The sequence below is a fragment of the Amblyomma maculatum genome, chromosome 7 (genome assembly GCF_055883805.1).
Source record: "Amblyomma maculatum isolate TAMU_Amacu chromosome 7, ASM5588380v1, whole genome shotgun sequence".
Lineage (NCBI taxonomy): Eukaryota > Metazoa > Arthropoda > Arachnida > Ixodida > Ixodidae > Amblyomma > Amblyomma maculatum.
The window spans coordinates 85,354,595-85,426,683 of record NC_139350.1 but is presented as its reverse complement, the minus strand read 5'-3'; the positions used below and the strand labels follow the sequence as shown (position 1 = coordinate 85,426,683).

General features: G+C 47.0%; 2 pseudogenes across 1 annotated transcript; both read right to left on the bottom strand.

The window, feature by feature from the left end:
- The window catches only part of LOC146183836 (nose resistant to fluoxetine protein 6-like), a 26,517-nt pseudogene extending 863 nt beyond the window's left edge, over positions 1-25,654 (bottom strand).
- A 14,000-nt stretch (positions 25,655-39,654) lies between these two features.
- On the bottom strand, positions 39,655-71,375 carry LOC146183835 (nose resistant to fluoxetine protein 6-like; annotated as a pseudogene). The gene is made up of 14 exons (XR_014708410.1): positions 71,295-71,375; positions 65,158-65,259; positions 63,064-63,074; positions 61,520-61,646; positions 55,667-55,791; positions 52,831-53,010; positions 52,028-52,121; positions 49,420-49,539; positions 49,063-49,231; positions 45,819-45,898; positions 45,001-45,123; positions 44,089-44,205; positions 40,915-41,257; positions 39,655-39,988 (listed from the first exon to the last, which is right to left on the bottom strand). The product of XR_014708410.1 is annotated as a nose resistant to fluoxetine protein 6-like (transcript).
- Between the last annotated feature and the right edge of the window lie 714 nt (positions 71,376-72,089).

The following is a 72,089-nucleotide window of genomic DNA, read 5'->3' as shown; positions in this document are numbered from 1 at the left end:
ATTGGATGTCAGCGCTGCCCCAATAAAACTGAACTCGCGCTGTATGTTATTTCTTGCAGCGGTGCTGATTTTTTTGCACGCATGCCATAGCTTGAGTGAGAGATTTGGTGAATGTCCTTAAATTACGTAACTTTGAGAATGTCCGGAAATACAGAACAACGTAATGCGGTTGGACGGTGAATAGTATAACGCATATGTGACAGCAAGCGGATGAAGTATTGATCGACTGGATATCCGATAAATATCAGCCAGAAAGATGACGTAGCATTTCAGGAAATTACGTGAAAACGACAGATGGCACAAATCGCTGCATCCTGAAGATGTCCATGGGGCAACGTGTCGACAGCCTTACCGCTAACTTGACTGTATAGACGATCACGCCGCGCGTCGTTTCGTTGAAGTAGAAGGTAAGGAACGGGTGCAGGATGTAGATGGCGAAGCACAGCCTGCTGATGGGAAGCCAGCCAGCCCAGGTGAGGAATACTTTGATGACTCCACCGCTTCCCCAGGCACAGGCCAGTGCGATGTAGGCAATAGCCGCCGAGAAGAGGACCCGGTGAAAGGCATCGTAGATGGCGTAATCTACGCCACCGGGCCTCATGTGCCGACCCTCTTTGTTCCACAACCACGGAACGTGGGTGATGGCCACTATGGTCACCAGCGACAGCATCCAACCACCGAATGCGGCCCACTGAAAGGACACGTGAACACCGGCAGTGTTTGCCACCTTACCACTTGTTAACAGCATCGCATAGACTTGCTTTCGCGTGCACCCACACCAGGGACAGATCGATCGATCAATCACTCATCAATCACTCAATCATAGCTTTAGTTGTGCAACAGATAATATTCAAGCCATATTGGTATGCTACGGGCTAATAGGCTACCAAAGCAGCGCCGAGTGGTGCTAGTACACAGATGGATAAATATTATCGCCTGGTTTAAAAGAAGAGGATAGCTTTAGTTGTGCAACAGATAATATTCAAGCCATATTGGTATGCTACGGGCTAATAGGCTACCAAAGCAGCGCCGAGTGGTGCTAGTACACAGATGGATAAATATTATCGCCTGGTTTAAAAGAAGAGGAACTCCTATATTCTCCTCTACTCTTTGTCGAGCAGACGACTGACCATGAAGTGCACTTCTCGAGTCAGCAGCACATCGTGTACGGCGAGGCAAGTCCGGCGATCAGCTATATGCTTAAAATATGCAAAGTGTCATCAATGCAGTGGAATGAAGCAGAATACTTGCTCATCGTAGTGGTCGGTTGTCCCATGCGATGTATCAGTACTTAGTTATTTCATATAGTATTACGACCTCATTAAAACACATTTTGCCCATTTCGGCAAGAAATTATGAGAAGCTTCGAAAAAAAAATATTCCTTCTTGGCGAAGCATCCTTGTTGGCTGAAACGCCGGGTAAGATATGGGGCATGCATGCTCTGTGCGCTGGGAGCCCAAAACCCACTCGCTTATTCCTAATGCGGATAAGTTTAGAGCTGTGCGCAATCAGGCGTAGTGCTTGATTTTCCTACTTTTTTTCTATTTCCTATGCGATTCTTCTATTTTATTTCTGTGCAAAAATCAGCTTTGGACTCTACAACTTAACTATTGTGCGAAGTCTAAAAAATAACGTGCAACTTTTCAGCTCGAATTTAGGTGAACATCATCGCAACAAAGAGGAAAGACAAAGGAGCCTAAAAAAAGGCTGCGCACTGTTGACATTACAAGCCCATCTGTTTCGAAGCCATGAAACATCGTTATCCAAGCTTAAATTGCATTACTCCGAGCATTCGACATTATACGCAGAGGTAATAGCGCAGTTCTTATTAAACCGCATCGGAAGGGACAACGCAGTACGAACTGAGACAGTCGACGAAGGCAGTAGACCCCACTTCCCGTCCGGACTGTGTTGTCTTTTCAAAATCAACGCACCCCAACAGACGAACGGCCCCGCCTCGGTGGCGCAGTGGTTAACGTGCTCGACTGCTGAGCCGGCCGCGACTATCGCTTTACGACGGAGGCGGAAACCAAGGCGCCCGTATACGGGAGAACATCGACTCTGGCGGTCGAAATTTCCGGAGCCCTCCACTACGGTGTCTCTCATAGCCTGAGCCGCATTGGGACGTCAAACACTACCAACCAAATCAATCAGTATACCAATATTCCATCCACCTAACAAACCGCCTCGGCGCAAGTTGCTGGGAATGCGAGAGAGTTATAAATAGCGACGGCTTGATCCGATATATTTTTGGGCTTATCAGAACACGGCGTTTTTTTCCCCACACAATAGTAGCTCAATTTTTACAAGACTCCTTAAAATAGAAAGCAACGAATGTGATCCATTAACCGAGCTGTCGCCCCACGCATTCCGTCACTTTCTTGTTCGTTTAAAATATAAGAAATGTGAAAACTACAACATTCGTCGCAGAAAGAAGATAAAACCGAAACAGTCGATTCTCCCTACCACGGTGACCCACACTTGTCGGCTTTCCTATACCACTCACTCTTCGTGGAGTTGGCACATTTATCGGGCGCATCGATCTCACCCGTTAGTTTTAAGTGTAATTTTGTCGCGGCCCAGGACACAACAATACCTCGTACCGCCGTTTTGCTGCGGCCAGACCGATAGCGTCGTGTGGCGAAAATACCACCGTGAACAGGCCGAGCGTCTGCTACTGCGCACGCCCTTATGTATACGTTTCACGGTTCGCCGGCTGGAGAGAATATGGTGCTGTGGTCGAGCGACCAATAGGATGCCTTGATGGCCTGTACAGCTTTCAGGATGAAGACATGGTTCTCAAGGAAGTTTCAATTATCGTTCTCAAGAGTGGTAGGTTGCGTCTCACTCCCCCGTTCGGCTGCACTTGAGCGCATTCAGAAGAGGGCTGTTTTGGAGAAGACTGCCGATTACCACAAAAGTGGTAATCTACCAAGAAAGGGTGGTTGGTGGAGTAGTAGCACGACACTACGGGCGCAGGCTTCCTACTATCATAATTGTGTTCCATTTGTATTTTTCCCCGCTCTTTCCAGGTCATAGGCTTTATCGACACACGAGTCATCGATACTGAAAGAACGTATTGCGACCTGAGCAAGTTTTTCGGCGAGAGCTAGGAAGACTTCCTTCGCTCTTCCCCACCTCCGTTTGATGGCTTGGTCTAGCAAACGTCCTTGCGAATGCCACAGTTACGCAGTCCGAAGGACGGAGTTTCGGCAGGACCGTTCTGCACGGATAGCACAGGTGCAAAATGGCGGTAAATTTTTGTTGTTTCAATACAGGAGGCTAGGCACCGAGACGCCACTGCACTTTACATGTACGGAAGGTCTCATGAGAAATAAACCTTGTGGAAAAAATGTTGTTCGTTACCTGTCCGAATAGTTATCCTAAAACGCTCCCACCGAAGCGCCAGATGCTGCAGAAGTGCTCTATCATGTGCAGTCGTAGATGCCTGATAATGCGTCCTTGTGCACGTTCTCAGATTATCTTCCTCTCTCATATAGACCTCTATATTGCGCAACACTTTATGCATCCACATTGAGTACAGAAAGACTAATTTAATCAGTGCGCTCCTTCGTTGCCACCCTTGACTCACCTTCTTAAGGCCCAGCCTTGGCTTCATGGCGAGGAAGTACCCAGTGATAAGTCCAATGCAGAATGGTCCTCCCCTTGTATAGAAGTTGATTTCGATTGAATCATGATATGCCTGGCGGGAGCTTCATTATTAGAGCGAAAAGAGAAAAAAAGAACAAATTAGTCAGAATGCGCTAGGCTCTGGAGCGATTCTTGCTAGGGCAGGTCACGAACATTTGCCCATCATAGCCATTTTATGTGTTAAATATTTCAGAAAGTCGCTTATCTGCCTTATCTGAGCTAAACTTCAAAACCAATTAGGTGTCGCCTAGAGAAGTGCATTTCAGTCGCGGTAATTTTAAGGCAAACCCACACTCAGAGGGACCTGCAGTATGCCCGGTCTCGTAGCTCTCGAGTTAAAGTTGTTTTCTTCCGGCTTCAAAGTGGTTCTAAACTGTGGAAAATGTTTGGACATTTAATATGCATGCCGAAATTAAGACCACAGTTAAGATGGAATGATGTGGTAAGGAGCCTTGCTGAAATGGTGGGAAGCTCTTTTGAAGCTAACTCGCCAGCGAAGCGCTGAAAACAAGCAATGACGTCAGATGCAGGGGGCAAGTCCCGCAAGCCTTTCAAATATATTTTAAAATCTCATTCCTAGCTTTGAGTGCAGTAAACAGAACGTTTTTTTTTTCTAATGCTGCGTTCACATGTTTCTATGAAAAATGTATGCTAAACTTAATCACAGCTGATCATATTGCAGGAAGGTATGAAAAATTAGTGCCTGTACAGGCTACATTAAGAGGCACTAAAGACCTTGCACACGCGTACAATATGGCGCTGGATCTCCTTTAGTAGAGTCTCAATTAAAATGCAGAAGAGCACCAATGAACAGCGTATTTGCTGCAATAGCAAGTCCAAAGACAGTAATTACCCTGCTCTGTATTCTCGGAGCAATCCCGTAGGTCCAAGGTCGTTGGCATTGTTTATGATGAAAGTGGTCAGCGAGCAAGCAAAAATGCACACTCCAAGCCCCGCCATTGCAAACTTGGGCAGCCTGCAACAAAATTCCAAATTATTCACACGTAGCACATATCCTTCATTCTGCGACTCAATATATGCTAAAGGCCGGTGCGACAGCAATCGCTTTGTGGCGCACGGCAATATAACACCGTAACTTGTGGTACCGGTTACCGGTGGTTTATATCATTACATATATCTAGCACGGCGTGATGCGCTCAAGTGAAACGGTTCATTGAGGTCCCATTTGCGCATGCGCCCACTGCACCAAAGGGGACACCGCAGAATTGTATCACGGTAACGAGTCGCCCCGCTATGCCTAAATTACCTGTAACTTAATAATTAATCTTAGCGCTACACATATACCCAGTCGTCGTTTACGTAAACACTTTTTTTCTTTTGAAGTTTGTGACCGAACAATAAATGTTGAGTGGTTTCTAAGTTTCTTTCTACCCGTGAGCAGCGATCTACTAGCGCTTGCCACCTACATTTCTGTCAGGGCTACAGTAGCTCGAACGCACCAGAATTCAGAATGACAGCCTGTGGGGCGAGTTGGTTCATGACTTGAAAACACTACGGTGCAAAGAAGAAAACACAAGAAAGATGTGGTATTCGTTCTTGCGTTTTTTTCTTTGTGCCGTAGTGTTTCATGGCACCAGTATTTACTCACGTTAGCGCAGATCGCCCATCCTGGGCTTCTTACCGTATCAATAGGAAGCCGATTGCAATACTGAAGACTAAAGCTTGAAAGACAAAGGCCAGGAACCATGTGTGCGGCATGCACTGAAAAAGAAGGAAAAACGGTTAATAGCAATTAGATCCTCGAAAATGCGCACGATAAGCATTAGCCGGTGCAATTGTCTTTTTCAAATGGTTGCATTTGCAATGCATGCAGCTGCTGGCACGAACGTGTGTGCGACGATTGTGTTCTTTCTCTTCCAAGCTACAACCGTGTTTTATTATGCAACTAATGTGTTCTCACGAACTTAAACACTTTGTCCCACAGCGCATTTGGGACTGCACAATGTTCTACGCGTTGCGTGCGTCACGCTATGACGGCTAGAAGAGGTGGAAGCTCTTGTTACGCAATATGCGACAATCGCCACAGTAAATGCTTGCCCACAACGTTTGAAATACGACTAATTTTCTTTTCATACTCTTTTTATAATTTCTTTTCTGCGCGCAACCGAGGACTGCATTTGTTGGTGCATGAAATATGTGTAGGTGACGACGAGCGACTTATTAAACGCTGGCGTGCTGTTTTTCAGGCATTTCCGAAGCGGTCACATGGTGAAAGCTCATCGGCTTTGTTCGATCTTCGTTGTTTTGCTTTTTTTCTAATTGGCAACGTATCTTTATTTTAATTTTTTTTCTTTTCGTGCAAGTCACCGGTTGCGCGTGTATTGTGCATGACATCCAATCTCCCGTGCCCGCATTTGCGCAGATGGCCCATCTGCTAAGCACGCACAATGCTGGTCCAGACAATCGTGCTTAGCTTCGCTAGTAGCGTTCCTAAGTGTTAACACGCTGCGCTGCATCTGTTTTTCGTCATCTATGAAACTCCATACACGAGAAAACAGTCTAAGAATTCAAGGTAAACGCAGGGGATAGTTTTTTTTTTAATGTTTTGTAGTGGATATTGACAGCAATTATTCCTCTGCTGATTTTAGGGAGAAAGAATATTAAATAGAAAGCAGAAGGAAAAACAACGCGCCGCTTTCTATTCTGCTTTCTATTTAATATTCTTTCTCCCTAAAATCACCACAGGAATAATTGCTGTCAATATGGACTACAAAACATTTAAAAAAAACTATCCCGTGCGTTTACCTTGAATTCTTAGACTCTTGGCTCCTTTAATTGTATCCTAATGAGCCCCTCATTTCCCGTACACTTTTCTGCTCTATACACGAAAGCCACTCTTTAGTTCGCTAATGCGACCAAACGGGCATAAAGATGAGCTAACGCGTCCATGCTCACGAATCAGAGGCGATCGTAACAACGCGATCAGGTGGAATACTTGCGGCAAAAAAAACACGTCCGCGTTCCAAAATATCCACTTCAGCGCCAAGGCAGATTCAATTTATACCCGTTTGTTTTTTAATAATCCAAAGATCAATTTTAAATGCCACATACACAAACGTTCTATTTCGGTAGCATACAGCTGATATTTCGAGATGGCATTGGCGTATAGGCGTTTTTCTCTGCATTCATATTTGTCTCATGATGAACGTATAGCAGATTGCCCAGCAGGTCTTGCTAGTTTTCTAAAGATTGGTTTCGCGGTTTTCTGCTCATTTATTTTGCGCTGTTTCCATAATCCCGGAAACGTCCCCCGAGTGACAATTTCTCAGGTGAGTATTTTCAACGCGACACTGGCAAGGGTTGTGGAGACATTGCGGAACAGGGTAAAGCTTTTTTCACGCGTTGTTTAGTTCGAGAAATTACCTGATCATTTATTAGACTCGTTATATTCTAGGAAATAATCGACCGTCTGATAAGTTGCAGAAACTATCGAAGGATCCGTAGCCGGCCTTGGCAGCTACCATCTGTCAGTGTCATATCCGCGATTTTTCGCTCACAACCTCGACACCGATGTCAGAATTTCTTAGTTGTCTGTATTTTATGGCTCCGATTTCTATCGCAAATGTAACATGTCTGCTCCATTGATTTGCCCAAGAGCACTTCGCTCACGTGTGCCGGTCACAAAGCCTCCAAGCAATCTCGGAGAACATATACCACACCGTCGGAAGCCTGGCGTCTACTCGTTACTGAAAGTTTTAGGATGAGGGCGATGATATCGAGGATTTTTTGCTTCAAGAGGATATTTGCCTACCGAGCATACATTGAGTATAGTAGGGAATCACTCAGAACGCACAGTACCATTGTTGTCAGTCCCCAAAGAAGCGCAGTTTGAACATAATATAATCCACAGAACATCACCGGAGAAATCAAGGCTTAAGTGGCACACAGGATGCTTTGTCCGGCCCGTCCTGGGTGAATCTCCAAACCAACGAAACGACGCAATGGTTTTTTTTTCCGTAGCTGGCTAATGCTAACTGTTTTCTATTATTATTATTTTCTGTAAAATTCTAGTTTCCTGTCTTCGCCGTTTTGTGTGTACAGGGCTGTTCTTATAAAATATATACAACAGGATTATCATATTTTATTTCTTAAAATGTAACGTACCTCAGTCATGTACGTCCTCAATCCAACCAAACTAAGCGTGAAAGAGGATCGCTGTGTTCCAGTGTATTATGTCGGCCACTGAGCGGCGCTACTGCGGCGACCGTCGCACACTGCGTAGAACGTCTTCCGATTTGCCGCAACCGGCCGTAGAACATATTTCGCCCTATGTTTGATCCTGTGTTCCTCGAACTATCTACGGCCTTTCCGCATCGTGGCTGATGCGCCACATCAACGGTGGAGGCTTTACCATAAAAGGTGAGGCTGCTACTGCCCTTGTTCTCAGGCAGCCAACCCATCAGGGCATTTCAGGATGCTTTATATGGCTGAATGGCGTTCCATGGTGATTGGAGCCATTTTGTAGTAACTGTGGGTCCCACTTTATGATGGTAAAATTAGCCATGGGCTGTGTACACGGAATTATCATGTGGTCGCGGACGTTTGACATTGACTGCCGCCACTTCCTATTTCGCGGAGACTGAACCTTCGCATTCAGATCTGGCTAGAGCCCTAGAACAAGTACAACAATTTCATCCATACTGTGAAACTTTGTAAGGGCACAATGTTTCGATAAATGGGCCGATATGGTTCGCATATTTAGCTCCTGAGAAGCACATTAGCATTCATTCTTAGTGGTCCACTTATGCAGACAATCTACAATGAGCATTACTGATATTGTTAGAACGAATGCCCTTGATGTTCGTTTACTGCTCGGCTTTCCTCCCAAGAACTTGCTGCCTTAACTGGTCTTTTGTGGCGATGAAGTTATTGACGAAGAGCACATTCCACTGCCAACTCCTATCACATTGTGAGAGGTACTTTCGGCTTTCAGTGGCCCACGAGGGGCCACTTCCCAGTGTGGGGAACTTGGCATTGATCACTAGAATTAGTAACATGTACAGTGGTAGCAACCTGCAAACATAGAAAAAAAGAAACGAAAAATGTTTGGTTAGTGTACAACCAAAAAAAAAAAAAGAAAAAAAACTCAAGTCGCTGGCTTTCTTGCACACGTCTGTCAGCGGTTATGCGAGCACATGTTGCGTGGTTCCATCGGATGACTCCGAAGAGGGACCAACAGGAGTAAAAAAAGCCACGTACCCTACGTAGAAGTATTTGGTGGCTGTAAAAGCGCATCTGAAGTACCTCCCAGCAGTACAGTCTTCCTGGCTTCCACAGCGCCGTACCACTCGCACTATGTTGTACGCTACGGACCTGGCACTGCAAAGCAAAAAGTGAGGCATCGTTGAAGCACGCTTCGAAGGCTTTTATGTCTTCACACAGCTCCCCCCCCCCCCCCCCCCCACACTCACATTTTTTTTTAGGGTTTTTGTATTACACATCGTGTGATTGGAAGTGTGCAGTACGAACAACTTTAGGGCACGGCTGCATGGTACGTTGCCTAAAATTCTCATTACGGGAAAAACAACCATGGGGTGCAAGTAAACTTCGCCTGCAAAACTATAAATCGGCAGCGTTAATGTTCCCCGTCAGAAGGCCCCCCTGTGGGTCTTCGTTTGTGTACATTCACTTTGCTGCGCGGTTAATCGCTAATACATTAATTATTGCCCGTGTTATCCCACAAACACTGATTGGCGTACAGTCGTAACTTACCACATTCTATGAGAGACCACCCGACATAGATACTTAACCCCATTTAATCCGCTCGTACGAAAGTGCCTGCATGGCCTAGGGGTGACGCACGACTCAGGATTCTTTTCTTTTTTGCTTTTTTTATTGGCTGGGACAACAAAATGGTGTCCACCTGATACAAAGGGTCCAGCTAACATTATCATCATCATCATAATCATCAAGGGTTCCTGTGGGTGTTCGATTCTCCTCCGATCTCAAAGGAGCCGATCGAGCTGGCTCTGAAACGTCTGCGTGCTAACTTGCAAGATTTACCGTGTTTCATTTAGAATGGAATTGTTCAGGTCGTCAAGCCGATCGAGGTTTTCAAACGAAGCGGTGCCCAGCAGAACTTTCGTAAGCAAGTAGGGAGGAGCAAGACGAGCGCGAAAATTGTTTCGCCGGCTTTTCTTCGGCCCTCTCTAGGCTGCCCACTTGCTCCATCCGGCGTTGGAACCCCCTCCCCCTCCCCCCCCCCCTCAACACACACACACAAAAACAAACAAATGATGTGAGGGCGCGGCCACCATCTTGACGCCACCCTGTCTTTCCAGAGAACTAAAAAAATTCAAAAGCGCGCAGAGGCGGGAAGGAGGCGCCATCAGGATGTCTCTACGTAGCCATAACGTGGGCTCTACGTCAGGCTTGTTGTCACATGACTTGACGCGACCGACGTGTAAAGATTCAGTCCCATCTGAGAAGCGACTAGATAAAAGTATCGCCCCCACGAAAAGACTAAAAAAGTCAGCATTGCGTTATGTCACTAGGCATTACTTTTTTGAAATATAATACTCACATGACTGTAGTGATGGCGTCAACTGCCAGGGAGTTTATGGCAAACTGAATCATGGGATCATTCAAAACCTCTCTCAACGACTTAAGATTTCCTGCAAAGAATTGGAAAATGGAATGTTCCTGAAAATGTTGTCCAAATCAGCTGCGATAAAATTGATATATTTTGCCGTTTTAATGCAAAATGACTGCTTCGTTATAGCCGATCTACGGTTAAGTTTTGATCTTTTCGTTACGGTACACTGAAAGAACTCCCATAAAAATAAACCACGGACCAAGAAAACTGTGATTTTACTTCGTTTTATCCGATAATTTCCTATATCCGTGTTCGTTAGAGCGAGGTTCGACTGTACTTGGCCTATCGTGATATTAAAATGTATAATAGAAGGAATAAACATGTTTTTTTTACATTTACTCAATATCGCACTGAAAGCATAAGCAGGGTATACAATAAGATACGTCAGACGGCGGACATACATGGTGGTTCTCGATTGCAGTGGCCATTGCGGAATCCATTGAATCGCAGTGGTGATTCATGGCTTTAAGTGACGCCGTTCTCGATGTAAATGAAATTTCCATGCGCGGAATTGTCGCACGGGCGGAATTTCAGTAGGCCGTCGGCTGACGCGAGAATTGATCTTGTAAAAGCTACGACAGGACACAGAAAGGCGCACTTGTCTGCTGATGGGCGATCAAGTGCATTTAGAAGGAATCACCAATATGAGCGCTAATCTGGCTTTCGCGCGCGCGAACTTGGTTGGCGCATCGTATGAAGCATTCCAAAGAACCCGTAGGCAGGGGACGCACCCGACAGGCTGAAGGGTCGCAGTATGAGCGTGCTGCCGCTGATGATCCAGACGAAGCTCATGGAGGTGATGCCCGCCATAGGCGCCAGCGTTGCGCTACCTCTGCGGGCACTCATGAGCATACGGAAGTTGCGGTAGGTCGAGAACGCACGCAGAACTTGCACGTTGTGGTTCTTAGCCCCTGCGAAAAAAGGTAGATGGGTTAGGCGGTCGACAATGCCATTGCCAATTGGTACATGTATATCCGCCTTCCAATCAGGCGCACCTCGAAACGCCCACCTTCTCCAGTTTTCGTGCCTGGCAAGTGATGACACTTGTTTCGACGGTGAACTGCTGTACATTTGAAAAGAGTGGCCCAGCGATAATGTTCAGCCACAGCTACGCAATGCGGCCACGTTACCGAGCAAGTCGACACGACGTGCGTTTACGAGAAGAACACAAATTATACACGAAGCATGGGGATACGATCTGCTTGATCCGCTGCACAGTTGCGCACAAATCTGTCGCTTGCGAACGAGAAACGGCTTGTGCAGCGACTGTGAAACTCAACCAGCCACTCCTTAAAGACCGCGGGAAACTTGAATCCGGCGCTAAGCATGGCATTGGAAACTGTGCTCAATTCGTAAGTTATTCTTCCATTATCGTCTTAATGTACCAGATGTTTAATGTATTTGTAGAAGTAAGGTCAAGCTTGCTCAAATTCATCGGCCATAGGCAACAAATCTGGGGTGCATTTTTGTTTTAGGTAATGACACATAAGACATTACAGTGAGTTCTCTTATATAACTTCCTTGATTACTGTACTTGAATACCCTCGTGGTTTTCGTCTACGACAAGTAAGTATTTTATCATTGATTTTTTTTTTCATTTTCCTTTTTGAACAGCCGAGCGATGGCTAGCTATGACATCGTACATGAGCCAAGACTTTTGCCTGAGCTGTTTGATTCATGGCTAAGTGACGAAAGAACAGCGCGAAAAATATGGGGACAAATGAATGCACGCAAACACAGGACGGGTGCTGACTATCAACTGTTTTCTTTTTTTCAAAAATCAAGCAGGATAAATACCCTACATGCTGGACCACGTGGTGTGGTTGGCCACATGATAAAGCGAAGTGCCCTTGAAATAAAAGAACACATCAAAACCAAAACATAACATCGTCACCAGTGCAGTTCAAGAAATGTTCATCCAAACAAAGGTACATCGGCTCGTCTTCACTCCAACCGGAGAACGGATGACGGACCAAAAAATTCAGTGCAAAGACGAAGGAAAGGCTAGAAAGTAAAAAAGAGAACATAAATATGAGTGTAAGATGTGGAATAAATGTGAATGAACTTAAAAGCATCGCAGCAAAAGTCCGAATCAATCAACAAACCAACAGCCAACAAGAAACACTGCAAAAACGTTCTAAACATAAAACCGGCAGCCAACGGTTAACACGGTGAAACAACAAAAAACTAATAATAAAACAGCGCTGGTGCTGTGTTCCGCCAGTATTTTTTTTTTTTCAATTTGACTCTTGTACTTGTTTTAGGAAGCTCCTGTGCTTTGTCCTTGTGTTTTTGTTGTTGTTGTTGTTGTTGTTTTACCGGAGGAACTGTTGGCTCTCAGTTGTTTCTTGTTTCTTTCGTTTTTCGCTATGTTCCTTGTTGGCTGTTGGTTAGTTCATGGACTCGGCATTTTGTTACGATGGTTGTTGTTGTTGTCCAAATAACTTTTAGGTTCATTTGCACTTCTTCGACGTCTTCCACGTCTTTGAAACAATTTTATTAGGCCTTTTTTTACACTCTGGCCTTTCTTTCCGTCGAAAAGCGACCGCCGGCGCTTTTCGTTGTTGGTGGAAAGCGAAGCGCCCATGTGCTGTGCAATGTCAGTGCGCATTAAAGAACCCCAGGCGGTCGAAATTTCCGAAGTCCTCCACTAGAGCGTCTCTAGTAGCCTCAGTACCTTTGGGACGGTAAACCCCACAAACTAACCTTTCCTTTTTCTCAGCGCACAGCTTTTTCATCCGTCATCCCATCTTGCGGTACTGGTAACACCAAGCGATATAAACCCCTCTTTTGCGAATAATTTTTTTTAACTGCACAGGTGACGATTTTATGTTTTGGTTTTTGATGGGTTATCTCCTCTGATTTCACGGGCACTTTGCATTATCTCATCACACCACGCGGTGCAGTGCGTTTGTGCTAATAATCATGCTTGGTTTTCGGAAAATAAACAGTTTATAAGCACCCGCCCTGTGTTTGCGTGTATTCTCCCGCTCTCGTTTTTTTCTTTTTTTTTTTGCGCTGTTCTTTAGTTACATAGCGTACATGAGGGATGAAAAAAAGATAAAGTCAATGCTTCTCCATTCGATATGATTCCTGTTTTTGAGGGAGGCTGGCCATAGTGAGGTAGTGAATTAAAACGATGGAGCAACAATATCGCAGTTTTTTATCCTTCCCGTGACTCATTAACTTTAATTTTGTAGCCATAGCTCTTCTGTTCAAAACGAAACTGAAGCAGATGAGAAAAGAAATTCGATTGTAAACCGTTAAAGGTGGTAGGCGAATAGCAGCTGGCGATTCGTGCATAGTACTATCTCATGCATCACTACACAAAATAAGGAACGCAACTAAAAAATAGGTGGCTATACTCTTTTCAAAGGAAAACCAAACTATATATCCTGTTTCTTTCGACGGAATAAAAGTCAGTAATGAAAAATAAGCTCCTTTTATGCTCAGAACAGGACTACTCAAGCCGTCATTTTCATGTCATGCTATTTAAGTCTGGCACATAATATAGTAGCTTCTCTCTCTCCCTATCTGTTTCTTCTTTTTAAGTTCTTGTCGGACATTTCGACATGATTTCTCATAGAACATGACCTCAGTGTATTGACTACTTACTTATTTCATAGGAGTGAGACTTGACTATTTCCTTTGCGGCAAACTCTCTGTTGACTAGCATGAGGAACATGGCGTCCACTAGTGTTCCCAACACGACTAGGATGACCAGTACGCCCACGATGATCCTGTAAGAGAAGATAATGGCATGCCGCAATGAAAGTGGCGGCCTTTCTTAGCTAAACTGCCTAAAGCAGCCCAATTAGACAGCGCCAAAAACAAAGCGTTATTATTTTTTTCAGACAGCATGGAAAATGTAAAGCAGCTTTACAAAAAAGGACTGTGTGTAACCGTACAAATCGTAAACTAGCGGAAATTCAGAGGAATTTTGGGCAACGAAGGTTTTTGTCATGTAGAGGCCCTCAACAACCTGCACGAGTGCATGAAATATTCGATGCGACGAATGCTGCCTTCTTTCTGGGCCTGTCATAATGTGAAGCATATACCGTGACCGTCTTCTGATGCCTGCGGACAGGAGGCAGAGTTGATCATGATGTTCGGAACGGCGACAGCGAGTCAAGCATGAAAGCACCCGCCTAGGAGCACGTATGCAGGAGCCCGGGGCCATCATGCTGAAAGATATATAGAGGACGGCGACGGCAAGACTCAACTTGAGTCAGCAACACAGAAGGTCTGAGAAGAACGCGGGGTTGTTTGGCCGGTCGTCACCAGCGGTCAACGAGCGGCCGCGTGGGCATTCCCCCTTCTGGGTAGCCGTATGGAGGGAAAAGGGTCCGGCAACATTTCTCTCATGTCTTCGCGATGGAGCGCGCGGGCTCCTTTCACGCAGGTGTGTGCCCAGAACATCAGCCATCGACAGACACTGGGCGCTTCTTGTCTTCTTGTGCCGCCATCTTTACCGCCACAACGGCTTCCTCCTTGCCGCCAAGTCTGAACCCTTTCGGAGGCGGTGTCACCAGGAGTGATTTTATGGACACACTGGCGGGAGAACGCGCGCGGCGTGCCGCCAGCGGCAGGACGCCTGCGCGGCAGAGACATCGGTTTCGCGCGGTGGTCGCCGCGGAGGTCGTGTGACAGTGCTGAGCTCTCCTTGTGTCGGACTGCGCGAGCAGAGCCGCAACTCTTTTTCGTCCAGCAGCTCGCATTCCAGTTTCTCGCTGTCCCTCGTCATCTGCCGCGATGATCGGGTTTGCTCCGCAGCACACCGCTCGAGCACTGTAAACAAGTTTACTGTCCGGTTCACATCTTCCTCGACGTGAATGTTCAGCGGGCGCTGAAGTATGAAAACAACTCGCCTGCGAGACCGGATTCTTTGCCGATGATCGCTCATCCGTTGATTTTCGCGTAAAAGGGGCAGTCTCAAGAAAGTGTTCCATTATATTCTCCCACTGAGGCTCAGTTTTCAACGCGGAGGCACAAAATGAGAATGCTCGCTTCGTCGTCGATGGCTCCGGGCGCTTGATCGTGGTTATAATCGTGGTCTCGCCGCCTCAGCCGCGGGAAGTTAACTTGTAGTAGCTTGTTAACTTGTAGGGAAGTTAGCCCTTGTAGTAGCCACTAGATGGCGACACTGACCCGCACGTCGCTGAGCCGGACGTCTCTCATTGGCTCATGATGGACAGTAAAATATACGTGCGCAAAAAGACGAGACATCGGCTCATCCGATTCGCGGCACGCGGCAAGCCGCCGAAAATGGCTCCTCGACCCATTCGTCGCGCGGCAGATTTACCCGCCGCCGCGGCAGGTTTTGCGGCAAGCTGCTTGCCGCCGGCGGCATGCCGCGCGCGTCTTCCCGCTAGTGTGTCTCTACCTTAAGAGTTTGTGGAAGTGAGTCATTGTGCAGTGATCAAGACACTCCCTCGACTAAGGCCCGCTCTTAACCTAGGGAAATTAGGGAAGACAAACTCTATAAAACTCCCGAATGTGTCCGGGCATCCTGGCTCTTGCTCTAGTTCTTGGTTCTTGATTGATTCTTCAAAGATGTAGATAAACCCAGTCTTCTTCGTCATTCAACTCCGTACTGCCTTCACTCGTCAGCATCTCTCTCCTGTGTGGAACGGGCGTCGCCATGTCTAGGGAATCGTCCAGCGTGCACCCGAACCCCACATCTAACAACGTCGGTATATTAGTAGAAACACTGTGCTACGTAAACAGCGTGTTTCCAAAGTAATGGGGACACACAAAGCACTCTGATCCCTACGGGCTTTAACAGGAATGGCATGGCCAGAATTTCTTTTAGAGCAGCTCTTGGAGCAGGCAGATATGCCTTCTGAAGCACGCTATGGGGCAGAAAATGTGCGTTCAGGAGTATTCTTATGGAGAAGAAATATAATCGTTTTGTAGCAGCAATATTAGTAGGTAGCAACCTGAGACTGCGGCCATGCAATGTAAATCTTCATTAAAATCATTAAGTCATCCGAATTTTGTCTGGGCAATGCAGTGGAAGCGGTACCTAATTAGAAACAGTCTCATTCACTGAACGGATTTCGAGCAGCACGCAGTTTCAGCGCAGTGGACGAAGCACACGGATGAAAGTAAGAGAAATATGTGTAGACATTAGAACGCGTGAATACATCCGCAAATAAAAATAGCGGCCCCGTGTCGCGCCAATCAAATAACGTTCGAAACGCGCGATTGACCGAATAGCGCACCTGACTGCAGATGCGGGGCGACGATGAAATTATCTGAAACAATGCCCCTGAGCTTCAGTCGACATATGGGGACTCCGACCGTGATCGTGCCCGCCATACCACGCGTGAAGTGCACGTGCACCACTGTTCTATTAAATTCCGATTTGGAGGACTTTGTTCTTCAATCGCTGGCTGCACGGGTCGCACCTTGACGGGATGCCCCGCACAAATTTACCGGTGCGAGCGCGACCACGCCCGTATTAAAGAGCGACCAACGCCATAGAATTACGTGGACCTGCAGGACGACGCTTCTACAGTCGGAATCAACGAGGTTCGAATAAATTCGATGTTGCAAAACTTGTGAACGATTAAAGCGGTCACCGCGAAGCGATCACAGAACAGCACGGATGCTTTGTCCGTTCCACTGTGTTGCCATGCGGGACATGTTGTGCAGGTGCCGCGTCTCTCGTGGTGCAGTGATCGAGAACGATCGTAGCACTGGCACCCGCTTGCCTTCGTCGCCGCTACTCGTTGATTGCGCTCTGGCCCCGCACTATGACGTGCCGAGCACACCGCATGTCTCGCTCACTTGCTGGTTCCGGCTCTCATTGTCGTCAAGGCATCGCTTTCTTCCCTAACTAGCACTACCGCACGTGTCCATTCCACGAAAGGTGAGCAACTGATATGAGCCTTGTGAAATGCTGCAACCAATTAACGCCGCTTGCAATCCACGATCGCTGGCCGCGAGTCCGGACACAAAAAATACCGCAATTCACGAATATTCACTCTGATCGAATACATATACGTAGAATACGTGCGGTCCGAACGGAATAGCAGTCGCCATCACAAACTGCTTCGTATGCTCGGCCGACCCTGGAAACCCCAGCAAGTGGTGCAAAAAATTAAAAAGTGCGGTATTTTTGGCGCAAGCTCGCGCGATTTCGGCGAATTTAATGCTTTTCGTGCAGCATGGCGCAGAATACTGCATTGTATCAAAATGCCGCTTTGGCGCAACTGTCCAACATCTGGGTAACCACGAAAAATATAGTGTGATTGGTTTTAAGTGTTATCCATGAATTTTAGCTAAGATCGAACCTAACAATCAGATGCGCAATTGAATGCCTGCAGCTGTAAAGTAATACATGATAGTAATATATCATAGATAACGGGGAAAACAACATGAAGGCAGTAGAAAAAACAGTTGCGAGAGCACTGCAGAATCTGCACTGGAGAATGGCGCTAGCCCGACCGTTGCTGCTTCACACGGTACCAGGTTCGATTCCAGGTGCCGCAGCGTAAACTCCGGTTTCCAATGGGTGCAAGATTTCCCCCGTCCTGGTGCTGGGCTCTTCTGGGGTGAAATGCTTGCAAAAGAGGACGTGGACGAATAATCTTGGTTGAAAAAACCGAAGCGGTGACAATGGGCAGAGCATCCGCCTCGCATTCGGGACGTACGAAGTTATATTCCCGATACCGCCGGGCACCAACCGGTTTTCAATGGCTACAAGCTTTCCCCCGGCCTAGTGCTCTGATCTTTAGGATGAAAGGCTGGGCAAAGAGGCTATGGACCAAAAACGTTGCGCCGATGGGCCAGTAATTCGCACCGCCATCGGACAACCGCAAGTCCGCCTCGCGCGGCAGAAGCCCATTTTGGGGCCCCTTTTACATCAGGATGGGACGGAATTTCATGCTCCTGATTTCGTGAGAATGAAAGCAAGATATCCTTTCTGCGTTTTTCAGTAAATATTAACGATACGGTAGGGTGAAATGATTTTTCCTTCCTGATCTTTATTTTCAAAATGAGTGCGCCAATGAAATAAAATACAGGATTAAAGTCGGGAATATAAACCGAAGAACAAACTGAGGAACAGCACTTTTACATTTATTTAGCACGAAGCATCAAGAACACACTACCACGTCACTCAAACCACACTTGAAAGCAGAGGGCATCGTTGGCGACAAACCCTGCCTTTACAACGTTGACCCAAGCATAATCTTGAGTGAACACGGCGGGATTTTCAGTTCCGGCGACTGGCTTCGTAAATGCATCTTCTGGCACTGCCCGTAGTGGATATAACTCTGCTTTCATGAACCTTGGTTTCCTTTGGGGATGAAGGACTTCAAAAAAAACGGTCTTGCGGAATGGCCAATGACAAAAGTTGTCGTACTCTCCCAAGCAGAAAGACAGGCCCAAAGAGACCATGGTCACACCAAAAAATTTGCGGAATCGGCACACCGCGTGGAATGTGTACAGGCACAGGACCTCGCGCATTTTACTCTTCAGCGTCACTACGGGTTCAGTCTCGAGTGCGCTGGTCACCGCCCCGATGCCGGAAAAGGTGAAGATAACCTTGCGAGCCTCGCACACATCAAATTTCACCTGTGGTTCAACCTTCATCCTTGCCTCTCGACTCGCACCGGGGTCTGAAGCACCGCCACCGTCAACCGCACCGAGATCTTCCTCGCTTGTACGCACAAAGCTCGAGTCGCCCGCCCCGTCTGGCTGGGCTCCAATACTTGCCTTCTGAACGTACAAATTTTGAGAGCTGCCGACCGCCACACTGTGTTGCGAAGCATTCTTGTTGAGCTGGCCACTCGGAGCATCGAGCTGGACGGACCTTTCTTCACAACGACCACCTTCCTTTTCCCTCTCGGGTTCCTTCCAAATTTGCTGCTGTGTCACAGACGAGTGCTCGTGCGAATGTTTAGAAACTCCAACAGTGTCGTCGCTGAAGTGTCTGCCATCTTCGTCTGACTTTAATTGTCCCGGTACGGAAGCACGTGAGGGTTCATCCTCTAAACTTCTGAGAGCGCCCGACGAAGAGGTGAGCACGTCGAAGTTTGCCGCCTTTCTCTCGTTTTGCCTCAACGTCAACGCAGTATTTGCGAGAGCCGGACTTAGTGCTGCTGACGTAAGCTTAGCGTTGCATCTAGGCCCCAAAGACGAAGTCGTGGCTCGAGCCGGAGGCTTTTTTGACTGACTTGTCTCGCTTCTTCAGACTTTGTTCCGCTTGCAGGTGGCCAGCTCCAGTTCGTCCCGGATGCTCCGTCTCCGCTGCGCTCAGGAGAATGCGGCGCTGAGCACAACACTCGCAATTCACCTTCCTGTCGCTCATCGTGGTGTACCTGCCTCAAAAGAGAAGGCCTTTGAAGACCGGGTGTGACGACGTCGGCACTAGGATGTGGCGGGCAGTGTGGTTTCTTCGGAGCTGTTTGGTCCATTGCACTTAAATCTGTGGCAACGTTTATTACCTCGGCTGACACTTCAAAGGAACATGGCGACCTTTCTATCGCGACTGGCACGTCATCTTCTTTATCAATTCCGTCTTTGCCCGAATCTCCTGAAATGCAGCCTGCCTCGCGCGGGAGAAGCCCTTTATGTCACCACTTTTTTTTTTACAGCTGCTGCTGACTGCTGCTAAAGCTGAAGTTCAAAGTAATTACCAATACGAATATAAACCACATTTGCAGGCTGTTAGGTTGTACGAAACTGGGTTTGGCCCACCAGGGGGAGCCGCGTAGTTTACGCAGCTTTTTCTAAGCGCACACCCCTAGGTAAGCTGAGCGCGAGGCCGCAGGACACTTGTACCGATTTTTACCTGTGGGTGTGCGGCGGGGGGTGGCTGTCTAACTAACCACCTACCGCAACCGACACGGGTGCTCGAACTACTAGGCCACGGCTGCACTGCTGCGCCCCTTTAGCTTTGAGCCCTTGTTTCGAACGAGGATCGCGGTCGTTGCAGTGCTGGTGAAAGTGTAGTTTACAGTTTGTGGTTTATGGGGTTTAGTTTCCCAAAGCGACACGGGCTATCAGAGGCGCCTTAGTGGAGGGCTCCGGAAATTTCCACCACAGGGGGTTCTTTAACTGATGTAACATAGCACAGCACACGGGCGCCTAGCTTTTCGCCTCCATCGCAAAGCGCCCGCCAAGGCCGCGATTCAATCCCGCATTATTGGGTACAGTGGTTGCGAGCCCTAACCGCTGCGCTACCCGCGCGGGGCTTCAAGAGTGGGATTTTACGGTGCACCATCGCTCCTGTCGCGTGGCGCGCCTTTGCGCGCGTTCGTTGCAGTGCTCCTGCAAGTGTGAGATTGGCGATATGGCTTCGCTGACCATCGCGCCCCCTACGTTGCCATGGAGACGACAGGAACGGTAGACAAGAGAGACCACACCTAGCGGCATCTCTCGGGCAGATCTCGCGCACGTGAGATTTTTCACTATGAGCCAAAAGAGGCTTTCGCCTTAAAAAGTAGTGCATTAATTACGACGCCGCTAATAAGGTAGCAGACTGTTCATGCGTGCCGAGCGTCTCCTTCGTAACGCACTGTACTAATTCAATGTCCATCTTCACGTCCGGCGCTTTCATTTCCAGTTTAGAGACGTAAAACAGCACTGCAAGGGAGAGAAACACACATTGCACGCATCAGCACCATTTGTTGCAAATGAGCTCCTTGTTTGATCATGGAATTAAGAAAAAGTATTTGAACTGAGTAATGGTGAAAGCCAGAACAGCAGTGCATTTAGAGCCTCAAAATGTAAAAGAATGGAGGGTATTGGCTTCGTGAAGGCACTGTCATACATTTCCAGCCTCCCAGCGACAGTCTAGCTTTGTTAGATTTAAAATAAGCAGGAGAACGTAAAATCCCGTGCCGGTCCTTCGCCCACTACACCTCGAACTGTTTTGCGCGTGAACGCTGTAGACAAAATGCTCGCTCAAATGCTTCCTGCACACGTGATAATGAACAGTCACTTCTTTGTCCATTACTAGCTTGGTTAACTGAGCTTATCTCAGCTAACTTTAGGACAAAAATGGGAGCTTACGCTAGGTTTCGTAGCGTACGTCCGGTATTGATGAGAAGTTACGGAACGTGGTAACAGCTTAAAGTGCAACTCTAGCGACGGCGCAAGATCAGTATGTACGATGCTGACATTCGCTAACAAGCAAAATTAAAGTAATAAAATATTTACGGAACATTTAAGCTCCCCATTTAAGGGTACAACGAGATGTCGTTAATGGCAACCACCGAAAATAGAGATAAAGCCAGCCAAACCTTGCGAATGTGCCTGCGTGGCTTTGGGAGTAGCGTCGCTAACTAGGCATTCAAGATCCCTAGAAGTTAGATCCTTACCCACCCTCCCATCTGAAGTGAGTAGCCTGAGTTGGCAGCTCTTAAGAGCATGTAGCATCGTTACAAAGAACAACCGATTCACTGCTCGGCCATGTGAATTGCCAACTACCATCTCCCGGACCATGCCCGTTATATTTAGCTCACAAATCCGATGCCGGATTTTTTTTCGAGAACGGGGCATTTAAACGCTATATCGTTAAAAATATGTCTTCCAATTTTTTAAACGCGCAACTCCACTGGAGCGCCTACTCAGCAGCTGTAAGAGGAGCCACGTGATCCCACTTACTCTCGTAGACGCTGCAGTCGAGCGTCAAACTATGAGTCATCGAGACGGGGCTAGTTAGAGCTTATGAATTTTAAAAAGGACCGGGTCCCCATCCAACACGGTGACCTTTATATGCGGCCACTGTCACCGAGAACAAAAAGCGCCGGCCGCCGCATACAGTTCTCGCCCTCAACGTCCGCGCTTCTTTTCAATTTAATACGCATACCAGAGGAGCCACAAAACGGAGAAAGCACACAATGCTGAGTCGCTTTGTTGAACAACGACGCAAAATAGCGCGAACGTCGCAAGGGCACAGGAATTGATGGCGAGAGACAGCGCAGTGTCTCGCCTTCTGTGTCCTTGTTAAGTTTGCGTACTTCTGCTTCGTTATGAACAGTCAACCATTTCGTGATACGTTATTCATTGCTGAAGATACATACGTACAGTTTGGTCGTAAATTACAGCAACACAACTGCATTCCCTTTTGTTGCTTTTTACCCTCCTACACAGCTCAGAGTGGGTCGTCTTTCGTTCCTTAAACACAGTCATTTTCTTAGGAAACAGTCTTTAGGAGAACGTGGTAAAATCCACGTGCTACACTGGCGATACCAGCCATTTGGTACCCCATGGTTACACGGGAACACACGCTCTCCTTGTGGAATTCTGGCCAGTTTGCGAACTGCTGCATAAAATCCCTGGACCCTGACCTGAAGCTCCGGCTTCCATCTGGCCTACCCCGACGCGAAGAAACTTTGCTGTGCCGCCTGTGGGTTGGTGTAGCATTCACAAACTCGTTTTCTTTTATGATAGGCGGCTGCGACGAGTCTATAGGCCACATTCTTTGTGAGTGTACCCCATATACAGTGAGGAAAGACAGTGTATATGCCATGCTATGGAGCATCTAGAAGGTCGCCCATTGACTGAAATTAAGATTTTAGGTCCCTGGACACGGCGATCGTCCACGTTTAAGACCTCCCAGGTCCTGCTCAGCTTTATGAAAAGCACAGGCCTAACCGAAACACTATGATTTGCTGTTATGTTACGTGATATGACTGTGACGTGATGTGATGTGACATTTCTTTGACGTGACTGTACTAACTTTACCCATCCCTCTCTCACAACTTTTATATCCACTCACCCCGTTGCCCCAGTGCAGGGTAGCAAACCGGTTTCTTTTACGGGTTAACCTCCCTGCCTTTCCTCCTCGTCTTCCTCCGACTCTTGTTGAACACGAGCCGAATGCCGGCCACGGTGGTAACGCTTCAATGGAAGCAAAAGCCTAAGGACGTCTGTGTCATGTACGATATCATCATCATTATCCTGACTATACCCACTGCAGGGCGAAGGCATCTCCCATATTTCTCCAATTAACCCAGGTTCTGTGACAGCTGCATCCACTTGACCCCTGCGAACTTCTTAACTTCGTCCGCCCACCTTACTTTCTGCCGCCCCCTGCTACGCTTTCCTTCCCTTGGAATCCAGTTTGTTACCCTAAGCGACCATCGGTTATCCTCTCTTCGCACTACATGTCTTACCCGTGCCCATTTCTTTTCGATTTCCACTAGAATGTCAGTAACTTTTGTTATTTCTATGAGCCCCCGCTCTGCACGCTTTCTGTCTCTTAATGTTACCCCTACCATTTTTCGCCTCCCATGATTAGTCCTATGTACTATATCAGAACACGAGGAAGAACCCCATGCAACACTGCGGTGCCCCTTTCGGACTTTACTGTCTCCCTCCCCACCTCCTACCTTCACCCATGGCGTGGTCGGGGTGTCCGCAGGGAGTGACAGTTAACATGCCTCTCCTTTCCCCATGTATTTTTGTTACACACAATACAACCAATATTCTGAATGGCTCTTGAGAGTGGAGGACATCCTTGCTCAGACACTTGCTCAAGTTGGTTGGCGCTCCCACTGAAAGTAGAAGTTTCACTGCGTTGCTAATTTTATTTCTCAAGAGCCTTAAGTAAAAAAAAGGAAGGAGGACACAAACTTGCTGAGCCTACATACCTGTAAACAGTTTAAGGCTGTCCTACAGTTTTAGACGTCTCTCTTCTTTCTTTTTTTCTTTTTGTCAGCAATTTTCAACAACAAGCATTCTGCAGATGATTTAGCCTTCCTTCTGAAACAGTTCGGTCATGTGTAGACTTCCCATGCTGCCACGCACAGGAGAGCACGAACACCGGCCGCATGTGCGCGCTTCCGTTCATCTTTCGCGTTAAAGAACCCCAGGTGGTCGAAATTTCCGGAGTCCTCCACTACGGCGTCTCTCATAGCCTGAGTCGCTTTGGGACGTTAAACCTCACAAACCAAACCATGTTTCGCTACCTACCGGTATACAGCGGCGCCCACTCACCTCCAGCTCCAATAGCCCGGAACAGACATGGCAGAAATTGAATTACAGTAAAGCAATTACTCTAATTTAATTATTTGCCAGTAATAAATTTAATTAATTACTTTCTCGGTTTGGTAATTTAGGAATGTAATGAATTACTTTTGGTAGTAATTTCGCAACAAAGGTTATTAATTCTTTTCGAAATTACTTTTACTAAAGGGCGCCACTAGGACAGTGCCGCGAAAGCAAGAATGACGTGCGGCAAGCCGAAGCCGAGCGTAACGAATCGGCAAAAGGAGACGGAATTGAGCAGAACAGTGCGTCTGAAACCTCGTGTGTAGCATGGTCACGGCTGTCCCATGAGAACTATTCCCCAAGCAGCAGGACACAAGGCGTCAAGGGAATGCTGAAGGGAGAGATGGTGCAAAAAAGGCTGGTTAAAAACTAGTTGGGAGCGCAGGGCAGTTGCACTCCTTGTTGCGTCGGCTAGGGCGTAGTGGTGCCTGGTTACACTCGTCACCAGGGCGAGGGAGGATTAGGGCTTGGGGAAATAGGCGGAAGGGTCCATGGCGCGAGCCACCATGGCTTGAACATTACTGAGCAGTGAACACAAGGTGCTGAAGTCGATTCTTGGGACTGCGGAAGCAATAAATAACCTAGCTTCTTCGGGCCCTTCAGATAGGGGAGACAGCTGCGGGCCAGCAAGACGCTGGGTTCGCCGGCTATTTCACGATTATTTGGCCATGCTTCTGCTTTTGTTGTAGTTGTCTTTTTTTTCTTTTTTGCTCCTGTCTTGTTTTTGTAATGGCGAGTGCTGTAGGAAAGAGGGAAGGAAAAGCTCTCTGGGACAGAATTTAGCGGGAAGACGAAATAATGTGGGTGCTTCACGCCTGGAGAACAAGTTTTTCTTTTGTTTACTAGCTTTACTTAGTGTTTGTCTGGATGGAGAGTAGAAAGTAATTTAAAAGTAACTGCATTACTCAGTAGAAGTAACCGTAACGTAATTTCATTACTTTTTGGGAGCAGTAATGCATAATGTAATTTATTACTTTTCTGCAATTTTCAGTACAGTAATTAGTAATGTAATTTATTTATTTTCAAAAGTAAATTTCCCATGTATGGCCCGGAGGGCCCTTTCGGTGCACGCCGACGGGAGGCAGAGTCCCAAGAAGCCGGGGAATTCGTCCATCAGCTCGGAAACGTCCTTGAGATCATTTTTCTGCGAGAAGAAGGCATTGCAGAGTATTGCTCAGTAACGAGAGGGTAAAAAAAAAACGAAAGGAAGGCAGGTTACTTCGCCCGGAAAGGCAAGGAAGGTATGAACGATCGAGTGAAACGTAGAGAGAAATTGACGTCGTGTTGCAGGGCAGCAGGTTAATTTCGATCACCTGCAGGGCTTTTCAAGATAGCGCGCCGACCGAGAGCGCACAGCACACGGGCTTCTTTTGCATTTCGTGTCCATCGAAATGCGGCCGTTGCGTCCGGGGCTCGGTCTCGTGGCCTCGCGCTCCGCAGCCCAACGCCCTTAAAAGAGCCCCAGGGGGTAAAAATTAAGCCGCAGCCCTCCACCAAAGCGTCGCTTTTTCTCCTCCTTCTCTCTATCCTTCGCCTCATGGCGCGTTTTCGGCGGGCACCGAGAGTGGGAACGTTATACCGCCTTTCTTTCATCGCAAGTAATCTTTACACACCGTGACGAGTGTGCGGTGTGGTACAATTTTTAAAGATGTGCGTAGTGTGCTGCAGGAAGATCTTGGCATAATGCGAGATCGAGAAGCCAGTAAATAAGTGCCGGTCCCCAACAAGAGAAAAATAAAAGACAGTAAACTTGATCTAAACGCCGCGTTCATGCGGCCTCATACACGGATGCGCGTAGCGAGGCGGCTTCGCTCCCCTTGAGAGAAAAATATCCAAATGATGTGCATTTTCCTACAGTTAATACTGTGAACGCGAGCTTCGTTCCAAGAAACGAAGAAGTTAGCAAGAAAGTCGGCCTCGTAGAAGCTGCGGTCGATCCTCTTGTAACTTCAGCTCAAAAGATTAAGTGGCAGAAAACTTCACGGTCTCCAGACCTCGCAGTATTGCAGTGAGATACAACAACCGGAACTATTCACACGTTTGAATCAAATCATCAGAAGCATTTCGGCATCAGGTGATCCCACTTATCGCATATGCAAAACTGCGAAGGACAGAGGCCGAAGCAAGCTCCACAAGCGGTGACTATAATGTGGCGCATTTTATTTGACTGATGAAGCAAAGGATCATGTATAGGCTGAAAGGCTAAAGAAAGAAAAGTAGAAGAGAAGAGGTGTGCAACACGGCACGACAGAACACAAGGCCCGCGATAAGCCCAGCTGCTAAGATGAATTTTATTTAGCGTCCCGTCCTCCGTTCTGTTTCAGATATGAACTTTCACCAACAAGGTCAATTGACTATTTACTCTTTTATCACGCTGAGGAATTCCAATGCACAAATACAAAAGAATTTTATGTCTCCTGTGAAGTCAGTCGCGTCTGTCATATAACTAGCCCAAAGTACAGAGCGTACTGTCTCTTCTGTTTTTATACTGGTGTTCGTTACCAGGTAAGACGTGACAAAGATTGAAGGGCACACACCGACTTCAGGGTAACAGATATTAATGATAAAGCCCGATGTGCGCGTGCACTGTCGGGAACAACAGACTAGAGCGCGCAAACAACAAGTTATGAAGATGGCTGGGGTTTTCCTTCTCAACGCTCGTCTGATGTGTAGAGGGATATGCCGGGTCTAGGAAAATGAAAAATGGTTTGGTTTGGTTCGTGGGGTTTAAAGTGTCAAAGTGATTCAGGCTATAAGAGACGCCATAGTGGATGATTATGAAACATTTCGACCATCTGGGGTTCTTTAACGAGCACTGACATCGCACAGCACACGGCCGCCTTGCTTTGTGCCTCCACCGAAAAGCGGCTGCCGAGACCGGGATTTGATCCCGCATCCATCGGCACAGTAGCCCTAACCACTGCACCACCCCGGCGGGATAAATAAAATGAGGCACTTCATAATTTGCTTTCCTCAACCACGCCATTTTTACGTTTCTGTCTGAGGTTGGGTGACCCCTTTCGCGCAATATTTCTAAACGGTAGCTGCAGAGGTTTACGATCCGCTTTGGCACAAATGTAATTCTGCTAACTTGTTAACAAATTGCAAATCTGCACAGAACACTCAGGAGCCCAACGCATTTTTTTTCTCCTGTTTCGTGCGTAAAGAGTTGGTGAATCCACTCGAGAGAAAGGCACAACTTTCAGCGAACATCCACCACAAGCGAAGAACCCGAGCTGTCATGCTGCCTCCAGACTGGTGCGGGGAAGTGGTGCGGCTGGAAATAGTACATCAGCTGCAGTCTTCGCGCCAGACTCGAAATTTCGGTAGCATCACCAAAGCAATTGCACCTAATATAACTCTATACACAACGAATCCACTGCAAGAGCTAATTAACTGAAACAAGCTATGCTAGGCGAGCGAAACGAGCTCAAGTGTTATCTAGAAATGATGTGCCCAATTCTTGGATCGCGGTTCCAACGAAATGTTTCATCCTCCCCTTCCAAAGCACCTTTCAAAGGTTTCATTATTGCCAATCCATTCCGATCCATAAGTTGCCCCTTTGCCCCTATAATATGTCGCAAACACTACGCAGACATAGCTTGTTCAAAATATGCTGACCATTTTTCAACTCTGGAATTGCAAACACAACTGCACCGCTACAGTGGATGGGGATTTCCAGAAGCACATGAATACTCTACTATGCCCGCGGACAGGCTTCTGTGGTTATGTAGCCAAAATTACAGAGCCAAAACGCATCAGCTCACTGGGCATCAGAACATAATCTGTTGATAAATTATGCGAATCGTCCTCTGGAATATTATATTATTATAAAAATTCCTGTGTTGTTATAACATCAAGATTGTACTACATTATCGGCCAGTGCAGCGTTAGTGTTGCGCATTTTAAAATTAATACACGACATCGTGGAAACACGATGGCCGCGCTATCTGCCGGAAACGTAAACAAGCGTATGTAGGCTGCTGCAGCCGCGCCTAACCGTCGGTTTCTTTGCGCTTGCGTAATGCGCTTGTTTCGCCAAGTTACGTAGCGCGTGATGTTCATTACCTGCGAATATATGTTCGCTTATATCTTAGGTAGTTTAGAGGAAGATATTTCTGGGTCGGTGGATACTCGGAAGACATTATTTCAAACAAAGGCAAAACTGAAACCGAAACCGTAACTGCGGCCACATATGCCTGAACAACATGGTGTAGTAACCAACGTTACTAGAACAGTAACACCGTGATGAAAGCTTCGCCCTCTGTAGCCTTGGCTCCATAGTCAGAAAAACTTGTCCGTGATTACAGCGCCTTCTTGCAATCGCGTTTCTCGACGTTCCAATGGTGCGATGGGGTGCAGGAACTAAAACTCCGGCTGTCTTAAGAATGTGCTTAAGACAACGATGTAAAGGCCGGGTGCGTCGCCGACGATGCCCTCGGCTTTCAAGAGTGGTAGTGTGTTCTTGAATCTCTTTGCCACAGAAATGTAAAAGTGCTGTTCCTGAGTCTGTTTTTCGGTTTACCTTCCCGACTCTCAGCCTGTATTTTGTTTCATTGAAGCGCTCATCTTTGAAAATAAAGATCAGGAAAGAAAACGCATTTTCATTCTACCGTATTGTTGATTTCGCACAGAAAAATGTAAAAACAAATGTGTGCTTTCATTCTCGGGAAATTGGGACTATGAACCTCTCTACCGCCGTGTTGTAAAAGGGGCGACGTAATGGGCTTCCTCCGCGCGAGGATTACTTCTACGCGTGCTCGGCTTTGATTAAAGGTTGTGTTGGGATGTTTACGTCACAGACACGGCAAGTCATTTGGGCGTCTCGTTTACAATCTCATTGGCCTTTTTCGTAAAGCCTTGGCATCATGGTGACGTTCAAGTTGTAGTCACCTCAAACGGAATTGTGACGTCATCGCCGGTAGAATGTTATTGATTTTGACATCATTATATTATCCTAGCCGAGGTCTCCGAACCCAATGCAAGCAAGGTTATCATAAATACGGTGAACCATAGAGCAGGGATTGGCAAAGAAGATTTGGCAAGACCAGATTGGCAAAATGTAACAGAATTGAGCAGAACTCTGAGTCAGAGACTTCCTGTGTAGCACTTTGTGCGGCTATTCTATCGGTAGCTGCAAACGTACCCCAAGCAGCAAGGTATAAGACGTCAAGGGGCTGCTGAAGGGACAGGTGGTGCTAGGTAACCGGAGTTCAAACCTAGTTGGCAGCGCACAGTGGCAGTCCCTGTTGCGTCGGCTAGGGCGCAGTGGTGCCTGGTTACATTTGTCACAACGGGGCGATAAATTGAGGATGGGGGAGACACTCTGAAAGGTCCATGGCGTGAGAATTCCTAAGCGCAAGGAGCCGAAGTCGATTAATGTGACCACGGAATCAATAAATAACCTCGGGGTCTTCAAAAGGGCGAGAAAAACAGCTCTGGACTAGCAAGATGTTAGCCTGCCCCTCATTTCACGAGCGTTCGACCTAGTGTTTTTGTTGTTTCGTTGCGGTTGTCTTATTTTCGTAATAGAAAGTGTGCCGTAGCAAAGAGGGAGGAAATAGTTCTTAGGAACGGAATTCGGCGGGAAGGTGATAGAATGTGTGCGTTGCGCCTGGATAGTTGTCTTGTTTATTTGGATATTGCATAGATGAAAACTAGAATGTAATTTAAGAGAATTTAATTACTCGGCTGAAGTAATTGTAATGTAATTTCATTACTTCACTACTTCATTAAATTTCTGGGCTTTTCAGCATAGCATTTAAATACGTACTTTATCTCTTTTACAAAAGTATTCTTGTGGCGTATCATTGTAAGTGCGGGCATTTTCAAAAGTGCCGGTAGCCGGAGCTCCGCACGGTGCATCTTTTTTTTTCCTATTCTTCTTCCTTAGCATAACAATATCGACCTCGGAATGCATGGGCCAATCTATCAACCACTGCTTTAGGCTACGGCGGGTCAAGACAACCTCTCTCCACGTTTCATTCCTGCTTGTAACATTGATCAGTGTTATGGAGGTCAACTACACCTTTCGTATCGAGAAAGGCAGAATATGGATAACTGTAACGAGACAGCTTTAAGGGCCCCGTTATGATTAACATTAGGCGTCGCGCGCGAAGAATCAGGCGCATGGCGCTGACAGGTGGTAGTTGGTGACTGGCACTGATCGGACTGGTCGTACGGTTGTCTGACGTAGCAGCCAACTCGGGCACTTCCTGATATCATAATCCAGCCTTCGGGTGTCAGGTAATCTGTCATATAATATGCTGTTTACGACTATATATTCTAATGAGCATGTGCGGAATAACATAGGCACAAGTGAAATGAGTACAGAATAAGCACGTAGAATAGTTCACGTACGCGAAACAGGATCCGCAAAGAAAGCCGCAGACGTAGTAGATAAAGAGACCTAAACAAAGAAACAAAAAACATGGGCAAAACTTGCTGTCGCACACGCACCCTTGTGGGCGCCAGTGCATACCACATATAACATAAAATGAATTTTCAAAGGTGTGAAGAGCGCTACCGTAACGGGACGCTAGACTGCTCCCGTAGCAGAAGAAAAGGTTGACGGGCGGCAGTGCGTCTTGTGCGCAACCCGCGACGCGTGCATTTGAAGTCCGTACCCTCGGAGCGCTGACTGCGCGGAACCCCAGCCGGCGCAGTTTTCTTTATTAGCGTGTCGTGTATGTTATCGTTATATGGATATTTCTTAGTACTACCGCTTAAAGTCGACCATTCTTCGCAGCACGCCGAGGATATGCAGTTCAGTTCAGTTCAGTTCAGGCGTTCAGTCGTGTCCGACTCTTCGTGACCCTATGGACCATGTGACGCCACGCTTTCCGGTCTCTCACTATCTTCTTAACATCACATAACTTCATCTGCAATGCCTCGAGAATGCCATCTAACCATCGCGTTCGCTGCCTACCCCTTCTCCGGCGACCCTCAACCTTTCCCACCATCAAATCTTTCTCCAGCGACTCCTCTCTTCTCATCAGATGACCAAAGTAGCTGAGCTTTAACTTTAGAATTTGACCCTCCAATGAGCAGTCAGGGTTTATGGTCGACAATATCGACTGATTTGATCTTCTGGCAGTCCAAGGAACTCTTAAGAGTCTTCGCCAGCACCACAATTCAAACGCGTCAATTCTTCGGCGGTCAGCCTTTTTCACAGTCCAACTCTCGCATCCATACATCACAACTGGAAAGACCATAGCACGGGTTATACGGATCTTGGTTGGCAGACTAATGTCTCTGCTCTTTACTAGGCGGTCAAGGCTAACCATTGCTCTCTTTCCCAGAAGCAGGCGTCTCCTAATTTCATGGCTGCAGTCTCCTTCCGAGGTAATCTTGGCGCCCAAGAACAGAAAATCTGTCACAGCTTCCACTTCTTGTCCATTGATGCTCCAGGACTTCATAGGGCAAGACGCCATGATCTTCGTCTTTTTAATGTTCAGTTTAAGCCCAAACTTCTCACTCTCTTCTTGTACGCGCATCAGAAGTCTCTTGAGTTCCACTTCACTTTCTGCCATTAAAGTGGTATCATCCGCATATCTAAGGTTGTTGATACGTTTTCCAGCAATCTTCACTCCAGCTGAAGACTCGTCCAGACCGGTATTCCTCATGATGCACTCTGCATATATGTTAAATAGGCAGGGCGACAGTATGCAGCCTTGCCTCACCCCTTTCTCATTCGGAAACCAATCAGTAAGACCATGCCCAGTTCTGACTGTGGCCTCTTGCCCTTCATAAAGGTTCCTGAGGAGACAGACGAGGTGAATTGGAACTCCCATCTCTTGGAGACCTTGCCACAATCTGCTGTGATCTACGCAGTCAAACGCTTTCGCATAATCAATAAAGCAGAAGTAAATGGGTTTCTGGAACTCTCTTGCTTTTTCCATGATCCAGCGAAGGTTGGCAATTTGGTCTCTAGTTCCTCTGCCCTTGCGAAACCCAGCTTGCACGTCCGGAAGCTCCCGATCCACATACTGCTGCAGCCTACCTTGCAGGATTTTTAACATCACCTTGCTAGCATGCGAAATAAGCGCGATCGTGCGGTAGTTGGAACAATCTTTGGCACTGCCTTTCTTTGGAATGGGGATGTAAACTGACCTCCTCCAATCCTGTGGCCACTGCAGGGTTGTCCAAATCTTTTGACATAATGTATGCAGTGTGTTAACAGCGTCGTGGTTGAGGTTTTGAAGCAACTCAGCTGGAATACCATCAATTCCGCTAGCTTTGTTCTTAGCAAGGCTGGCTAAGGCCCATTCAACTTCACTCTTCAGGATGCCCGGCTCGAGATCAGTAATCACAACCGTCCTATGTTGGGTTTGCACATCCGGGTCCTTCTTGTACAGTTCTTCTGTGTATTCCTGCCACCTCTTCTTTATCTCTGAGGCTTCAGTGAGGTCCTTGCCTCGTTTGTCCTTTATCACGCCCAGCTTAGCACAGAAGCTTCCTTTGATATCTTTGATTGTCTTATACAGAGCTCTTGTGTTCCTTAATTGGCTGTTGTCCTCAACTGCTTGACACTGTATGTTCAGGAAGGCATTCTTATCTCTCCTTGCTATTTTCTGAAAATCCGCATTGAGAACCTTGTATCTTTCTCTTTCCCCCATACCTTTTGCCATCCTCCCCTCCTCAGCTATTTGCAAAGCCTCTTCAGATAACCAGTTTGCTTTTTTGTATTTCTTTTGCTTTGGAACTACCTTAGTAGCAACTTCTTGTATTATATGCACTTGAGGATATGCACTGGGTATTTTTTCCACACAATCTAGACACATCGTGCAGCTCTGTAATGCTAGCAACACCCGCTTTTTCGCAATGTTTGGGCATCATGCTATGCCTCTCTCATTAGTAATGTGTGTTCATGCGCGCTCGACGAGTTGTCACCCGCCGAGTACCGGCGAACGGAGAGGCTGGGACACCAGGGCTAGCATGCAGACAGCATGTAGAGAAAACGCAGCGGAAGTAGGAGACCTTCTTTGTGGCCTTTATGCTCAAAAATTGCTAACCGACAGGAACATAAGAAAATGCGCGTGCAACAGTTTAAACCCCATGTATTCTATCACTATGTCTGGGATTGCTGAACCCACCACCTGCGATTTTAAAAGGTGTTGCAATTTTAGCAAGTTTCCTGCTAAATTTAAAGACCTTTGTGGCTTTTTAGCTGAATACGTATTTATCGGCTATCGGATTATGAATGTTTAGTTCGTTATCTCATTGTTTTGGCGGATCTCAGTTAGGTTTAAGGGGATGTTTAGTGAACCTGAACAAAGTGTCCAGTTGTGATATTCGTCTTTTTTCGCAAAGAGGCATGCGGCTTATGTGCGAGGAAATGTGTGCTTGCAAACTCAAACAGCAGCCACCATTTGGGCATCTGTGATGCCATGAAGGAGGAAATAAAATAGCTTCTGGTTTGATTTTCGTTAACCCCGGAGGGAAGGGAAAGCATCATGTACATGGTACGCTGTTTGCCAAGCTTGGATTAAACACACTGTGCGTTTCTCCAAACGTAAAGCCCGTTTTTCATCGGTCTCTTCGGCACGCCACCTTTTCAGGGCCTCATTCCGACATGCCTTCTTCGCTTTCCGACGCGTTTCTGTAGCAGGGTGTTTGCCCGCCTCCATCTCGCGCAGGGTTGTAAGCTAGGCAGGAGCCCAGGGCCTCCTATTTTTACACGTATCGTCAGTCTAGCGCCCTCTACTTCCACACTGACGTCACCTCATGTGACCTTGACAGTTGTCATGGGCCATTTGGTGGCCTACGTGACTATGCCCCACACGTCACACTGACTAACTTGTATTGCAGCGCGAACCACAAAAAGGGACGACGACAGACGGAGTGAAAAGAGCGCTGACTTCCAACTGTTTATTATTCTGATATGCCACGCATTTATACACATTTGAAGCTTCAGCAGGAAAGATCAGGAAAAACAATCAGCATGAAAGGCATAGGCGATAGGAGAAGGCCCTAATCACCATCGATCCAGAATTTTCAGCTCTTTCTTGGTTAGTGCGACTGATGGCATGCTTACACACCATTCCTCTGCACGAGCAATGTTCACCGCCTCAATTATCTCCCTGACACACTGATCATTGTGTCGAGCAACGATTGTGCTTTTTTGGAACTCGGGCACGCAAGGTTTTCTGCGGCGACGTGTAGACTCATCGCCACAATTACGACATTGCTTGCTAAGATGGCCCTGGTCACCATCATTTACATTCTTGTTGTGTTCTTTCAATCTGGTATTAATACACCTGCCGGTTTGTCCAATGTATTCGCGTCCGCAGGACAACGGAACGCGATATACAACACTTTCGTCGCAAGTGACAAACTGATTCTGGTGTCTAATCATGCACGATTTTTTCTTTTTGCTATAGCACGGGTTCGTTTTCTTGCATAGAACTGATAGTTTGAGTGGGGCCGAAAACACAACGTCAACGCCTGCGCGTTTTCCAATCTTCTTCAGGTTGTGGGAAGTCTGGTGGATATACGGAATGACTGCTACCCTTTTGCGTGCATCCGGGCCTGTCACGGCATTCTTTTCAGATTGCCGGACTTGTTTCATTTTCTGGAGCAGGCCCTCGGCCACCGAAACTACAAGGGCCTCCGGGAACCCCGCGTCAGACAGGCGTCTAATTTGCAGGGCTAGACTTTCTTTAAGCATATGGTCACAGGATTTAGTCAGGGCATTTACAAAACAATATTTGACAACGCTGCGTTTTACAAGCTTCGAGTGAGCAGATACAGCGGGTAATAAACCTTTTTTTCCCCGTGGTTCATACCCCCAACAAACATGGTTATCATAAAACTTTAGTCTTAGCTCCAAAAATCTAATGGAATGGTTGTTGGGCATTTCGTGCGTCAAAATTAAAGGTGATAAGTTCCGCTTGAATATGTTAAGCACGTCTTCAGTTGTTACATGAAAACCCGCATTGGCATTGTCAATTATGATTAAAAAGTCATCTACAAATCTAAAGACTTGGACAACACTTGTACCTTTGAGACATCTTTCAATTATACTGTCGTGCATGGCTAAAAACAAGTCGCTATGGACCGGGGCAATACATGATCCAATGCATACTCCGCGTTTTTGCAGGTAAAAACCTTTGTCCCAGGTGGCAAACGTAGATCGCAGGTACACATCAAGGAATTCTAGAAATCCATTAACATTTAAACCACGACTGCTCTGGAACGAAACGGCACCCATCCTATCAATGGCCTGTTCAACACATGATAGCAGGGCATCATGCGGCAAAGACTAAAAAAGGTCCTTTATGTCTATGGAAAAGGCCGATACATTTGCAGTCTCATGCTGCCGCAAGTATTCAACAACCTGTTCAGAGTTCCTAACAAGGAATGGGTCTTTAATTGTTAGCATGGCCAACTTATCCTGCAGAAAAAGAGCTAAACATTTCTGCCTCGTTTCCTTTTCTGAAATAATCACACGAAGTGGACTGCCATCCTTATGAGTTTTTGCGGAAAAGAACATGTTGGAACATGTTGGAAGCAATAAACAGTTGGAAGTCAGCGCTCTTTTCACTGTGTCTGTCGTCGTCCCTTCTTGTGGTTCGCGCTGTAATACAAGTTAGATATGAACCAACTAGCCCGCCAAGCAACCGTTCTGGTCACACTGACGTCACCTTACGTGATCATGACAGTATCATCCCTCTAGCGCCCTCTACGTTCACATCACTGACGTCCCCTCACATGACCTTGACCGTGCTAGTGGTCACGACCCACTTGTTGTCTGCGTGACTGCCCAAAAGTCATATGGCGACGACCAGGCTTAACACAGAAATTTGACCTCTAAATCACATGACCGTGAGAGTATCTCCCCTTTAGCGCCCTCCACTTCCACGTCACACTCACGTCACCTCACGTGACCTTGCCAGTGGTCACGGGCCACTTGGTGGCCTACTTGACTATGCCCCAAAGTGACAAGCAAGTCACGCTACCTTCATCTTGCCAGTGGTCACGGGACACTTGGTGGCTTACAGGACAATACCCCAAAGTCCCAGGGCGACCACCAGGCTCAATAAAGAAGTTTCACCTCAAAATCTCCCTAAAGGTGAAAACGGTGCACACCCGACGGCACGAACAACCTGGTGTTGTTGGGCTTTCGCTTCAAAAATCCAAAAACCATGGCTTTGCTAGAAACATGAGGCGAGCGATGCGCGCAAAAGATAGATGGAAATTTGTACCTTTAGACGGGCCGATGCCGTTGGGGCTGCCGCCGCCACAGTGCACCCGTGTATTTCGCGACGCGTGGTTGGGTCCCCTCAACTGCGCCATAGGAAATTCGTGGTAGGGGTTAGCGAGGAAGGGTTGGCGCAAATCAAGAACAGGCCGCTAGCTTTCAGTTTCTAAATAGCGTATATTTGGAAACTCTATGGCTTCTCTCAGCCTGCAGATAGCTTCGGGATGGCGCGATGAAGAACTACACCCTTGATCAACATTATGCGCGGGATTTATATTTTATTTTATTGTGCTACTTCTCATATAAATTTGATTGTAGGTGTTCAATCTGAAATTATTGTTTCACGGAAAAATATTTCATTGGAAAAAAAGAAACATTTTGTACTCACACCTGAGAAAATCCAGCTGACGAAGGTGGCAACACTGCACAGTAAAGCAGTCCGTTTAGAAGATCTGTATTGTCTATGGGGTTTTTGGGAAAAGAAGTTTTGACTCCCCGCTGGGCACGACCTTTGGACATTACCATGCCAACAGGCGCGAAAAAAGAATTATGGGAAAGGTTTCAAAACGAATATGCAATTTATTATGCACGACGCTTAAGCAAGATATTATGGCTTATTATTTCTATAATATCTTGTTCTGCAGAAAATGGCCGAGAAATTGCGCGACGCAATATGACGTGGTAAGAGCTTAGAACCTTCCGAAACTGAATTAAAGGCTTTGAGAACCCTTGGACGATGAATAAGACACTCCTATGCCTTGAGGGCATGTCTGCCGTACGGCTCGGATCTTTGTCATAATATCACTGGCAGCTTACAACCGCCTGTGGCTTTATGCTAGGTAGTAGAGGCATATTAAAAAAACATAACAGGTGCGAAGCATTAGAGCTGCCCTGGTCGCTTGCCAAAAATAATGTGCTAAATCAGGGCGAGGGAACGCTCGCTGAAGCTGTTGTCCTCTGTCAGCCACAGTTGCACGATAAAACATGCCACTTTTTCTTGATCTCTCACTCCTGGTTGGTTATGATACGTGCGCAAGAAGGCGCAGCATTGAAACAGAGCTGGCCAGTCCGGTTTCGTTACTTCTTACCCTGTTCTTATAAATGATTAGGCACCGAATCGTTGCATTTGCTTGCATCTGTCAGCCATATGGCGAGGGCACACTGCGAGTATCTTAAACGACCACCGCAGTAGATAGACATCCTGGCGGTTTTCAAACTATTTAGCAGAGTTTCACACATTTCTGAACTGATCAGGCAGAATGCACAGTAACAGAGGTGGTGGCTCCGAATCGAGCTGCCAGCAATCGCTGAACGAGCGGGGACGCCGGATTGAGTCCGCCGTGGGGTTCTGGTCTACGGCCACTGTGCGTAAACTGAGGACCACGGATTTAACCATTGCCTTCGCAGCTACAAAAATGAACTGTAAGGCGAGAGCCTTACTTGTCCCAGTCATGGCATGCACAAGAAGTGTGACAAAAATACATGAAGTGATTGCTTATCAAAAAGGTGACGCAACCATTCGCTGTGTTGTGTTCACAGTGGTGTCATACCACATCGCTTCCCTATTCGCATTCGTCTGGTAGTCAAGCTGGAGCTAGTTCAGGTAGGGATTCATACCGAATACATAAGTGCCTCCTTTTATGTTCCATTTAGAGCGCGTGTAGATCTCCATCAAGACGAGACACAGGTAATGGGTCTGAACTTTTCCAAAGCAAAAAAAAACTTAAAAATTTACCAACTCTGTGAAAAGTATTTCAGTAGCAATTAAACATCCAATCAAAACCGTGCGAAACAGTGCTTTCACGCGCCTTGATCAACCTAAGCGAATCTAAACCTCGCAAATTTTACTACTACTACTACTACCACTACCACTACCACTACTACTACTGCTACTGCTGCTGCTGCTTCTACTATTACTACTACTACTACTATCACCACTACCACTGCCACTGCTGCTGCTACTACTACTGATACTGCTGCTGCTGCTACTACTACTGATACTGCTACTGCTGCTACTACTACTACTAACACTGCTGCTGCTCCTACTGCTACTACTACTACTGCTACTACTACTGCTGCTGATACTGCTAATACTACCACCACTATCACTGCCACTACTGCTACTACTACTACTACTACTGCTACTGCTTCTACTGCTACTTCTACTGCTGCTGCTACTACTACTGCTTCTACTACTGCTACTACTACTGCTGCTGCTGCTGCTGCTGCTACTACTACTACTACTGCTGCTGTTGCTGCTACTACTACTACTGCTGCTGCTACTACTACTACTACTACTACAACTACCACCACTACCACTGCTACTGCTGCTACAACTACCACTACTACTGCTGCTACTACTACTGCCACTGCTGCTGCTGTTTCTACTGCTACTACTACTACCACCACTACCACTGTTGCTGCTGTTACTACTACTACTGCTGCTGCTGCTACTGCTACTACCACTACTACTACTACTGTTACTGCTACTACTACCACTACTACTACTTCTACTACCACTACTACTACTACTACCACTACTACTACTACCACTACTACTACTACCACTACTACCACTACTACTACTACTACTGCTACTACTACTACTACTACCACTACTATTACTACTACTACTACTACTACTAATGCTGCAGCTGTGCTGCTGCTACTACTACTACTACTACTACTACTACTACCACTACTAAAACAACAACACTGCTGTAGTACTTATTCCTAGGAATAGTATTCGGCGTTGGGGCAGTCCGTGCAAAACTCTACCAAGGAAGTCTATTGCTGCTTCAACAAACCCTGAAAGGTAAAAAAAAGCGCTTTATTCCAACAACAGTCGTTCAGAGCAAACCTGCTGTTCAGCGCACTATTTTCACGCTTACACAATTTGCAGTTGGTTTTGGCGAGAACAGGAATAGTACTGGAAATACAGGGTTCAAAACAGATCATGCCCAAACCACACGCACACGTATTAGTCAACAGCCGAATACCATGACCACAGCCGTTCCCCGACGGGTGCAGTCGTGACAAATGCATACACGAGAAATGATTTTCGTTCCATTAACCAGAATAATTATCTTTTGATTCAATACGCGATATCGACAGCTAAACAACAGAGAGGCACAACGAAGCTTGTTTTATTACCAATCGGTGCTGGTACAGCTGCCCTCGGCGCTTTTTTATTTCACAACGATAACGGAAAAGCACGGCAGCGGTAACATTTGAGTATTTCAGTCCAACCGAAGGCAGCGGAGGCAACCGGAAGAACACGACACTGCACACGTCTCTCGAAGGACCAGCTCGGAAGACAACTGTACTTGGATGTAGCGTTCTTCTCCTGTAGAGCCATGTCCATGGAGTCCATCGACTCGCAAACTGAGTCCTCGTCTTCCTTCTGGGAACACTGTTCGCCCAGCCGAACAAATGGTGCCTCGAAGAGTAGGTGCACTGGTACACTGACTATGATGCACGCCATTATGTTCCAAAGGAGTTCTTCCATCTGCAAAAAAAAAAAAGAAGAGAAAGGCTGACAAGACAAATGGCATGAAAAACAGGCTGAGTAGAGATGGGGGGCCTAGCGCCACCAGAGCCATGAATTCAATCACTTGTGCACGATCGTGGTGGCGGTGTTTGAGTGTGGAACAGCGCTTGTTCTGCTGATATTTTTCAGCGGCGCAGTAAGCAACAATGAAATTGGCGGTTATAACTCAAGCTTTTCATAAGATATTTGCAGTTCAGTTTCACGAGGAAGATTCCCTCGTTACACCAGAAAGAAAGTGTACTGGTGTGATTAGTGCTTTTGTTTTTAGTTCGCAGTAACTAGGCGCTAGCTTGTTACTAGAGGGCTGATATAATTGACACACGTGACCACTTAAATTACTTAACAAGCTGTCACAAGAGGTTAGCCCAGCTGACAGGAGTGTACATTTGCAGTATATAGGGTGAGTGCCACACAGCGTTCCTGTTTTTCATGCCAGAGAAGTACAATACATATTAACCAGCACTTAGGTTGTTGCCAGCGCCACGCACGACAAAAGAAACAAGCGCAGCAGCTGCATCGAAAAAAAGAAGAAACTGGATGTCAGCGCTGCCCCAATAAAACTGAACTCGCGCTGTGTGTTCTTTCTTGCAGCGGTGCTGATTTTTTTGCACGCATGCCATTGCTTGAGCGAGAGATTTGGTGAATGTCCTTAAAATACGTAACATTGAGAATGTCCGGAATTACAGAACAACGTAATGCGGATGGACGGTGAATAAAATAACGCATATTCAACACCAAGTGGATGAAGTATTGATCGATTGCATATCCGATAAATATCAGCCAAAAAGATGACGTAGCATTTCAAGAAATTACGTGAAAATAACAGCTGGCACAAATCGCTGCATCCTTAAGATGTCCATGGTGGAACTTGTCGACAGCCTTACCGCTAACTTGACTGTATAGAAGATCACGCCGCGCGTCGTTCCGTTGAAGTAGAAGATAAGGAACGGGTGCAGGATGTAGATGGCGAAGCACAGCCTGCTGATGGGAAGCCAGCCAGCCCAGGTGAGGAATACTTTGATGACTCCACCGCTTCCCCAGGCACAGGCCAGTGCGATGTAGGCAATAGCCGCCGAGAAGAGGACCCGGTGGAAGGCATCGTAGATGGCGTACTCTGTGCCACCGGGCCTCATGTGCCGACCCTCTTTCTTCCAGAACCACGGGACGTGGGTGATGGCCACTATGGTCACCAGCGACAGCATCCAACCGGCGAATGCGGCCCATTGAAAGGACACGTGAACACCGGCAGCGTTTGCCACCTTACCACTTGGTTACAACATCACATCGACCTGCTTTCGCGTGCACCCACATCAGGGACAGATCGATCGATCAATCGCTTATCAATCACTCAATAAAAGCTTTAGTTGTGCAACCGATAGTATTCAAGCCATATGGGGGGGGGGGGTTATGCTACGGGCTAATAGGCTACCAAAGCAGCGCCGAGTGGTGCTAGTACATAGATGGATAAATATTATTGCCTCGTGTAAAAGAAGATGAACTCCTATATTCCCCTCTACTCTTTGTCGAGCAGACGACTGACCATGAAATGCACTTCTCAAGTCAGCAGCACATCGTGTACGGCGAGGGAAGTCCGGCGTTCAGCTATATGCTTAAAATATGCAAAGTGTCATCAACGCCGTGGAATGAAGCAACGTACTTGCTCATCGTAGTGGTCGGTTGTCGCATGCGATGTATCAGTACTAGGTTATTTCCTATATTACGACCTCATTCAAGCACATTTTGTTCATTTCGGCGAGAAATTATGAGACGCTTCGAAAAAAAAATATTCCTGCGTGGCGAAGCATCCTTGTCGGCTGAAACGCCGGGTAAGATATGGGGCATGCATGCTCTGTGCGCTGGGAGCCCAAAACCCACTCGCTTATTCCTAATGCAGATAAGCTTAGAGCTGTGCGCAATCAGGCGTAGTGCTTGATTTTCCTAATTCTTTTCTGTTTCCTATGCAATTCTTCTATTTTATTTCTGTGCAAAAATCAGTTTTGGACTCTACAACTTAACTATGAAATGAATATATTGCTCTGTGCAAAGTCTAAAAAATAACGTGCAACTTTTCAGCTCGATTTTAGCTGAACATCATCGCAACAAAGAGGAAAAACAAAGGAGCCTAAAAAAAAAAGGCTGCACACATTTGACATTACAAGCCCATCTGTTTCGAAGCCATGAAACATCGTTATCCAAGCTTAAATTGCATTACTCCGAGCATTCGACAACATACGCAGTTCTTATTAAACCGCATCTGAAGGGACAACGCAGTGCGAACTGAGACAGTCGACGTAGGAAGTAGAGCCCACTTCCCGTCCGGACTGTGTTGTCTTTTCAAAATCAACGCACCCCAACAGACGAACGGCCCCGTCTCGGTGGCGCAGTGGTTAAGGTGCTCGACTGCTGAGCCGGCCGCGACTATCGCTTTACGACGGAGGCGGAAACCAAGGCGCCCGTATACGGGAGAACATCGACTCTGGCGGTCGAAATTTCCGGAGCCCTCCACTACGGTGTCTCTCATAGCCTGAGCCGCATTGGGACGTCAAACACTACCAACCAAATCAATCAGTATACCAATATGCCATCCACCTAATAAACTGCCTCGGCGCATGTTGCTGGGAATGCGAAAGAGTTGTAAATAGCGACGGCTTGATCCGATATATTTTTGTGCTTATCAGAACACGGCGTTTGTCTCCCCACACAACCGTAGCTCAATTTTTGCAAGACTTCTGCAAATAGAAAGCAACGAATGCGATTCATTATCCGAGCAGTCGTCCCACGCATTCCGTCACTTTATAGTTGGTTTACAATATAAGAAATGTGAAAACTACAACAGTCGTCGCAGAAAGGAGATAAAACCGAAACAGTCGATTCTCCCTACCAAGTTGACCCACGCTTGTCGCCTTTCCTATACCACTCACTCGTCGTGGAGTTGGCACACTTATTGGGCGCATCGATCTCACCCGTTAGTTTTAGGTGTAATTTTGTCGCGGCCCAGGACACAACACTACCTCGTACCGCCGTTTTGCTTGGGCCAGACCGATTGCGTCGTGTCGCGAAAATACCACTGTGAAGAGGCCGAACGTCTGCTCCCGCGCACGCCCTTATGTATACGTTTCACGGTTCGCCGGCTGGAGAGAATGTGGTGCTGCGGTCGCGCGACCAATACGATGACTTGATGGCCTGTACAGCTTTCAGGGTGAAGACGTGGTTCTCAAGGAAGTTTCAATTATCGTTCTCTAGGGTGGCACGTTGCGTCTCACTCCCCCGTTCGGCTGCACTTGAGCGATTTCAGAAGGGGGCTGTTTTGGAGAAGACTGCCGTTTTAGCGAGGATCTGCACAAATGTGGTAATCTACCAAGAAAGGGGGGTTGGTGCAGTAGTAGCACGACAGTACGGGCGCAGACTTCGTACTGTCATAATTGTGTTTCATTCGTATTTTTCCCCGCTATTTCCAAGTCATAGGCTTTATCGACACAAGAGTCATCGATTCTGAAAGAACGTTTGACGGCCTGAACGAGTTTTTCGGCGAGAGCTAGGAAGCCTTTCTTCGCTCTTCCCACCACCGTTTGATAGCTTGGTCTAGCAAACGTACTTGCGAATGACACAGTTACGCTGTCCGAAGGACGGCGTCTCGGCAGGCCAGTTCTGCACGGGTAGGACAGGTGCAAAATAACGGTAAATATTTGTTGTTTCAATACAGGACCATTGAAAAATGCGAATGGATTTAGAACAAATGATAGGCTAGGCACCGAGACGCCACTGCACTTTACATGTACGGAAGGTCACCTGAGAAATAAACTTTGTGGAAAAAATGCTGTTTGTTACCTGTCCGAATAGTTATCCTAAAACGCTCCCACCGAAGCGCCAGATACTGCAGAAGTGCTGTATCATGTGCAGTCGTAGATGCCTGATAATGCATCCTCGTGCACGTTCTGAGATTATCTTCCTCTCTCATATAGACCTCTCTATTGCGCAACACTTTATGCATCCACATTGAGTACAGAGAGACTAATTTAATCAGTGCGCTCCTTCGTTGCCACCCTTGACTCACCTTCTTAAGGCCCAGCCTTGGCTTTATGGCGAGAAGGTACCCAGTGATAAGTGCGATGCAGAATGGTCCTCCCCTCGTATAGAAGTTGATTTCGATTGAATCATGATATGCCTGGCGGGAGCTTCATTAATAGAGCCAAGAGAGAAAAAAAGAACAGATTAGTCAGATGGCGCCAGGCTCTGGAGCGATTGTTGCTAGGGCAGGTCACGAACATTTGTTCATCATAGTCATTTTATGTGTTAAATATTGCAGAAAGTCGCTTATGTGCCTTATCTGAGCTAAACTTCAAAACCAATTAAGCGTCGCTTAGAGAAGTGCATTTTAGTCGCGGTAATTTTAAGCCAAACCCACACTCAGATTGACCTGCAGTATTCCCGGTCTCGTAGCGCTCGAGTTAAATAAAGTTGTTTTCTTCCGGCAGCAAAGTGGTTCTAAAGTGTGGAAAATGTTTGGACATTTAATATGCATGCAAAAATTAAGACCACAGTTAAGATGGAATGATGTGGTAAGGGACCTTGCTGTAATGGTGGGAAGCTCTTTTGAAGCTAACTCGGCAGCGAAGCGCTGAAAACAAGCAATGACGTCAGATGCAGGGGGCAAGTCCCGCAAGCCTTTCAAATATATTTTAAAAAATCATTCTTAGCTTTGAGTGCAGTAAACAGAACGTTTTTTTTTTTTTCTAATGCTACGTTCGCATGTTTCTACCAAAAATTAATAAACTTAATCACAGCTGATCATATCGCAGGAAGGTATGAAAAATTATTGCCTGTACAGACTACATTAAGAGGCACTAGAGACCTTGCACACGCGTACATTATGGCGCTGCATCTCCTTTAGTAGAGTCTCAATTAAAATCCAGTAGTGCACCAAAGAACAGCGGATTTGCTGCAACAGCAAGTCCAAAGACAGTAATTACCCTGCTCTGTATTCTTGGAGCAATGCCGTAGGTCCAAGGTCGTTGGCATTGTTGATGATGAAAGTGGTCAGCGAGCAAGCAAAAATGCACACTCCAAGCCCCGCCATTGGAAACTTGGGCAGCCTGCAAAAAAATTCCAAATTATTCACACGTCGCACATATCCTTCATTCTGCGACTCAAGACAGGCTAAAGGCCGGTGCAACACCAACCGCTTTGTGGCGCAAGGCAATCTAACACCGTAACTCGTGCTACCGGTTACCGGTGGTTTATATCATTACATATATCTAGCACGGCGTGATGCGCTCAAGTTGAAACGGTTCATTGAGGTCCCATTTGCGCATGAGCCCACTGCAACAAAGGGGACACTCCTGTCACTACGCAGGAGCAGCAGAATCCCCGCAGAATTATATCACGGTAGCGAGTCGCCCCGCTATGCCTATATTACCTGTTCTTTAATAATTAATCTTAGCGCTACACATATACCCAGTCGTCGTTTACGTAAACATTTTTTTTCTTTTCAAGTTTGTGGCCGAAAAATAAATCTTGAGTGGTTTCTAAATTTCTTTCTACAGTGAGCGATCTACTACCGCTTGCCACCTACATTTCTGTCAGGGCTACAGTAGCTCGAACGCACCAGAATTCAGAATGACTGCATGTGGGGCGAGTTGGTTCATGAATTGAAAACACTACGGTGCAAAGAAGAAAACACAAGAAAGGTGTGGCATTCGTTCTGGCGTTTGCTTCTTTGTGCCGTAGTGTTTTCAAGGCACCAGTATTTACTCAAGTTAGCGCAGATCGCCCATCCTGGGCTTCTTACCGTATCAATAGGAAGCCGATTGCAATACTGAAGACTAAAGCTTGAAAGACAAAGGCCAGGAACCATGTGTGCGGCATGCACTGAAAAAGAAAGAAAAACGGGTAATAGCAATTAGATCCTCTATAATGCGTACGATAAGCGTTAGCCGGTAAACTTTGTCTTTTTCATATCGTTGCATTTGCAATGAATGCAGCTGCTGCCACGCACGTGTGTGCGACGATTGTGTTCTTTCTCTTCCAAGCTACAACCGTGCTTTATTATGCAACCAATGTGTTCTTACGAACTTACAAACTTTGTCCCACAGCGCATTTGGGACCGCACAATGTTCTACGCGCGGCGTGCGTCACGCTATGATGGCCAGAAGAGGTGGAAGCTGTTGTTACGCAATATGCGACAATCTCCGTGGAGGCGCCGCTCCGCAGTTGCCACAGTAAATGCTTGCCCACAACGTTTGAAATACGACTAATCTTTTTTTTCATACTCTTTTTATAATTTGTTTTCTTCGCGCAACCGAGCACTGCATTTGTTGGTGCATGAAATATGTGTAGGCGGCGACGACCGACTTATTAAACGCTGGCGTGCTGTTTTTCAGGCATTTCCGAAGCGGTCACATGGTGAAAGCTCGTCGGCTTCGACCTTCGTTGCTTTGTTTTTTTCTAATTGGCAACGTATCTTTATTTTTCTTTTTTTTTCGTGCAAGTCACCGGTTTCGCTTGTATTGTGCATGACATCCAATCTCCCGTGCCCGCATTTGCGCAGATGGCCCATCTGCTAAGCACACGATGCTCGTCCAGACGATCGTGTTTATAGTTTCGCTAGTAGCGTTCCTAAATGCTAACACGCTGCGCTGCGTATGTTTTTCGTCATCTATCAAACTCTATACACGAGAAAACAGTCTAAGAATTCAAGGTGAACGCAGGGGATAGTTTTTTTTTATATTTTGTATTTGATATTGACAGCAATTATTCCTCTGCTGATTTCAGGGAGAAAGAATATTAAATAGGAAGCAGAAGACAAAACAACGCGCCGCTTTCTATTCCTCTTTCTATTTAATATTCTTTCTAATTAAAATCACTACACGAATAATTGCTGTCAATATCCACTACAAAACATTAAAAAAAAAACTATCCCCTGCGTTTACCTTGAATTCTTAGACTCTTGGCTCCTTTAATTGTATCCTAATGAGCCCCACATTTCCCGCACAATTTTCTGCTCTATACATGAAAGCCACTCTTTAGTTCGCTAATGCGACCAAACGGGCATAAAGATGAGCTAACACGTCCATGCTCAGGAATCAGAGGCGATCGTAAGAACGCGATCAGGTGGAATACTTGCGGCAAAAAAAAACACGTCCGCGTTTCGAAATATCCTCTTCAGCGCCAAGGCAGATTCAATTTATACTCGTTTGTTTTTGACTAATCCGAAAGCTCAATTTTAAATCCAACATACACAAACGTTCTATTTGGGTAGCATACAGCTGATATTTCGAGATGGCATTGGCGCATAAGCGTTTTTCTCGGCATTCATATTTGTCTCATGATGAACGTACAGCAGATGGCCCATCGGGCCTTGCTAGTTTTCTAAAGATTTGTTTCGCGGTTTTCTGCTCCTTTATTTTGCGCTGTTACCATAACACCGGAAACCTCCCCCGAGTGACAATTTCTCAGGTGAGTATTTTCAACGCGACACTGGCAAGGGTTGTGGCGACATTGCGGAACAGGGTAAAGCTTTTTTCATGCGTTGTTTGGTTCGAGAAATTACCTGATCATTTATTAGACTCGTTATATTCTAAGAAATAATCGACCTTCTGATAAGTCGCAGAAACTATCCAAGGATCCGTAGCCGGCCTTGGCAGCTACCATCTGTCAGTGTCATATTGGCGATTTTTCGCTCTCAACCTCGACACCGATGTCCGAATTGTTTAGTTGTCTGTATTTTCTGGCTCCAATTTCTATCGCAAATGTAACATGTCTGCTCCATTGATTTGCCCAAGAACACTTCGTTCACGTGTGCCAGACACACAGCCTCCAAGCAATCTCGGAGAACATGTACCACACCGTCGGAAGCCTGGCGTCTACTCGTTACTGAAAGTTTTAGGATGAGGGCGATGATATCGAGGATTTTTTGCTTCAAGAGGATATTTGCCTACCGAGCGTACATTGAGTATAGTTGGGAATCACTTAAAACGCACGGTACCATTGTTGTCAGTCACCAAAGAAGCGCAGTTTGAACATAATGTAATACACAAAACATCACCGGAGAAATCAAGGCTTAAGTGGCACACAGGATGCTTTGTCCGGCCCGTCCTGGGTGAATCTCCAAACCAACGGAACGACAAAATGGTTTTTTTTTTTTGCGTAGCTGGTTAATGCTAACTGTTCGCTTTTATTATTATTTTCAGTAAACTTCTAGTTTCCTGTCTTCGCCGTTTTGTGTGTACAGGGCTCTTCTTGTAAAATATATACCGCAGAATTATTATATTTTACCTCTTCAACTGTAACGTACCTGAGTCACGTACGTCCTCGATCCAACCAAACTAAGCATGAAAGAGAATCGCTGTGTTCCAGTCTATTATGTCGGCCGCTGCGCGGCGCTACTGCGGCGACCGACGCACACTGAAGAGCGTCTTCCGATTTGCCGCAACCGGGCGTAGAACATATTTCGCCCTATGTTTGATATTCTGTACCTCGAACTATGTACGGCCTTTCCGTATCGTGGCTTATGCGCCACATCAACGGTGGAGGCTTTACCATAAAAGGTGAAGTTGCTACTGCCTGTGTTCTCAGGATGCCAACCCATCAGGTCATTTCAGGATCGTTTATATGGCTGAATGGCGTTCCATGGTGATTGGAGCCATTTTGTAGTAACTGTGGGTCCCACTTTATGATGGTAAAATTAGCCATGGGCCGTGTACAGGCGAATTATCATGTGGTCGCGGACGCTTGACATTGACTGCCGCCACTTCCTATTTCGCGGAGACAGAACCTTCGCATTCAGATCTGGCTAGAGCCCTAGAACAAGTATAACAATTTCATCCATACTGTGAAACTTTGTAAGGGCACAATGTTTCGATAAATGGGGTGATATGGTTCCCATATTTAGCTCCTGAGAAGCACATTAGCATTCATTCTTAGTGGTCCACTTATGCAGACAGTCTACAATGAGCATTACTGATATTGTTAGAACGAATGCCCTTGATGTTCGTTTACTGCTCGGCTTTCCTCCCAAGAACTTGCTGCCTTACCTGGTCTTTTGTGGCGATGAAGGTATTGACGAAGAGCACATTCCACTGCCAACTCCTATCACATTGTGAGAAGTACTTTTGGCTTTCAATGCCCCACGAGGGGCCACTTCCCAGTGCGGGGAACTTGGCATTGATCACTAGAATTAGTAACATGTACAGTGGTAGCAACCTGCAAACATAGAAAAAAAGAAACGAAAAATGTTTGGTTAGTGTACAACCAAAAAAAAAAACAGAAAAAAAAACTCAAGTCGCTGGCTTTCATGCACACGTCTGTCAGCGCTTATGCGAGCACATGTTGCGTGGATCCATCGGATAACTCCGAAAAGGGACCAACGGGAGTAAAAAAAAGCCACGTACATTACGTAGAAGTATTTGGTGGCAGTGAAAGCGCATCTGAAGTACCTCCCAGCAGTACTGTCTTCCGGGCTTCCACAGCGCCGTACCACTCGCACTATGTTGTACGCTATGGACATGACATTGCAAGGCAAAAAGTGAGGCATCCTTGAATCACGCTTCGAAGGCTTTCATGTCTTCACACAGCTCACCAAACCCCCCCCCCCCCAACACACACACACTTTTTTTTAGGGCTGTTTGTATTACACATCGGGTGATTGGAAGTGCGCAGTACGAACAACTTTAGGGCACGGCTGCATGGTACGTTGCCTAAAGTGCTCATAAAGGGAAAAACAACCATGGGGTGCAAGTAAACTCCGCCTGTAAAACTATAAATCGGCAGCGTTAATGTCCCCCGTCAGAAGGCCCCCCTGTGGGTCTTCGTTCGTGTACATTTACTTTACTGCGCGGTTAATCGCTAATACATTAATTATTGCCCGTATTATCCCACAAACACTGATTTGCGTACAGTCGTAACTTACCACATTCTATGAGAGACCACCCGACATAGATACTATAAACCCCACTTAATCCGCTCGTACGAAAGTGCCTGCATGGCCTAGGGGTGGTGCGCGACTCAGGGTTCTTTATTTATTTTTTATTGGCTGGGACAACAAAATGGTGTCCACCTGATACAAGGGTCCAGCTAACATTATCATCATCATAATCATCAAGGGTTCCTGTGGGTGTTCGATTCTCCTCCGATCTCAAAGGAGCCGATCGAGCTGGCACCTCCAGCCAAGTTCGCTATGTGATGCAGTCTCGTAACATCTCACAACCCGACAATCAATCAGTGCCTGGTCATGACAGCTGCCAATTACCACCTGCACGAGGAAAGCCCGTCATGTTGTCGTCCACAACGCCGACAATGCCCACGGCAGAATTTCTGAAGCACAGGGTCTTTCACGTTACCACTTTTTTACAGTAACCATTAAGGAAATGCGATTAATTATCTGCTAGTCAGTGATCTCGGAAATGTACAACAGATCAGATATTTGCATTTCGTAACATGAGGTGGTTATCAGGACGCGTACACTGCGTCTTTTCGGTAACACTGAGCTAATGGAATACAGCTTATGTCCCTTGTCGGGAGAGAGCGCACGGGGCGAACGCAGCGACGCACTACCTGATCCACGTCGGTCGCGTCAAGTCACGTGACAACAAGGACGATGTAGGACCTATGTAGCGGCCACGTAGAGCTGTCCTTCTCCACCTTGGTCTCTCTGTGCGTTTTGTTTTCACATTTTTTGCTGTCTCTCTCCAGCTCGGGTGGTGTAGGTGATGGGGAGTGAAGTTCTAACATGGAGGAAGCGTACGCGATGGCTGCGCAATCATTGTTCACGTGTATTTCTTCACTTGCTTTTTTTTTTTCGAGAAGGTTACCAGGGAAGGGGGTTCGGGGGTTCTGTGCGCACGCAGCTGAAAAGCTCTCATGATAGTAAGAGTGTTAGGTAACCCAGCATACCTCTCGCCGCCGCATTCGTTCGTATTATTTCAGCTTCTGAAGAAGCAGAACAGCATATCTAAACTCGACCCTCCCTCCACACACTCCTCCCCCTCTGATTTTTTTTCCGCCCTACCTCACTTCGACTATCCTAGCATTAAGCCTGCTTTTTGTGTTAATTCCGTTTTTTTTTCTCATCAGTTGCTACAAAACGTAATTTTCTTTGCCACCCGCAAACTTGCCCGGTTTTACATTGCGCAAATGTGGACCATTAACCTTGATGGTGTGGCCAAGGTTGCTAAATAGGAAAGGAGGCAAAGTTTTAACACTGAACAGATGATTACTTGTTATGTTCCTAGCATTGTTTTATTCAGCTTGCTGACTAGATTCCCTCTTTGCGTATGATGTTCAAAAGGCATTTTCGACTTTATTAGAGAAAAAAAGAAACGAATCGTCTTTTAATGCACACTGGTTGCTACACTGCACTGATAGACGTGTATATGTACGTGCCATAATGTGCGTACGAGCTGAGAGACGCAGTGCGGGAGCTAGCAAATAAGCGAGCTCGAAGATCAGAAACGTCTACATGCTTACTTGCAAGATTTACCGTGTTTCATTTACAATGGCATTGTTCAGGTCGTCAAGCCGATCGAGGTTTTCAAACGAAGCGGTGCCCAGCAGAACTTTCGTAAGCGAGTAGGGACGAGCAAGACAAGCGCGAAAATTGTTTCGCCGGCTTCTCTTCGGCCCTCTCGAGGCTGCCCACTTGCTCCATCCGGCGTTGGAAACCCCTCCCTCCCCCCCCCCCCCCCTCAACACACACACACAAAAACAAACAAATGATGTGAGGGCGCGGCCACCATCTTGACGCCACCCTGTCTTTGCCGAGAACGAAATAAAATTAAAAGCCCGCAGAGGCTGGAAGGAGGCGCCTTCAGGATGGCTCTACGCAGCCGTAACGTAGGCTCTACGTCATGCTTGTTGTCACATGACTTGACGCGACCGACGTGTAAAGATGCAGTCCCATCTGAGAAGCGACTAGATAAAAGTATCGCCCCCACCAAAACACTAAAAAAGTAAGCAATGCGTTATGTCACTAGGCATTACTTTTTGAAATATAATACTCGCATGACTGTAGTGATGGCGTCAACTGCCAGGAAGTTGTTTATGGCAAACTGAATCATGGGATCATTCAAAACCTCTCTCAATGACTTAAGATTTCCTGCAAAGAATTGGAAAATGGAATGTTCCTGAAAATGTTATCCAAATCAGCTGCGATAAAATTTATATATTTTGCCATTTTAATGCAAAATGACTGCTTTGTTATAGCCGATCTACGGTTAAGTTTTGATCATTTCGTTTCGGTATACAGAAAGAACTCCCAGAGAAATAAACCATAGACCAAGAAAACTGTGATTTTACTTCGTTTTATCCGATAATTTCCTATATCCGTGTTTGTTAGAGCGATGTTCGACTGTACTTGGTCTACTGTGATATTCAAATGAATAATAGAAGGAATAAACATGTTTTCTTACAATTACTCAATATCGCACTGAAAGCATAAGCAGGGTATACAATAAGATATGTCAGACGGCGGACACACATAGTGGTTCTCGATAGCAGTGCCATTCGGCGTCCATAGAATCGCACTGGTGATCCATGGCTTTAAGTGACGCCATTCTCTATGTAAATGAATTTTCCATGCGCTGAATTGTCGCACGGGCACAATTTCAGTAGGCCGTCGGCTGACGCCAGAATTGATCTTGTAAAAGCTACGACAGGACACAGAAAGGCGCACTTCTCTGCTGATGGGCGATCAAGTGCGTTTGGAAGGAATCACCAATATGAGCGCTAATCTGGCTTTCGCGCGCGCGAACTTGGTTGGCGCATCGTGTGAAGCATTCCAAAGAACCCGAAGGCAGGGTACGCACCCGACAGGTTGAAGGGTCGCAGTATGAGCGTGCTGCCGATGATGATCCAGGCGAAGCTCATGGAGGTCATGCCCGCCATGGGCGCCAGCGTTGCGCTACTTCTGCGGGCGCTCATGAGCATACGGAAGTTACGGTAGGCCGAGAACGCGCGCAGAACTTGCACGTAGTGGTTCTCAGCCCCTGAGAAAAGATGTAGATGGGTTAGGCGGTCGAGAATGCCATTGCGAATTGCTACATGTATAGCCGCCTTCCAATCAGGCGCACCTCGGAACTCCCACTCTCTCCACTTTTAGTGCCTGGCATGATAATGACAGTTGTTTCGATGGTGAACTGCTGTACATTTGAATCGAGTGGCCCAACGATAATGCTCAGCCACAGCTACGCAATGCGGCCACGTTACCGAGCAAGTCGACACGACACACGTTTACGAGAAGAACACAAATTATACACGAAGCATGGGGATACGATCTACTTCATCCGTTGCACAGTTGCGCACAAATCTGTCGCTTGCGAACGAGAAACGGCCTAGTGCACCGACTGTGAAACTCAACCAGCCACTCCTTAAAGACCGCGGGAGACTTGAATCCGTAGCTAAGCATGTCATTGGAAACTGCTCAATTCATTAGTTATTCTTCCGTCATCGTCTTACTGTACCTGCTGTTTAATGTATTTGTAGAAGTAAGGTCAAGCTTGCTCTAATTCATCGGCCATAGGCAACAAATATGGGGTGCATTTTTGTTTTAGGTAATGACACATAAGACATTACAGTAAGTTCTCTTATATAACTTCCTTGATTACTGTACTTGGATACCCGCGTGGTTTTCGTCTACGACAAGTAAATATTTTATCATTGATTTTTTTTTCGTATTCTGTTTTCAACAGCCGAGCGATGGCTAGCTATGACATCGTACATGAGTCAAGACTTTTGCCTGAGCTGTTTGGTTCATGGCTAAGTGACGAAAGAACAGCGCGAAAAATATGGGGACTAATGAATGCACGCAAACACAGGACGGGTGCTGACTATCAACTGTTTCCTTTTTTCAAAAATCAAGCAGGATAAATACCCTACATGCTGGACCACGTGGTGTGGTTGGCCACATGATAAAGCGAAGTGCCCTTGAAATTAAAGAACACATCAAAACCAGAACATAACATCGTCACCAGTGCAGTTCAAGAAATGTTCATCAAAACAAAGGTACATCGGCTCGTCTTCACTCCAACCGGAGAACGGATGGCGGTTCGAAAAATTGAGTGCAATGACGAAGGAAAGGCTGGAAAGGGAAAAAGATAACATAAAAATGAGTGTAAGATGTGGAATAAATATGAATGAACTTAATAGCATCGCAGCAAAAGTCCGAATCAATCAACAAACCAACAGCCAACAAGAAACACTGCGAAAACGTTCTAAACATAAAACCGGCAGCCAACGGTTAACACGGTGAAACAACAAAAAACTAATAATAAAACAGCGCCGGTGCTGTGTTCCGCCAGTATTTTTTTTTTTTTCAATTTGACTCTTGTACTTGTTTTACGAAGCTCCTGTGCTTTGTCCTTGTGTTTTTGTTGTTGTTGTTGTTTTACTGGATGAACTGTTGGCTGTCAGCTGTTTCTTGTTTCTTTCGTTTTTCGCCATGTTCCTTGTTGGCTGTTGGTTAGTTCATGGACTCGGCATTTTGTTACGATGGTTTTAGGTTCATTTGCAGTTCTTCGACGTCTTCCACGTCTTTCAAACAATTTTATTAGGTCTTTTTTACACTCTGGCCTTTCTTTCCGTCGAAAAGCGACCGCCGGCGCTTTTCGATGTAGGTGTAAAGCGAAGCGCCCATGTGCTGTGCGATGTCAGTGCGCATTAAAGAACCCTAGGCGGTCGAAATTTCCGAAGTCCTCCACTAGAGCGTCTCTCATAGCCTCAGTCGCTTTGAGACGTTAAACGCCACAAACCAACCTTTCCTTTTTCTCAGCGCACAGCTTTTTCATCCGTCATCCCTTCTCCCGGTATTGTTAACACCAAGCGATGTAAACCTCTCTTTTGCGAATAATTTTTTGAACTGCACAGGTGACGATTTTATGTTTTGGTTTTTGATGGGTTAACTCCTCTGATTTCAAAGGCACTTTGCATTATCATCACACCACGCGGTACAGTGCGTTTGTGTTATTCGTCGTGCTCGGTTTTCGGAAATAAACAGTTTATAAGCACCCGCCCTGTGTTTGCGTGTATTCTCCCGCTCTCGTTCTTTTTTTTTTTGCGCTGTTCTTTAGTTACATAACTTATATGAGGGATGAAAAAAAGATAAAGTCAATGCTTCTCTACTCGATATGATTCCTGTTTTTGAGGGAGGCTGGCCTTAGTGATGTAGTGAATTAAAACGATGGAGCAACAATATCGCAGTTTTTTATCCTTCCCGTGACTTATTAACTTTAATTTTGTAGCCATAGCTCTGAAGCAGATGAGCAGATGAGAAAAGAAATTCGATTGTAAACCTTTAAAAAGTGGTAGGCGAATAGCAGCTGGCGATCCGTGCATAGTACTATCTCATGCATCACTACACAAAATAAGGAACGCAATTAAAAAATAGGTGGCTATAATCTTTAAAAAGGAAAACCAAACTATATATCCTGCTTCTTTCGACGGAATAAAAGTCAGTAATGAAAAACAAGGTCCGTTTATGCTCAGAACAGGACTACTCAAGCCGTCATTTTCATGTCATGCTATTTAAGTCTGGCACATAATATAGCAGCTTCTGTCTCTCCCTATCTGTTTCTTTTTTTTAAGTTCTTGTCGGACATTTCGACATGATTTCTCATAGAACGTGACTTCAGTGTACTGACTACTTACTTATTTCATAAGAGTGAGACTTGACTATTTCCTTTGCGGCAAACTCCCTGTTGACCAGCATGAGGAACATGGCGTCCACTAGTGTTCCCAACACGACTAGGACGAGCAGTACGCCCACGATGATCCTGTAAGAGAAGATAATGGCATGCATCAATGAAAGTGGCGGCCTTTCTTGGCTAAACTGCCCAAACCAACCCAATTAGACAGCGCCAGAAACAAAGCGTTATTATTTTCAGACAGTATGGAAAATGCAAAGCAGCTTTGCAAAAAAGGACTGTGTGTAACCGTACAAATCGTGAACTAGCGGAAATTCAGAGGAATGTCGGGCAACGAAGGTTTTGTCATGCAGAGGCCCTCAACAACCTGCACGAGCGCATGAAATATTCGACGCGACAAATACTGCCTTCTTTCCGGGCCTGTCATAACATGAAGCAAATACCGTGACCGTCTTCTGATGCCTGTGGACACGAGGCAGAGTTGATCACGATGTTAGGAACGGCGACAGCAAGTCAAGCAGGAAAGCACCCGCCTAGGACCACGTATGCAGGAGCCCGGGGCCATCATGCTGAAAGATATATAGAGGACGGCGACGGCAAGACTCAACTTGAGTCAGCAACACAGAAGGTCTGAGAGGAACGCGGTTTTGTTTGGCCGGTCGTCACCAGCGGTCAACAAGCGGCCACGTGGCATTCCCCCTTCTTGGTAGCCGTATTAAGGGAAAAGGGCCCGGCAACGCTTCTCCCATGTCATTGCAATGGAGCGCGCGGGCTCCTTTCACGCAGGTGTGTGCCCAGAACATCAGCCATCGACAAACACTGGGCGCTTCTTGTGCCGCCATCTTCACCGCCACTACGGTTTTCTCCTTGCCACCAAGTCTGAACCCTTTCAGAGCCGGTGTCACCAGGAGTAAGAGTTTGTGGAAGTGCGTCATTGTGTAGTGATCAAGACACTCCCTCAACTAAGGCCCGCTCTTAACCTAGGGAATTTAGGGAAGACAAACTCTATAAAACTCCCGAATGGGTACGGGCATCATGGCTCTTGCTCTAGTTCTTGGTTCTTGATTGATTCGTCAAAGATGTAGATAAAGCCAGTCTTCTTCGTCATTCAACTGCGTACTGCCTTCACTCGTCAGCATCTCTCTCCTGGGTGGAACGGACGTCGCCATGTCTAGGGAATCGTCCAGCGTGCACCCGAACCCCACATCTAACAACGTCGGTATATTAGTAGAAACACTGTGCTACGTAAACGGCGTGTTTCCAAAGTAATGGGAACACACGAAGCACTGTGATCCCTACGGGCTTTAACAGGAATGGCATGGCCAGAATTGCTTTTAGAGCAGCTCTTGGTGCAGGCAGATATGCCTTCTGAAGCACGCTATGGGGCATTTGAAAATGTGCATTCAGGAGTATAGCTATGGAGCTATGGAATCGTTTTGTAGCAGCAATATTAGTATGTAGCAACCTGATACTGCGGCCATGCAATGTAAATCTTCATTAAAATCATTAAGTCATCCGAATTTTGTCCGGGCAATGCAGTGAAAGTGGTACCTAATTAGAAACAGCCTTGTTCACTGAACGGATTTCGAGCAGTACGCAGTTTCAGCGCACTGGACGAACCACACGGATGAAAGTGAGGGAAATATGTGTAGACATTAGAACGCGTGAACACATCGCAAATAAAATTAAAGGACCAGTGTCGCGCCGATCAACGTTCGAAACACGCGATTAACCGAATCGCGCACCTGACTGCAGCCGCGGGACGACGATGAAATTAACTGAAACTGTGCCCCTGAGCTGCACTTCAGATCTGGGGACTCCGACCGTCATCGTGACCGCCATAGCACGGGCGAAGAGCGCGTGCACCAATGTTCTATTAAATTCAGATTTGGGGGACTTGGTGTTCCAATCGCTGGCTGCGCGGGTCGTACCTCCACGGGATGCCCCGCACAAATTTACCGGTGCGAGCGCGACCACGCCCGTATTAACGAGCGACCAACGCCGTAGAATTACGTGGAGCTGCAGGACGACGCTTACGCAGTAGGAATCAACGAGGTTCAAATAAATTCGATGTTACAAAACTTGTGAACGATTAAAGCTGTCACCGCGAAGCGATCGCAGAAGAGCACGGATGCTTTGTCCGTTCCACTGTGTTGCCATGCGGGACAACTTGTGCAGGTGCCGCGTCTCTCGTACGTGGTACAGTGATCGAAAATGATCGCAGCACTGGCATCCGCTCGCCGTCGTCACCGCTACTCGTTATTTGCGCTCTGCCCCGGCACTATGACGCGTCGCGCAGCACCGCATTTCTCGCTCACTTGCTGATCGAAGCTTGGAATCCACGATCACTGGCCGCTAGATTGGACACAAAAATACCGCAATTTACGAATATTCATACTGATCGAATACATATACGTAGAAAAAGTGCGTTTCGAGTGCACTAGCAATTGCCATCGTAAACTGCTTCGTATGATCGGACGGCCAAGGAAACCCCAGCAAGTGGAACAAAAGAGGCCTTTTTGGCGCAAGGTCGCGCGATTTCGGCGAATTTATTGCTTTTCGTGCAGCATGAAGCAGAATACTGCATTGTGTTAAAATGACGCATTGGGGCAGCTGTCCCACATCTGGGTAATCGCGAAAAATATAGTGGTATTTGTCTAAGTGTAATTCATAATTTTTAGCTTTGACCGAACTAACAATGAGATGCGCAATTGAATGCCGGCAGCTATGAAGTGACGAATAATTTATAATAGATGACGGGGAAAAGAACATGAAGGCAGTAGAAAAAAAGAATTCCGAAAGCAATGCAGAATATGCATTGGAGAAATGCGAAATCCCGACCGTTGCTGCTGCACACTGTGCCAGGTTCAATTCCCGGTGGCGCGCCGAGTACCCACCAGTTTCCAACGGTTGTAGGATTTGCCCCAGCCTAGTGCTGGGCTCTTCTTGGGTGAAATGCTTGGGAAAAATTCCCATGGACGAAAACTCTTGGTTGAAAAAACCGAAGCGGTGACCTTGTGGCAGAGCATCCCCCTCGCATTCGGAACGTAAAAAGTTCTATTCCCGATATCGCCTGGCACCAACCGGTTTTCAAAGGCTACAAGCTTTCCCCGGTCTAGTGCTCGGCTCTTTAAGATGAAAAGCTGGGGAAGGAGGCTATGGGCCAAAAACGTTGCACCGATGGGCCAGTAATTCTTTCCGCTATCGGAAAATCGTAAGGCCGCCTTGCGCGGCAGAAGCCCATTATGTAGCCCCTTTTACATCAGGGTAGGACGGAGTTTCATATTTCTGATTTCCCCGAGAATGAAAGAAAGATATCCTGTCTGCGTTTTTCAGTGCAAATTTACCGATCTGGTAGGATGAAATGTTTTTTCCTTCCTGATCTTGATTTTCAAAAATGAGCACGCCAATGAAATAAAATACAGGAATAAATTCGGGAAGATAAACTGAAGAACAGACTGAGGAACAGCACTTTTACATTTATTTAGCAAGAAGCATCAAGAACACACTACCCCGTCACTCAAACCACACTTGATAGCAGAGGGCATCGTTGGCGACAAACCCGGCCTTTACAACGTTGACCCACGCATAATCTTGGCTGTAAACGGCGGGATTTTCAATTCCGGCGACTGGCTTCGTAAATGCATCTTCTGGCACTGCCCGTAGTGGATGTAACTCTATTTTCATGTACCTTGGTTTCCTCTGGAGATGAAGGACTTCAAAAAAAACGGTCTTGCGGAATGGCCAATGACAAAAGTTGTCGTACTCTCCCAAGCAGAAAGACAGGCCCAAAGAGACCATGGTCACACCAAAAAATTTGCGGAATCGGCACACCGCGTGGAATGTGTACAGGGACAGGACCTCGCGCATTTTACTCTTCAGCGTCACTACGGGTTCAGTCTCGAGTGCGCTGGTCACCGCCCCGATGCCGGAAAAGGCGAAGATAACCTTGCGAGCCTCGCACACATCAAATTTCACCTGTGGTTCAACCTTCATCCTTGCCTCTCGACTCGCACCGGGGACTGAAGCACCGCCACCGTCAACCGCACCGAGAACTTCCTCGCTTGTACGCACAAAGCTCGAGTCGCCCGCCCCGTCTGGCTGGGCTGCAATACTTGCCTTCTGAACGTACAAAGTTTGAGAGCTGCCGACCGCCACACTGTGTTGCGAAGCATTCTTGTTGAGCTGGCCACTCGGAGCATCGAGCTGGACGGACCTTTCTTCACAACGACCACCTTCCTTTTCCCTCTCGGGTTCGTTCCAAATTTGCTGCTGTGTCACAGACGAGTGCTCGTGCGAATGTTTAGAAACTCCAACAGTGTCGTCGATGAAGTGTCTGCCATCTTGGTCTGTCTTTAATTGTCCCGGTGCAGAAGCACGTGAGGGTCCACCCGTTAAGCTTCTGAGAGCGCCCGACGAAGAGGTGAGCACGTCGAAGTTTGCCGCCTTTCTCTCGCTTTGCCTCAACGTCAACGCAGTATTTGCGAGAGCCGGACTTAGTGCTGCTGACGTAAGCTTAGCGTTGCATCTAGGCCCCAAAGACGAAGTCGTGGGTCGAACCGGAGGCTTCTTTTTTTGACTGACCTGTCTCGCTTCTTCAGAATTTGTTCCGCTTGCAGGTGGCCAGCTCCAGTCCGTCCCGGATGCTCAGTCTCCGCTGCGTTCAGGAGAATGCGGCGCTGAGGCCAACACTGGCAATTGACCTTCCAGTCGCTCATCGGGGTGTACCTGCCTCAAAAGAGGAGGCCTCTGAAGACCGGGTCTGACGACGTCGGCACTAGGATGTGGCGGGCAGTGTGGTTTCTTCCGAGCTGTTTGGTGCATTGCAGTTAAATCTGCGGCAACGTTTCTTACCTCGGCTGACACTTCAAAGGAACATGGCGACCTTTCTATCGTGACTGGCACGTCATCTTCTTTATCAATTCCGTCTTTGCCCGAATCTCCTGAAATGCAGCCTGCCTCGCGCGGCAGAAGCCCTATACGTGGCCGCTTTTTTTTTTTACAACTGCTGCTGACTGCTGCTAAAGCTGAAGTTCAAAGTAATTACCAATACGAACATAAACCACATTTGCAGGCGGTTAGGTTGTACGAAACTGGGTTTGGCCCACCAGGGGGCGCCGCGGGGTTTTCCAAGCGCACACGCCTAGATAAGCTGAGCGCGAGGCCGGAGGACACTTGTACCCATTTTTACCTGTGGCTGTGCGGCGGGCGGTCGTAGTAGAACTAACCACCTACCGCAACCGAGACGGGTGATCTAACTACTAGGCCACGGCTGCACTGCTGCGCCCCTTCAGCTTTGAGCCCTTGTTTCGAACGAGGATCGCGTTCGTTGGAGTGCTGGTGAAAGTGTAGTTTACAGTTTGTGGTTTATGGGGTTTAGTTTCCCAAAGTGACACGCGCTTTGAGAGGCGCCTTAGTGGAGGGCTCCGGAAATTTTGACCACTGGGGGTTCTTTAACGGAAGTGACATAGCACAGCACACGGCGCCTAGCTTTTCGCCTCCACCGCAAAGCGCCCGCGAAGGCCGCGATTCAATCCCGCATAATTGGGCACAGTGGTCGCAAGCCATAACCGCCACGCTACCCCCGCGGGGCTGCAAGTGTGGGATTTTACGGTGCACCATCGCTCCTGTCGCGGGGCGTTCCTTTGCGCGCGTTCGTTGCAGTGCTCCTGCAAGTGTGAAATTGTCGATATGGCGTCGCTCACCATCGCGCCCCCTACGTTCCCATGGAGACGACAGGAACGGTAGACAAGGGAGACCACATCTAGCGGCATCTCAAGGGCATATCTCGCGCACGCGAGATTTTTCACTATGAGCCAAAAGAGGCTTTCGCCTTAATAAGCAGTGCATTACTTACGACGCCGCTAATAAGGTGGCAGACTGTTCATGCGTGCCGAGCGTCTCCTTCGTAACGCACTGCACTAATTCAATGCCCATCTTCACGTCCGGCGCTTTCATTCCCAGTTGAGAGACGTAAAACAGCACTGCAAGGGAGAGAAGCACACATTGCACGCATCAGCACCGTTTGTTGCAAATGAGCTCCTTGTTTGATCATAGAATTAAGAAAAAGTATCTGAACTGAGTAATGGTGAAAGCCAGCACAGCAGTGCATTTGGTGCCTCAAAATTTAGAAGAAGGGAGGGTATCGGCCTCGTGAAGACCCTGTCATACATTTCCACCCTCCCAGCGATGGTCTATAGCTTTGTTAGATTTAAAATAAGCAGGAGAACGTAACATCGCGTGCCGGTCCTTCGCCCACTACACCTCGAATTGTTTTGCGCGAACGCTGTAGACAAAATGCTCGCTCAAATGCTTCCTGCACACGTGATAATGAACAGTCACTTCTTTGTCCATTCACAGCTTGTTTAACCGAGCTTATCTCAGTTAATTTTGGTCAAAAATGGGAGCTTACGCTAGGTTTCGTAGCGCACGTCCGGTATTGATGAGCAGTTACGGAACGTGGTAACAGCTTAAAGGGCAACTCTAGCGACGGCGCCAGATCAATATGTTCGATGCTCACATTCGCTAACAGGCAAAAATAAACGGATAAAATATTTACGGCACGTTTAAGCTCCCCATTTAAGGCTACGACGAGATGTCGTTAATGGCTTCCCTTACGGCTTTCCCTTGCTTCACTTGGCCCTCTGATACACATTCCTATTGGCATACAGTCCTAGGCTGCAATATTATCCAGCTACTGACAGTAAGCAACCATCCAAATTAGAGATAAAGCCAGCCAAGCCTTGCGAACATGCGTGCATGGCCTAGGGAGTACCGTTGCTGAATAGGCATTCAAGATACCTATAAAGTATTCTCACCCACCCCCCCGTCTCAAGTGAGGACCCCGAGTTAGCAGCTCTTAAGAGCATGTAGTATCGTTACACCGCACAACCGATTCACTGCTCGGCCATGTGAGTTGCCAACTACCACCTATCGAACCATGCCCGTGATATTTAGCTCACAAATGCGATGCAGAATTTTTTTTTTAGAACGGAGCTATTCAACGCTATATCGTTAAAGTACGCCTCCAGTTTTTCAAACGCGGATGCTGCAGCTCCACTCGAGAGCCTGCTAAGCAGCAGTAAGAGGAGCCACGTGATCCTACTTACTCTCGTAGACGCTGCAGTGAGGAATCTCACACCCGTAATTATGTGATACATTAGGTTTAACGTACCGATACGACTAGAGCGGCGAGGGGCGTCGTAGTGTACGGCTCCGAAGTATTTTCAACCATCCGTGGTTATTCACCCAGTTACGCCTCCATCGAAACGCTGCCGCCGCGGCCGGGATGGAAACTGTCTTAGCAGTCGAGCGTCAAACTCTGAGTCACCGAGACGGGGCTAGTTAGATCTTCTAAATTTTCCAAAGGGCCGGGTCCCAATCCAACACGGTGATATATGCGACCACTGCCACTGAGAACAAAAAGTGCCGCCCTCAACGTCCGCGCTTCTCAATTCAATGCTCATATCAGAGGAGCCACAAAACGGAAAAAGCATACAATGCTGAGTCGCTTTGTTGAAAGAACGACGAAAAATAGCGCGAACGTCGCAAGGGCACAGAAAGTGAAGGCGAGATACAGCGCAGTGTCTTGTGTCCTTTCTGTGTCCTAGCGAATTTTTCGTACTTCTGCATCGTCTTGAACAGTCAACCATTTCTTGATACGTTATTGATTGCTGAAAGTACATACGTACAGTTTGGTCGTAAATTACAGCTAGACAACTGCCGACCCTTTTGTTGCTTTCTACTCTCCTACACAGCACAGAGTGGGTCTTCTTTTCGTTCCCTAGAGTCATTCACTTAGGAAAAGCTCTTTAGAAGAACGTGGGAGAATCCACGTGCTACACTGGCGATACCAGCCATTTGGTAGCCCGTGGTTACACGGTCGGCTGCTCAACACGAACCGAATGCCGGCCACGCTGGTAGCGTTTCAATGGAAGCAAAAGCCTAAGGACACATGTGTTATGTACGATATCATCATCATCATCATCAGCCTGACTATACCCACTGGAGGGCGAAGGCCTCTCCCGTATTTCTCCTATTATCCCGATTCTGTGATAACTGCGTCACTTAACCCTGCGAACTTCTTACCTCATCCGCCCACCTTACTTTCTGCCGCCCCCTGCTACGCTTTCCTTCCCTTGGAATCCAGTTTGTTACCCTAAGCGACCATCGGTTATCCTCTCTTTGCACTACATGTCTTGCCCATGCCCATTTCTTCTTGATTTCCACTAGAATGTACGTAACTTGAGTTATTTCTATGAGCCCCCGCTCTGCACGCTTCCTGTCGCTTAATGTTACCGCTACGATTTTTCGCCTCCCATGATTAGTCTATATGTACGATATGAGGACACGCTGAAGAACCCCACGCAGTACTGTGGTGCCCCTTTCGGACTTTACTGTTTCCCTCCCTCCACCTACCTTCACCCATGGCGTGGTCGGGGCGTCCGTCGCTAGTAACAGTTACCACGCCTCTGCTTTCCCGGTATATTTTCCTTAGACAAAATAGAAGAAATATGAATGGCTCTGGAGAATGGACGACATCCTTCAGGTCACGTCTTTATATTTTTGCAGCATGACTGATATTACGTTTGACATCTTTTGTATTTTATTAGACCCACCAGATGTGTAGGTTTCTGTCGCTAACTTCTCGCTGTCAATTTACGAAACGATGATTGGTGACGAGGATAAAGCATAATACTCCGGGCTGGCTGTTTTTACTTTGTGCTTGCGATCACTAGCGCGTACCCCAAGACAAGGCAAGTAGTCCGCTTTTGGGAGTGGTTTAAAAACGAAAGCATTTTGGTTACCCTTGCTTTCTGTGCAATTGCAAATACACAGCTGGGACCTCTGTTTTGTTTTTCTTTTTAGATGCACGATAGAATAAGATCAGCTCCAAGACGTTCTGTGCACGGCGTCCGCAAAGAAATGCTTGATCAACTCGGTGGGCGCTCCCTCTGCAAGTAGACGTTTCACTGCATTGCCGTTTTTATTTCTGAAGAGCCTTCAGTAAAAAAAAAAGGAAAGGAAGGAAAAGGACACCAACTTGCTGACGCTATACATGCTTGTAAAGAGTTTAAGGCTGTCGTACTGGTGTAGTCGTCTCACTTCTTTTTTTTTTCTGTCAGCAATTTTGAACAACAAGCATTCGGAAGATGAATAATTACTGCTCCAAAATAGCCCTCCTTCTGAAACAGTTCGGTCAGTGTGTAGTCTTCCCATGCTGCCACGCACAGGAGAGCACGAACACCGGCCGCATGTGCGCGCTTCCGTTCATGTTTCGCAACCCTCCGGTATATTACAGCGGCGCCCACTCACCCCCAGCTGCAATGGCCCGGAGCAGACATGGCAGTAACTGAATTACAGTAATGAAATTACTCTAATTTTTGTCATTACGTTTAGTAGTAATGAGTAATGTAATTTATTACTTTTCTGCAATTTTCAGTGAAGTAATTAGTAATGTAATTTAATTACTTTTCAAAAGTAATTTTGCTATGCATGGCCCAAAGGGCCCTTTCGGTGCACGCCGACGGAAGGCAGCCCCAAGAAGCCGAGGAACTCGTCCATCAGCTTGGAAACGTCCTTGAGATCATTTTTCTGCTAGAAGAGGGCATTACAGAGTATTGTTCAGTAACGAGAGAGTTAAAAAAAACGAAAGGTAGGAAGGTTTCTTTGTCCGGAAAGGCAGGGAAGGTATGAACGATCGATTGAAAAGTAAAGATAAATTGGCGTTGTGGTGCAGGGCAGCAGGTTAATTTTGATCCCCTGCAGTGTTTTTAAAGATAGCGCGCGACCGAGAGCGCATAGCGTACGGGCCTCTTTTGCATATCGTCTCCAACGATGGTTGGTTGGTTGCACAACTTTTAATTCCATCGGAAATGGGTGTCCTCTTCCCCGCCCCCGGCACGCGTGCCGGGGAAGACGGGGAGTCGTGCGACCGCGGATTAGAGGCTGGCAGGTAGCCTTTGGCTTGTTGCGGCCTCTTCCGCCAGATGGACGGTGCGGTGCTGGATCGCAGGGTCCGCGCTTCGCAGCAGGGTATCCCAGGCTACTCTACTTGTAATATTTTGTCCTATCCCTGGAGATTGTGGGCTCTCCCAAATTATATGTGATCGAGGGTGTCTCTCGCCCCACAGTGTTTGCATAGATCAGTGTCCCCAAGGTCTGGTAGCGCGTGAAACGCCCAGACCGGCTTCATGAACGCATTAGTTTGTAGCCGCTTCCTCGCGACAGCTTCTCTATTATTTAGGATAACATCTGGCGGGGGTACCAGTCTACGTCCCAATTTATAATGGTCGATGATTTCCTCGTAATTTTGCAGACGCTCGTCGTATGCCGAGTGTTCGGGGGGCTCGACGGCTACCCTAAAGTAGAGAGCTCGGGCTAGCTCGTGAACCGCCTCGTTACCAGGGACGGCAGCTTGAGCGGGTGTCCGAATTAACTGCATTTTCCTATTCAGCGTTCTTTGGGTGAGGATTTTCGAAATGCGGCCGTTGCGTCCGGGGCTCGGTCTCGTGGCCTCGCGCTCCGCAGCACAACGCCATTGAAAGAGCCCCACGGGGTAAAAATTAACCCGCAGCCCTCCACCAAAGCGTCGCTTTTTCTCCTCCTTCTCTCAGTCCTTCCCCTCACGGCACACTTTTAGCGGTCACCAATAGTGGGAAAGTTATAGCGTCTTTCTTTCATCGCAAGTAATCTTCAGACACCGCGACGTGTGTGCGCTGTGGTACAATTCTTAAAAATTTGCGTAGTGTGCTACAGGCAGACGCTTGGCATAATGCGAGATCCAGAAGCCAATCAATAAGTGTCCGGCCCCCCAACAAGAGAAAAATAAAAGAGAATAAAATAATCTATACGCCACGTTCATGTGGCTTACTTGAAAAGCTGGATCCGACATTGCATATTTCAACATTGAGATGCAACGTAAGAACAAAGGCAAGCACAGGTGGGAGTTGGGGCGAGCGAAACCACATAACGCTGATCATCTGTCCGAGAAGCTATCCGCGGAGCCGGCTTGGCATTATTATTACTCCTTTTTTTTCTTTTTCTTTTGTCTGTTAAAATGCGTTCAAACTGGCACGAAATGGACCTTTTGCAGGCGACAGCCGTCGTACTAGAATCCACACATCCCAGCGGTTGGAGTGTGTCATCGTAGACAGGCACCAACAGCAGTGCAAGTGGAGTCGTGGAATTAAGCCTAACCTAATTAGGCGATGCGTTGGCCGCACACTACTCGGGGTTGCGTAAAACCGTTATTCATAGGATATTATATATCTTATCAGAATAAAAATAAAGTACGATACTGAGTAATGTACGATGTGAAGCTAGACGAGCCGATTCGGATGCTTGCAGTGAAGGAACGGCGGAAAAAGACGCGATAGGAACGCAAAAGAGACTACAAAAGCAGTGACAATCAAATGTTCGTTTTATTGCAGGAATAACCCGGAAACACATTCGCGCGCGCGCATATACACGCAAGCACACACGCACACAAACGCGCGCGAGGAGGAAACCGTCGTCTCCGTATGGATGTTCTCCAACTTTGGTCTTTTTTGAGGATGTTTGTTTTTGTATACTGTGTACACCTATTTTACCTGTGGCAACAAGATCAGCAGATGACAGTCAGCTCCCACGTTGAATGGTCTGCTTTGCGTCGCGTTTTCGTTTTGCGCGGCTCCTTCGCTTTTATGAAAGGATAAGGCTTCCGCGCAAGGGGTTCAATTTTTATTGTATACGAACAAAAGCACGGGCCCAGATGTCGTTTTGGCGCCTATAGCTATGTAGGCACATTCCCGGCAACGTTGCGAGTATTTATTTCCCCCTTGGACGAATAGACATCTAATCAGGCGGCATTAGAAACGCTTTAAAAAAACTTGCGAAAGAAACTGCACACAGAATTTAAAGAAAGCGGCCTGTTCGCACGCAGGCGCTCAAAGAAACGTAACAGAGCTGAAACTTGAATTAGCTAACTTCCTGCGAGGTCGCAAGCTGTTCCTGAGGCCAGGTATACATCGCGTTGCTCCAAGCGGGTGCAAAAGGTACCTCTCTAGTCTACGACTTCCGGAAAGTTTGAAACGTTCCGGACTAGCGGCACTAAGCACTTTTACTCACTATAGTAACAAGCAGTATACTGAGAGCATCCATCATGACTATGATTTGGAATGGTATCTTCAGGAACGCTTGTGCAACCATGCGACACGGCTTTCGAAACAATAATTTCTCTTCGCAAAAAAGTTTCTCTATTGCCTGATCTGGCACCAGCGCCGAAGCTGACCACGTGCAAGGCGTCGTCATAATTGCAAAAATGCTTTCACCTATTCTAAGGAGGGGGTTCTCCTGTATTGTAAAAGGTCCTCGAACATGTGACCACAGCATTTTCACGGGAACACACAGAAAGAGTCGGAATCGCCAGCTCGTTAGAGGTAGGGAACGATAGTATTTTAATTAATAGAGGCCTACGTGTGTATGTCGGTTAGCTCCACTATTTTGATCTGCTTAGCTGTAAACATGTGGTAAACACGAGAACATAAATCCTTTCGATGCGTTTCGCCACTTCGGTGCCTGTGCTTTGTCGCTTCGTCAGCGACGACCCTTTTACGTGCGCATTTCAGTTCGGGAATCCGAGGCCCATATTTTGAAAGCTGGTCGCCTTCAGCAAACAACCAGAGAGAGGAATTGGTGGTGGAAATGATGGGTGTAGGTAAAAACATCCAGGAAAAAATGTCCCCGAAGGATACGGCCTCGGAAAAACGTAACCAGATGAAAAGGCCCCTGAGGAAGATGCCTCTAGGAAAAAATATCCCCTAAGCAATATTTGGTCCTTAGACTGAATCCTTCCGAAACAATGTGCTAACGAAATTGCACCTTTTTGCTTGATTCCTAATTAGAGAACAGATGTAACCATTGTTTGGGATCTGGCTCCTCTGGGTGCCTGTCACTTACAGGCAGTATAGGAGTAGAGAAGAAACGGCGAAAAAGTCCATCGACATGTGATCCGGTAAGGTTTATATAGGTTACGTTTAGGCTTGTGCTTTTTTGTTGTAACGAACGCTCCGCATCGCTTCAGTGTTTGGCCACTTTCAAGAGGACGGTTGGAAGCGCTGTAGCATACAGTATTGCCGCTCTCCACGGGGTAACGGAGTCTTAAGACTTATGGCACAAAAGGAACCACAACAGGTGAAAAGGAAGAAAAGTTTGTAATAAATATGCAAATTACCCTCAAGCTAAAACCATAAAAGTAGTTCTAGGTAAAAAAATTGGCTGTGGCTTAGCTTGGGTAAGCCTGGAAGATTGCGGAAGAACCGCCTTTGTTCTGCTGGTAGTTTGGACATTGTTGCCCTGTATGGCTTTGCATGGATTCACTCTGTACACAACATGGTTCTACTGTAATTTTGCTTTATTTAATGCGATGAATACGCTTTGGTGGTCCGTGAAGAAATGGCTTTTGGTCTGTACATCGGTGATGACATAGTCGTCGGAACATAGAGAAAGAGATTGGTAAAGAGCGGACACTCCCATATTGCCCAGCGGCCCATTTGACTGTAGCGCACCAAGCGGCCGGCGACAACTACTTCCGGTCTTGCCTAAAGGCGCGCGATTTGAATGCTATAGCATGCGCTGCGCCCTTCCCTGCCCTTTTGGCGCATTATTTTGGTTTTACATGGTCTGCTAGTGTTTGTATTTATTTTCAGCATGCATAACAGCATGAAAAAAACTGGCCATCAAAGCAGCTGCGCCACAGCCTTTGCAAAACAGTATTGCAGAAAAGACGCCAAGTGCTTTGTGAAATGAACATTTATTTTGCTGCATATAAAACACATAAGAGACGCAGCAGATGTAGACGGATGCATTGACAAAACTTGGCAAGCATTAGGAAGGTGTGCACAGCATAGAAAAATAAAAATACACAAGACGAGAAACAGCACTTAGGTAGAGACAAAAAATAGCATAACATTGATTTCCGAATTATGGCAAATTATATGCAACAAAACATGCATTATACATAAACTACACAGTCCCAGTCGCGGCTACCTTAGCAAGGGTAGCTTGTATTGTTCAGGGCAGAGAGGAGTACTGACGCTTGGGGGAAGGCCACACCGTTCACTCGTTGCATGTGCCGTGCTTTGGCTGTAGTCCGTGGGTCCATGCAGTGCTGTTGGAAAAGGAATGAACATGATGCAGAAGGTTGCAGTGAAATGCAAGGCCACTGCACCGCGCACACATCTGTGCATGTGGGTGCGTACTGAAGACTTGGTGAGCAGCAGTTATGGTCCAGAACAGAAAAGCTGTCATTCATAAAATTGATACAAAAGCTACTCTTGCAACGTAGAGGTCAGGAAATGCAGGCTAACCGAACCTATCTGAAAATGCATTTCTACATTGAGTGAAATAACAGCCACTAAACTAAAATATTCCTCAAAAGCACTGAACAGGGGAAGCTTGCAGCATAATAAAACATTTCTCACTTTAAGGTTGTCCCGTTAAATGTAACGCGACACCACGCAAAACTAGCTGTTCGCAAAACCGCGGCCTGGCCTCACCGCAGCCGGCAAGCACGCCTGTTAGCTTGCCCTTCATACGCGACTTTGTGAAGCGCAGACCGTCGTGCTGAGCTAAACTACCCGAAATGCCTCACAGTTTGACAAGAATGAAACATTTCTCAACTTGCGGTTGCCCTGTTAAACGCGACACCACGCAAAACCACCTCACGCCACCGCGACCAGCACGCCTTGTCATGCCTTTAGCTTGCCCTTCACGCGCGACTTTGTGAAGCGCAGTCGCCGCCGTACTGAGGTTAACTGCATGAAATACTGCGCAGTTTGACAAGAAAGTCAAGAATTCAACATTTCTCACCTTACCATCGCCCTGTTAAACGCGACACTTAGGAAAACTAGCCGCTCGGCAAACCGCGTCAGGCCTGGCCGCACCGGCCGGCTAATACGCCATGTTGGCGCAACGGCATGCCTTGGTGCCTTCACATGCGACTTTGTCCAGCGTGCTGAGATCAACTGTTCGAAATGAAGCTCAGTTTCGCTGGAACACAACATATTAAACCTCGCCGCGGTTGGAAACTGCCGGAGCGTCACGAACTGCGCCTGAACAGCCGGCGCGAATGTTCACGAGCTGCGAAACTTAATTGACACCGGCCGGCGTGGTCATGGTAAAATGCTTCAAATGCAGCGTAGTTCAGCAAAAAACGTTGCTCACCTTGACGTCGTTCCAAACCGTAGTCGTTCCGCGTAGCAGCCCACAAGAGATAAAAATATGCGGTCTGTGCCGCACAGGCGCGGTGAGGCACGAGCAGACGACTGCTCGCTCCCTTCGACAACGTTCTGTCGTCTGCTCCGGCGGGCTACCTCTGCAGCGAGTGCCGTCGCGCGCGCGTCCGCGCATGCCCGCGCTGGTGCCGCCATCCATCAATCGGCGGCAGCACAAGTCACGCGTCATTTCCTGGGGCCAGTTTTCGCCCAGTGTCCGCTCTTTACCAATCTCTTTCTCTATGGTCGGAATGCCTATATTCGTCCATAACTTGTCTCCGAAGTTTCACTTGGCCTTTCCGTATACAGCGATCTTGACCGGCGTGCTCGCCAGACTGATACATACGCACGGTGTTTAACTCGCCGTTCTTCCCGCACTTCGTCTGTTTCTTCGGCACGGCTCCGTCGCTTGGCCGCAGCAGATCGTTCCAGCCTCGCCTTGTACACATCATCCGACATAGCGCACTGAGAGGAGCGCCGCTGCAGCCCCGCGTTTTATCCCTTCCTCTCGGCAGCGGCGCAGCCGGCCTGTGAAGCCTGACATCCGCCATCGATGGCGCTAGCTGGGTCCGCGTCTCTCGGTCTGTATTGACGTCACGCGGTCACGAGGCGCGCAACTGTGTGAGAGGAGCCACGACCATCAATGGCAGAAAGTGGAAGCAGTATTGCTTTCGCAATAAAAATCGGTTACAGTTATTGACAGTAACATAAGCTGAACTTTCGCTTCCAGGTGAAGCGAAAGCGTAATGTTAGACTGCACCCTTCTGGGGACATTTGTTCTAACTTCACAAATTGTGACTTTTTAATGCAAAAGCATTGCTTCGCTATTTTCACAAATTTCTGTCCGCAGACCGCGTCCGAAAAATTGTGTCCGAAGCAATTGTGAGTAACTGAGAAGTTGTAGAGGTTAATGATTGGTGTCAATCGATAGAGGTAACGTAATATTGTGTCCGAAAAAATATTAGGCCGATAGGTTAGTTAGATAATAATTTATAAGTAAAAATGTAGAAATCAAGGCAAAAATGGTCGCATTAGCCAATGGCTTGGCGGCGCATTTGAATGTATCAAATACTAAAATAGTAAATAAATCAGTCAGTTAAGGTAACGTCAATGATGTGACGTCACGCAACCTGAAGTCGAGCCAAAAAAGGGCATAGGAAGCTACGGACGCGC